Below are 69,718 nucleotides of genomic sequence, written 5' to 3'. Positions count from 1 at the left end.
TCTCATCTTCTTTCTCTCGTGCAATGACTTAAATACTGTTCCTGTTTCCTTGCATGCAAACCGTATGTTCATCTCCTTTGACCAGTTATCAAGTTACCTTTGGACATAATGACTTTATACAGCAGTCCTTTCTACATCGATTGTGATGGTCTCTTTTCCAGTTTTATTGCTTTGCTCTTTGGAGCAGTTTTATTACATTTTTGTTGTGCGAGCTCTTAATTTTTACATACCCGGGCATTCACTGTTGTCCGTGAAGCCGTAACTTTCATTGCTTCAGTAGTTAGATATGATGATGTTTTTTTCTAGAATTTTAATTACAAGTGAAAAGTTGAAAGCCCTGCCCCACCAGAAGGTGGATGCACCAGGTGGGCAGGCTGGATGGGAACGGGCCCTAGAAGCAGGCTCTCTCCTCATCCACGATGCGGACTCTGCATGTCTGTGGGCAGTACTTGACTATCCAAGCTGGCCACTCAGACACGCGAGAGAAACTTCCATCTCGGATGGCCAGAACATTCTGACTGTTCCTCAGTATAGCCCTACCTGGCAGCAGCAGGGCTGGGCCTCAACTAGATCAATGGGGCGGTCCAAACGTGGTCTTGGCCACAGCTGGCTGTCCTCCAAGCTCCTGGGAGCTTTGGCCATGCCCAGCACGGATTCAGTGCCTGAGGAGCAGACCCACCAGAGACACATCTCCTCGAACACAAGAAGACTCACTTGACCGATGCTGTCATGTGGATTGCATCCTCCTCCTAGCGAGTGACTCTGGAACTAGAAAGAGGTCAGTTTGGTGGCTTTTGCTTTGGGCAACTAGGGGGAAATTCACCCACGTGTTCTGATGTTACCTCCCGCAGCCACACCCAAGGAGCAGCAGAGCAAAGGCTCGGAGAGGAACGGCGCCCCTCCGATGCCCGATGTGGCCTGGTGATAGAAGCTGGCCACCACAGGCCTGGGCTGTGACTTGCAGCAGCCATGCCCGGGAGGGGTGACAAAAGAAGGGTTTGGAGGGCACCGATGCCCTTCTGACGGCCTGTGTGGCATAGAAATAGAAGCTGGTCGTCCCGGGGCCAGGCTGTGACTTCGACAGTCTCCCCCAGGGGGAACAGCAGCAAGGGCTGGCCAGAAACCTGGCCCCCGGTGGCCTGCAGAACCCGCAGGTAGAAGCCAGCCATGCTGGGGCTGTGGTGTGACTTCCCAGCAGCCGCGCTTGGGGGGCCTCTCGAGGGCCCACAGAGGAAGCCTACGCTTCTGAGGGGCCCGCCAAGGCTGAGGCCGAGCTTCCTGGCAGGCACATCTGGAAGAGCTCCTCAGGCCCCCACCCTGGGAAGCAGGGTCCCATGGCGACCCCTGTGACCTTAGCCAGAAGGTCCTCTGGAATGGCCCCCCGGGCCACAACGGTGGCTCTCTGTGACGTCTCCAGCCTGACCCTCAGGCTGGAGAGAAGCCAACAGCACCTGTTACATAGCAACTCCTTTTGCTCTGTGGGCTTCAGTTCTCGCAGTAGTTGTGAAACTGTGTCTGCCATCACCGCTTCCTTCGGCATCAGTTTTCTCTTTTCAAGCTGTCAGGACGTGTTTGACACCACTGTCATTCGGGAAAGAATTTGACATTCACGGGGGGCAAGTCTGGCAGCTTTCACTGGGAGCGCTCTGCCATTTCTTGCTTGTTCGCTAGCCATATGTCAGGTTTTATGAAGGATCCAGATACAGTATTAACTCAGAGCCTAGCGTTGTCATCACTGCTCCCTCTCTCCCAAGCCAGGACACGGCATCTTGGCATCCTGGCCGCCTGTCCTGCCCTCCTTGACTTTTTTCCATTCCCCGTTCTATAATTTTCTCCCAAACCCTCTTCTAGAGTTAACACTAAAGACCGCATCTTCTCTGTCACTGTGTTTGCGGGTGAAGTCTGTGCTCTCTCCGGCGCAAGCAGTCTGTGGCTTTAACGTGTGTCCTGTAGTTGTGCCAAGTTCAGTTTTTGCCTCTGGTAACTTGGGGGTGGATTTTCTTGGCTTCTGTAGGTATACTGCTACATCAGATGCAAAATGTGATCAAGCTTCCTATTGTGTGGGCTCGTCTATGCATTTGTGTATCTACCTCATTTCATTTTTTCTTTCTAATCACCCGTGTTTCTTTTGCAAGGGAAATGAAGAGCAGTTGGGTTACATAGAATGCCGACTCGCATTAGAAATATATCTTTTTCTTATATTCTGAAAGAAACCTTCCATTGCTTTTATTAAAGTTTTGAATACTTGCTGAAATTTTTAAATGAAAGTTCCTGTTTACCATTTTTGCTGCTTATTAAGATTAACTGTGTTGATTAGTTGTGTCTTACCCACTTCTGCATTTCCAGAATGAGCCCCACCCAATCACAGAGGGTACCTTTGTCTCACAGTGTTGGCATTCCACGTGCTCTGGGCTTCAGCCCTGTTGTGTGCCCTGTGACCCTCACTCCCCTTCCAGGCCACACTAATCAAACCAGAACTGAACACTTGACTCAAGGGCAGCACCTGGTCATCAGAGCTGGCTGGCAACGACAGGCTGGGCCTTTCGGGTTCTCTGTGAAGTGCAAACAAGAAAAACGAGAGAGAATCTTCTCGTTGGTATTGGAAAGAAGAGGGAGCCACACATTTAGGGGAGTTGACCCGATAGGTGGCACCAGCTTGAAGATCCTGCTAAGCACTCCAGAGCTATCTCCCTGAGGCAGTCCACGCCCCATCATGTTCTTGGATTTCTGGCAACTGCCCTCACCAGTTCATTTGTGTCCCCACCAGAGACTCCCTTGACCTGAGCCAGCCTGATTGGGTCTCTGCTTTTTGCAATCTGTCAAGAGTCAATTGCCTTTTACCAGTTGGCTGCTTCCTGAGAAGAAGAATCACATGGCTGGTTTCCCTCATGTTCTACCCGACTCGAGTTCGTGGCCCGAGTCCCACCTGACTGTTGTAGACACCTGTTTAAATGTGGTACTCTGTTCACTCAGATGGGGAAAGCCTATGCCTTTTAGTCTCAATGAGTTTGACCAATGCCTCTGTCCGGGTGTTCCTGTACGGATCCCATGTGTGCCCCATGAAATGAGTTAAGTCAACACCCACCCTGTTCTTTATTTTGGAAGTGTCTCGCTACTTCCAGAAAATCTGTGAGATTGGGGAATTGAGAATTTCTCTATTACTAGTATACTTACATTCTGTACTTCTCCTCATGGTATCAGTTTAGCTGTTTACTTTGGAAACTAGAAATGGTCTCTTTTAACTTGGCCTTTAATGTTATTTGCATATCTAAGAAGAGTAGCTGTGTCTGCCCCAGTCCACGGTTCATTTGTTGGCGCTTTTTTCTCATCCCTCCCTGATCTCCTTAACTTGTCTGTTTTATGGCACTTACTATAATCAGCCTTGCACTAGAGCTTCGCCCTCCCCACCCTCTCCCACCTGTTAGATTGTGAGCTCTTATAAGACAGGGGTGACCCTTCATGTCTGATTCCCCTACCAGATCTAGCACAGTGCCTTGCATCAAGTAGATTTCAATAAATATATGTTAAATGGCATTGGTCTTCCTTGACTTATTTTGTCAGAGTTTCGGTTAACAGCTCTTCCCTTGCTCCTTTCTCTGCCCTCTAAAGTTCTTGCCCCACCCCCCCACCCCCACTTACTGGATGCCTGGAGGGGACAGGAGGTGCCCCGATGAGGAAGGGCTGGTTTCCCTGGACATTTGAGCTGTCCCTTGGCAGAAGAGGCCTGTCATTCAGCCAGGTCCCTTCTCCCACCCTGGCTCGGGCTCTCCTCAGAGTCTGAATTCCGGGCGGGAGCAGAACACCAGGCTGGACCCTGAGCTCCTCCCTTAGGGACCAGAAATAGAGTGACGGAAGTGGCTACTAGGACTTGGGGATCGGCCAGCCTCTCTGGTCTAGGTGAGGGTGGGAGTGAGGAGGTCAGTCCTCTTGACCAGTGGCTGGCCCTCTCTCCAATGATCATTGCCTCCAGAAAGGCAGGTAGTGAGGACAGGCCTCTGGCTTCCTGACCCCCCTCACCTGCCAAATACAAACAAGGCTCACCTGTGGAGTCAGCTGCCCAGTCCCAGAAGGGCAAGCACCCAGGAGCCCCACGAGCACTTGGGTTGGGATCTCAAGGGCCATGGTGTGCTGTAACAGCAAGGAGAAACTGTTGGAAAGGAACACGCCTTCCCCCACCATCCCAATCTCCCTGGAGGTGCCCAGGCAAGACCCATGTCATCTTTCCCCCAGGGTCCCATCCTCATCACTCTATCAATTAATTTTCCACCCCAAATGCAGCTTCTTGGCAGGTGGTGGTGATGCGACCACACCCCACTGCCATCCTAGCCATCTCTGCTCATAAGCCAGTTGTTTGGAGAGAACCATTCATCTGCTTTGCTGGTTTCATGACGTACTTGCCACTGAGAAGTCCACCTATGTTTCCCTCAAACATGTGCAAGCTCTGTTCAGGCAAACTTTAGTTATGCAAAAGCCAAGGCCACAGATCTGTTTGGACAACTAACACTGGGCCCAGAGGGTAGGGGATATCCTGGGGCTTCTTGTAGGGGGTTGAGAATCTTCCTTTCTGACCCTCTCCTAGGGCCCCCTGACTTCTGGAGCCCTGTAGCCTCTCCAACAACACCCTCCTCTGAGACCCCCAATAACTCTTTTGCTTACCTGAGAGTTGACAGTCCCCAGACGCCCACCTCCCGGGCCAGGCTCCTGCCCACGACCATCTGCCCCAACCCACTTCTATCCAGCTCACATCCCACCTGGGAGGGGCCGCTAGCCTTGTTGTAGTCTGTTTAGGCTGCTATCACCAAAATGCCATCAAGGTGGCTTAGAAAACAACACTCATTTATTGCTCACAGTTCTGGATGCTGGGAAATCCGAGACCAAGATGCTGGCAGAGCCAGCATCAGGCGAAGACCTGCTTCCTGCTTCATAGATGGCTGTCATCTGGCTGTGTCTTCACATGGCGGAAGGGTGAGCAAGGTGCCTAAGGCCTCTTTTATAAGAGTGCTAAACCCATTCATGGGGACTCTGCCCTCATGACCCAATCACCTCCTAGAGGCCCCACCAACTGATGGGGTGACATTGGGGGATAGGATCTTAATGTATGAATTTTGGGGGACACAGACATTCAGAGGAGAGTGTACTTGGGCTTCTCATGGTTTCATGCACTTATTAGTTTGATTTATACACTGGTGAGCTGTTTCAATTTCTTCCCACTGAGCCCATAATATTGCTCACATATCTTAAATATTGCTCATATATTTTAAAATATATAATAAAAAGGACCCATCGGGGCTGGGCCGGCCCCGGCTCCCTGGGGCCCCGGCATCCCAGTCCATGGCTGTGCCCATGATGCTGCTCTACCTCGTGGACCAGCTGGGGGAGGCAGACGAGGAGCTGGCGGGCAACTACGCGGAGCTGGGGGACTGGTGCGCCCAGAGGATCCTGCAGCATGTCCAGGTTGGGGACGCGTCCGGGGGCCGGGAGGCGGACGCTGGCCGCCAGGACGGGTCTCGGGGGGCCGGGGAGCGGGGGACGCCCGCTCCCCACCCCCTGCAGCACCTCCTTGGCTCACGCCCCACCACCGCCACCCCAGCTGGGCGCCGGTGGTCCCCTTTACGGATGGGGAGACACGGAGGCCAGGGAAGCACGGGACCCTACACCCTGGGGGAGGAGGACCCAGGGGAGCTGGGGGGGGGGAGGCGCCAAGGGCAGGAGGGAGGGTGCCGGAGCCCCTGGCGTGTTAGAGGGAGCAGGAGACCCGGCCAGATCCAAGTCTTTCCAGGCCTCTGTGTGTTCCAGGACAGCCACTTTGGTGGTGGTAGCAGGATATCCTGCTTGGAGGTGGTCGGACTTGGCAGGTGCCTGGAGGATGAACTTCAGGAAGGTGTGGGAGATGCATTTGGCCAACTGTCACTATCAGGGAGTGAACTTCTAAAATTCAAGAAGAATTTGGAACTCCGTCTCCGAATGCTACTGTTATTATAATTTTGTCGTCCACTTTCACCCTCCGACTGTCAGGGTCGGCCTTCCGCGACAGGGGCCATGGTCTCAGCTGCCGGCACCTGTTTCTCGGGTTCCCGCGCCATGTGCTCTCAGGCTTTACGCCGGCAGCTGCATGATGCCTAACGCTTTTCAAGCAGCCCACTGGACTTCGGAAGAAAAGTTTCAGTAGCATGCTTTCCAGAAGGAACTTTGTACCTAGGATAAACAGTTTGGTCAAATCTCAGAAAATCTTTGTGTTTAGTTACTATAGCAGTCCTTGTGACAGCAACTATTTCCTAAAGCACGTTATAAAGTCTGGTGTGAAGTGTGTTTAGTCGAGATCAAATGTGTTGTAAGAGCCTTGTTTTTCCCTGAAACTTGGTTCCTTTCTTCATGTGTTACATTCTTTATTATTTCAAGATCAGAGATGATTTATCAAAGACACAGTTGTATACAAGTTGGGAGATAGTTCCTCCTGGAAGTTCTGCTTTATTTCATCCTGGCAAAAATGAGAATTCTCCATAGGACTTTTTCCGAAAACACTCACGGCCTACGTGGAATCAAACAACTGAATGATGCATCCCATTCTGAAAGTCGTTCTACTCAGTGCTACGATGGGGTCCTCAGGGAAGTGGAGGGTCCCGGAGCAGCTGAGTGAAACTGAGGGCAGGAGCGAGGGGGCCAGAAACCGAGGGCACGTTAAAAAGCAGGAAACCCAAACCGCCATGCGAGTCTACCAAACCAGCGAGTGAGGAATTATTCTGTGTCGTATTATTATTAACAACACATAAACACTCTCTATTTTATATGCTTTTAAATTTATTGTTAAATACACAAGCAAAACATGAATATAATTCTCATTTTAAAATATTAAACAAATAGGAATAAAATAAAAGCTCCTTTTAGCCATTCTCTAGGCCCCTCTCAATTCCCCCTTTCCCGGAAGATCCTTCCCGGCATTTCCTGCATGTTTACATGCATATATGTACGGACACACTGGAGAGTTTCTCATACTATATGCTTATTCTGCAACTTGCTCTCTCTCCCAATTCCCCCTTTCCCAGAAGATCCGTAAGGAAGCGTGCCTGGGAGAGAGTTTTTAATTATAGCTCTGTACTCCACAGCATGGATATAGCAGACTTTGTTCCCAGCTTCCCCTCCTCGGTGCACATTTAGGGGTCCTGCGGGGTTTCGCTGATGGGCACGATGCCGCATGGACACTCTTGCCCCATCTCACACACACACACACACGCACACACACACACACACGAACACTGCTGTAAGATTGAGTCAGGGAGGGCAGCGCTAGATGGCTCCAACCAAGAGACCACCAATGATGCAGCTAGTGGCTTAGAGAAGACTGAACATTGTTACTCGCTCTCATAAGGGTCAGCCGAGCACTCCAGGTTGAAGGGACATCTCTGTTCCACGCCGTCACTCAGGAAGCCCGGTGCTTCTCAAACCATTTGTGGTGAAAGACCAGTTTATGTCCACCCACCCCCCCCCAATCCATTTTGCCCAAGGCTTTTGTAAAATGCAATAAAGATATCATGGTGATGTTGAGTTGCTATAAAAGCTTCACAACACTTCCTCCTGATGGACTCGCCTCATCCTGGACCCTAAGGGCACCTTGTGGCTGAGCAGTGGTCCAGGAACCACGCCCAGGAGCTCAGCTCGAGGGCATTGCCTTGACTGCTGGGTCAGCTCCTGCACAGGTGTATCTGTGCTCTGCATCCTGTGAAGTGCAGGGAGGACAACGGTGCGCATCCAGGGTGAGCACTTGTCCCCTGAGCAGGTGAGGGAGAAGTTGGACACATCACCCCTCACTCTTGCATTCCGTTGGTGAATTCTTACTCCCATGGCCACCATACCTGCCCCCAAGGGAGCCTGGGAAACAGTCTAGCTGAGCCACCCAGCACCCGGGAAGAACAGCCTTGCACAGAGACAATGAACAGTCTCCCCCATAGATACCCACAAGTGGGTTCAAATGGTACAGGCATTTGAAAAATACATACTGTCAAACTTCTCTCCAAAAGGGTGTGTACCAAGCATGTACAAGAGTTCCCATCTCCCCCCCCACACACACACAGTAGCCAATACTGATTGCCAGAAATTATATCTCCTTGTCATCATTGGCATTTTTCACGATTACTAGTGTAGTCGGGGTGGCCATCTTTTCAAATATTTATCGTTCATTCATACACTTCCGCAAACTGCTTGTTCTTATTCTTTGTCATTTTTCATATTGACTTGTAGGGATTTTTATATGCTTGACCTGAATCCTTCATTTGTTATACATGTTGCATATGCTTTCCTCCACACTGTCACTTATTTTTAACTTAATTTATAGTGCTTTTATTGCGATGCAGACGTTGTGGTTTTCCTCTTCGTGCTGTCAAGTGTATCGCGTTTTTCTTCTATGGTGTCTGCTCGCTTCAGCATCTTCTAGATAAAGATATATTTCTCTAGTTTTTTTTAGATAAATTTTTTTATAGTTTTATTGTCACAGTTCTTCTCACGTTTAGATTTTTTAATCACTTAGGAATCTCGTTTCATCTATGGGATCTGTTTAGAATCTACTGTTTTGCCCAACACCATCCTTTCCCCTGTTAACTAAAATGCCAAATTAATTATGTAGAATATAAGCGCCACACTTTTATGAGAACAAAGGCTTTGTTTTATCTACCCCTAAAACAGTATCCGCCACATCACAGACAATCACTGTTTGCCAAATGAATTAAGGGATGGATGGATGGATGGATGGACACTAAAGTGCCAAATTTTCTTCAGTGTATTTCTAGAATTTCTGTCATTCCATCAATTAGTATGCTGATTCTTGCATCAATGCTATTTCAATTACTCTAACATTATACTATGTTTTGATACCTTTCTTTCAAAGTTTAGGGCCTATCTTGTGCATTTCTCTTCAGAGTGGATTTACAAACCAGCTTATCAGTTTCCATTAAAATCTTCTTGGGATTTTTATTGGGGTGCATTGAAGTTATAGCTTAATTTCAGAGGAACTGACATCTCTCAAAGTTGAGTCTTTCTTTCCAAGAACATGATATATCTCGTCTTTTATTGAGGCTTGCTTTTATGTCCTATAGTGAGTTTTTGTATTGTTCTTCACATCTGTCTTAGACATTTTAATACATTTTCGTCCAAAGCATTCAATAGTTTGTGTTGCTCATGGGATCAGGAGGTTTTTTGGTTTTGTTTTTGTTTTGTTGTTGTTGTTGTTGTTTGTTTTGTTTTTTTTTTGTTTTTTATTTTTGTTTTTTTGTTTTTGTTTTTGTTTTTGTTTTTGTTTTTGTATAACATATTTGTCAGTTGCTAATTGCTGGGAAGGTAGAGCTTGTGAAAAGCTCTCGTATGATTCCCAGGTCCTTCTTTAAGATTCTCTAGACAAATGAGCATAACATCTCTAAATAATTAGGTTTTTCTCCACCAATACATTCATCCTGTATTTCTTTCTTGTTTCACAGTAATCAGGACGACTCCTTTACGGAAGAGTGGCAAGGATACTATGAATTGGTGTTGAATTTTATCAAAAGTTTTTCCTACATCAATTGAGATAATACATTTATGTTTCCTCTTTAACCAGTAATAAGGTGAATTACGTTAACAACTCTGTCAGTATGAATTTAGCATTGCATTCCTGGGGAAAACCCTACTTGGGCATGATAAGGGATATGAGTTAGTGTCTTTTCATAAGGAAGATTGGTCTGCACAGAACTTTTACTCTGCTAGCTCCGTCCAATTGGTAGTCAGAGTTATGATAGCCTCAAAGAATGTGTTTGGATGCTTTCCATATTTTCCAGTGCAGACAAGGGTTTGGGCAATATGATTACCTGTTCTTTTAGGTTTTACTAGAATTTAACCAAACCACCTGGGCCTGATGACGTTTTAAAGGATAGATCTTTGACTATCTTTAAATTTCTTCTATGGATATTGGTGTATTCTGATCTTACACCTCTTGACCTATTATTATTATCATTTCTATTTTCCCTCAAGGTACCCATCTTGTCTACATTTTCCAGTTCATTTATATGAAGCTGTATGCATATGTGTTCTTTTCCAATTGTTTAGAAAACTTGTATCTGCCTCTAAAGTTATAGCCCACCCTGTTTCTTACGATACTTATTCATTTCTTCGCATTCTTTTCTCTTGACCAAAATTACCATAAGTTTGTGCGTTTTTAAATTTTGCTTACTTAACTATTCTCTAGCTTTTTGCAGCGTGTTTGTTTCGTTAGTCATTATTTGCAGGGCCAGTGGCTTTCCTTTGGTCAAGAAGTTCTAACTTTAATGTTTTGGATTCAATTAATATGATTTCTGCTTCTGAACTTGTTGGGATTTTCTTTGTGACTAAATACATAATCACTCTTGGATAATGTTCCATATACCTCTGAGAAGCATCTGTATTATCTGATTCTAAGGGCGGTTATATATACATCGTATATCTCTTACATGGAGCTCATGACTTCTGTTACTCGAATCTTCCATATCCTTACTTGTATTTCGTCTCCTTGGTCTGTTAATTCCTGATAGGAGGACAGTAAGTCTTTCCTGCTCGGATTACGTCCAGTTCTTTTTGAATTTCTTTCCGTTTTTTGCTTCATATATTATGAAGCCATGTTGGGCACAAATGTTTGTCCCTGTCATAACTTCTTTGGCCTTATGTCTTTTCTTTACAAGAATATTTATATTTGTCTATTTGGAAGAATTTTGCTTTGCATTCTATTTTACAGGATAGTATTGCTCTACCTGCTTTTTTCTGTCAGTATTTTTCTAGCATTTTTTAATCTATTTATTTTGACCCTTCTCATGATTTCTTTTTTAACAAGACTCTCAGTTTGTTGGGGGTAACAATGTGCCGAGGTTCCAAACTACATTTCCCAGCCTCCCTTCTAGATAGGGACGACCAACGAAATGAGAGTGGAAGTCATTGGGTAAGGGTTCTAGAAAGTTTCTTACAGTGATCTGAATTCGTGGGAACTTCCCCCTTTTGGTCCTCTTTTGCCCTTTTTTCTTTCCCCAACCTGCATATACATATTCGATGGCTGGAGCTTCAGCAACTCTCTTGTTACAGTACGGAAAATACTGAAAGAATCATAAAGACTTCTTTTGATGCTCTTGAGGAACTAACCAAAGCCAGTCTACTTTCAAACATCTCAATACATGAGAAAAATAAACTCTGTGTTTAAACAACCACTGTTGCGTGTCTGTTATTCCGTCATCACTGTTCCTGTGTTTTAATGCCTGTGGAGGTAACACCAGTGTTATTAGTTTCTTGTGTACCCTTCTAGAGATATTCTTTTTATTTTTGTTATTCTAAGTGTACTTTTTACCTTACATTATGAAAATTTTCAGACATACACATAAACAGCAAATAGTATAATTTGGTACCTCCATGTACCCATCACCCAGCTTCAACCACTATCCATCAATATTCTATGCATCACCCCGCTTCAACAGCTATCCATCAATATTCTATGCATACACACACACACACACACACACACACACACACACACATTCTTGTTTTATACAAATGCCAGCACATTATTCACATTCTCCATTGCCTTCTTTTTTATGTTTTTTTTTTTTTCTTTGTGAGAGAGAAACAGACAGGACGTGAGCAGGGGGAGGGGCAGAGAGAGAGGCAGACACAGAATCCGAAGCAGGCTCCAGTCTCCGAGCTGTCAGCACAGAGCCCGACGCAGGGCTCGAACCCACGAACTGTGAGATTATGACCTGAGCTGAAGTCAGGCATTTGACTGACTGAGCCACCCAGGTGCCCCACCATTGCCTTCCTTTTTAAAATTAACATGTATGATGGAGATGGTTCCATATCAGTACATAGTTTCTTCATTCTCTTTAGTGTCTATCAATATTTCTTCATCATTTCACATGTATCCAATTATATCTGTAGAATAAATTCCCAGATGTGGAGTTGCTGGGGCCAAAGGTGTATGTATTTGTCATTTTGATGGATGTCGCCAAAGTACCTGCATAGAAGTTGCGCCACAGCTCCAACCCCAATTAGCAGTGCAAGAGAATGCCTGCTCTCTTTGCCCACACCTTTGTCAATCATGTATACGTGCAAACGGCTCTACTTTTGCCAACCTGATAAATGAAAAAGGGATATCTCACTGTGGTCTTAATTTTGATTTCTCTTATTCAGAAGTCATTTGTATTTCTTTCCTGTGAGCTGCATTCACAGCTTTTGCCCATTTTTCTCTTGAGTTGTTGGCATTTTTCTTACTATTTTGTAGGAGCTATTTATATCATAGAGAACTTAGCCCCCTTGTCTCTGATATGAGTTGCAAATAACTTTCCTGATTTATCGTTTTCTTTGGCCTTTGTAACAGCAATCTTTGTATTAAAGAAACTTTTTTGTCTTTGTGTATTGAATGAACCAAGCTTTGCTCTTTTGGTCTTCTGAGGTCTAAATTGTACTTTATTTTTTTTTTTAATGTTTATTTATTTTGGGGAGGGGGCAGGGGGGAGGGGCAGAGACAGGGAGACACAGAATCCGAAGCAGGCTCCAGGCTCTGAGCTGTCAGCACAGAGCCCGACGCAGGGCTCGAACCCACGAACCGTGAGATCATGACCTGAGCCCAAGTCGGCGCTTAACCGACTGAGGCACCCAGGTGCCCCTCAATTGTACTTTAAAAAGTCTTTCCTCCTCCAACATCATATCTTAAACCTAACATGGTTTCTCCTAGTATTTTTATAGTTTCACTTTTTTAATCGTTAAGTCTGATTTATCTGAAATTTAGTGCGCTGTATATCGCGAATAGGGATCCAACTGTATACTTCGCCAGGTGACCACCCACCTGTCCCAACGCCATTTACTGAGAATCCATTTTCCCCCCAGGGAACTGAAATAACATTTTACCATATACTAAATTCCTGTCTGTATTTATGCGTATTTTAGAGTATCTATTTTTTTCTATTTTTCTGTCATTTGATTCCTACACCAGTACCACACTGTTTTCTAATTACTGTCCCTTTATGATGTTTTAATATCTGATTGGACCAGTGCTTCTCTCATAGTCTTCCTTTAAGAACATCTCTGGCTATCTTCACGCCTTTAGTTTTCTATATTAATGTTAGAAGCATCTTGAAAAGTTCCAAACAACTCTGTTGTCATAAAATGTTTTAGATCATATTTCATTTATAGATTGATGTTGGGAGATTTTCCACCTTTATAAAGCTACAATTTTCTAAGAACAGAGTAGACTTTTGCATTAATTTAGGCCTTTTTATGTCTCTGAGGAACATTTTCGTGTTTCTGTACGTAGATCCTGCATAGTTCTTAAATTTGTTTCTACATACTTTTATTTCCTTTTTGTTAAGCAGGGACTTTTCTTTTATTATGTCTTCTAACTTGTCATTTGTCTCCATGATTTTGTCCCGGCCCACTTACTGTATTCCTCTTACAAGTCCTTGTAACATTTTTTAAGAGCAGATTCTCATTGGATTTTCCAGATACAGAAGACATATCATCTGCAAATAGCCATCATTTTAATTCTGCTTTTTCATGTTTTAACCTGTCAGATTGTGAGGTACAGCACAGACGCAGAGACAGGTGTAAATCCTATATGGTTTGCATGCATTTCCTGTACTTTACATAAAAGAACATACTCTTGTAACCATCCCCAGATCAAGAACTAGAGCCCCACTCTCCAGCCCCAGCGCGTCTCCCCACAATCAACTCCCTAACTTCTATGGTAACCCTTTCCTTCTTTCCATCAGAGTTTTGCCACGTAAACATCCATCCACCCATAAATAACATGGTTTACTTTACTTTTTGCCTGTTTTTAAACTTTACATAAATGCAATTCTAATACATGTATCCTTCTATGTCTTGTTCCTTTCACTCAGTGGTATGGCCTTAAAATTTAAACATGCTGTAGTGTATAGGGAGTTTATTCCTTTGTGTTCTAGTAGAGTATTCCATGGCATAACTTCACCATAGTGTTATTTATCTATTCTATCCCTGCTGGATACCTGGGCTGTTTTCGGCACACAAATTCTGTGGCAAGCCATTGTATTAGTTTCCTGTGGCTGCCATAACAAAGCACCACAAACACGGTGGTTTACAAGAACAGAAATTCATTGTCTCGGTTCTGGAGGCCAGAAGTCCAAGATCAAAGTGTCAGGAGGGCTGTGCTCCCCCTGAAAGATCTAGGGGAAAATCCCTCCTTGCCTCTTCCAGTTTCTGGTGGCTGTGGGAGTCAGTCCTGGGTGGTGAAGTCACATCACTTCCATCTCTGCCTGTCCGATCACATAGCCTTCTCCTCTTCTGTCTATCTCTAATTTCCCTTTGCCTTTCTCTTGTGAGGTCTCCACCTGTCACTGGATTTAGGGCTTACCCACACATCCTAAGATAATCTCATCTCAAGATCCTTAAATTAATCGCAACTGCGAAGACCCTTTTTCCAAATAAGATCACATTAACAGGGTCTGGGGGTTAGAATGCGCACATATCGTTTGGGAGGCCACTGTTGAACCCATCGCAACCACTTACACTTGCTTCTTGGTGCCAGGGTACACAAGTTTCTCCAGATTTCGTACACTTGGTATTGAAATGCTGGCTCCTCGAAGAAGCACGCCTTCATTTTGTCTACAAAATGCCAGCCAGTTTTCCAACACACACTCCCATCAGCAGTATGTGAAAGCTTGCCTGTTCCATGGCCTTGCCAACTCTTAGAATCATCAGACTTTTTAGTTTCCACCAATCTGGTGGGTGTGCACTATCTCCCGGTGGCATTAAGCTCTGTAATGATAAATGAAGTTGAGCGCTTATATTTGTACACCATTTGGGTTTCTTCTACTGTAAAAAAAAAAAAAAATGTCTGTCCAAGCCTTTGATCCATTTGTTATATCGTGCTATTTGTATTGGTCTTGTTATTTTGTTCCTTCGATCTTCTCTTTATTAGAACGTTCTCAGTTACATGCATTTCCCTTCTCTTCTCCAAACCTTCCATCAGCATCTCTCCTATGGCCCACCTGAACCGAAACCTAGACGAAAGGGAATTGTGGGAAGTGTAGTTCAGTTGACACATTACGAAGCCATCCCAACCCCTTTATGTGACTCTCCTCAAATTACTTAGCTTGCGTGTGCCGTGGGCTTCCTGTCAGACCGCCTACTGATTCATGAGTGTAGTAATGTTTTCATCATTCAATAAACTATTTCCTAATTTCCATCATGTTGTTGTCTTTGAACCATAGGTTATTTAAACATTTATTTCTTCCTTTCTAAACATGTGAGGGTTTTTCTCGTTATCTTTTTGCTATGAGTGTCAATTCTCTGCTGCCAAAGACCCCTGGGGAACCCGTCCGTAGGCGAACAAGTTGGGCCAATTACTCTGCACTGAGGGGAGAGCACACCATGCAGAACCGAGGGGTATCTCAGAAAGAGTGTATTAGACAGAACCTACTGTAACAGCTGGGCTTTGTGTGATCTTGGGGAGAGTCCGAGGAGGCAAGGGTTTGCTCTAGATGCTGTCAGAAAGCAAAGGCAGTTCTGTGATCGAAGCTCTCAATAAATCTCCTTTACCGGGAGGGCAGACTATAGCAAGGCTAAAGCTGTGATTGGGACACCAGCAGCAGGCAGCCACATTAGCCAAGCAGGAGGGAGGTGTTTGGTATTTGTGGGGTGCACATTGACCTTGGCTTTATCTGTGCTGAGAAAAATGTACGAAGTAGCCTTGCTTCATCTCTTTTCATCATGATCTCAGAGCAACCTTGTCTGAGGTTCGGTATTCTGTGAGATTGTTTATGTCCAGTACGAGAACAACATCGCCTGGCTGTGAGCGCTCGGCCAGCGTGCAAATGTCAGAAGCTGCCGTTTTGTTCTTTTCCCCCCCTTGCTCATGGGTTTCCAGCTCAATTACACTGTGGTCAGAGGTCATGCTCTGAGTAATCTTGATCCTTTGAAACATCTGGGGACTTGCTTTAGGTCCCAGCACATGGTCAGTTTTGTGTAAAGTTTCCATGTGTGCCCAAAAGAATGTGCAGTCTGCAGTTGGGTGCAATGTTCTGTACTTGCTCATTAGATTAAGCTACCAATGGTTCAAACTCACATCCTTACCGACATTTTGTGTGCTTCATCTGCCAATTACTCAGAGAGGGACGTTAAGGTCTCCCAACTCCACGTATGAATTGGTATTGCTACCAAAAAAAAAAACCAATATATATATATATATATGTATATATATATATATGTATATGTATATATATATATATATACACACACACACATATATATAGAACCCAAATATGATCAGCCCTCTGATTCCAACTACTAATTTACAAGAAATATGAAGTTCAGAGGAACTCTGCATGCACAGAGATGCATTCAGCAACATTCAGACCGTGGAAACTCTATAGTCCAAACAAAACGACTTTCTCAACAAATAAGTAGCAAGAAAAAAGTAGAGCCAGAAGGAGAACCTGCAGATTAAAAGACACTTAAAATCATCTCGTTCCACATATGGACCCCAATTGGTTCCTCATGCACACAAACAAAGGAGAAAGGGAAAAAAATGTGACCACGTGCGGGATATAAAACCAATACACAGATTTCTGTATATTTCTATACGCTAAGAAAGAAGAGGCAGAAAAAGAAATTAAGGAAACAATCCATTTACAATTGTGCCAAACATAATGAAACACCTAGGAATAAACTTAAGCAAGGAGGTGAAAGACCTATACTCTGAAAACTGCAAAACACTGATGAAAGAAATTGGAGATGACACAAAGAGATGGAAGGATATTCTAGTCCATGGATTGGAAGAACAAATACTGTTAAAATGGCTGTATTACTCAAAGCAACCTACAGATTTAACGCAATTTCTATTCAAATACCAATAGCGTTTTTCAGAATAAAGAACTCAGATATAAGCCCACGATTATATGGTCAATTCATCTTTGACAAAGCAGGAAAGAATATCCAATGGACAAAAGACAGTCTTTTCAACAAATGGTGTTGGAAAACCTGGTCAGCTACAGCAAAAGAATGAAACTGGACCACTTTCTATCACCAGCCACAAAAATAAACTCAGAATGGATTAAAGATCTAAATGTAAGGGGCGCCTGGGTGGCGCAGTCGGTTGGGCGTCCGACTTCAGCCAGGTCACGATCTCGCGGTCCGTGAGTTCGAGCCCCGCGTCGGGCTCTGGGCTGATGGCTCAGAGCCTGGAGCCTGTTTCCGATTCTGTGTCTCCCTCTCTCTCTGCCCCTCCCCCGTTCATGCTCTGTCTCTCTCTGTCCCAAAAATAAATAAACGTTGAAAAAAAAAATCTAAATGTGAGACCCGAAACCATAAAGCTCCTAGAAGAGGGCAGCGCAGGCAGTAATTTCTCTGACAGCGGCCACAGCAACTTCTTTCTAGGTGTCTCCTGAGGCAAGGGAAACAAAAGCAAAAACAAGCATTCATTTATTCATTTATCTCTTTTATTTTTTTACAAATTATTTTATTTTATTTTATTTTTTTAATATATATATGAAATTTATTGACAAATTGGTTTCCATACAACACCCAGTGCTCATCCCAAAAGGTGCCCTCCTCAATACCCATCACCCACCCTCCCCTCCCTCCCACCCCCCATCAACCCTCAGTTTGTTCTCAGTTTTTAAGAGTCTCTTATGCTTTGGCTCTCTCCCACTCTAACCTCTTTTTTTTTTTTTTCCTTCCCCTCCCCTATGGGTTCCTGTTAAGTTTCTCAGGATCCACATAAGAGTGAAACCATATGGTATCTGTCTTTCTCTGTATGGCTTATTTCACTTAGCATCACACTCTCCAGTTCCATCCACGTTGCTACAAAAGGCCATATTTCATTTTTTCTCATTGCCACATAGTATTCCATTGTGTATATATACCACAATTTCTTTATCCATTCATCAGTTGATGGACATTTAGGCTCTTTCCATAATTTGGCTATTGTTGAGAGTGCTGCTATGAACATTGGGGTACAGGTGCCCCTATGCATCAGTACTCCTGTATCCCTTGGGTAAATTCCTAGCAGTGCTATTGCTGGGTCATAGGGTAGGTCTATTTTTAATTTTCTGAGGAACCTCCACACTGCTTTCCAGAGCGGCTGCACCAATTTGCATTCCCACCAACAGTGCAAGAGGGTTCCCGTTTCTCCACATCCTCTCCAGCATCTATAGTCTCCTGATTTGTTCATTTTGGCCACTCTGACTGGCGTGAGGTGATACCTGAGTGTGGTTTTGATTTGTATTTCCCTGATAAGGAGCGACGCTGAACATCTTTTCATGTGCCTGTTGGCCATCTGGATGTCTTCTTTAGAGAAGTGTCTATTCATGTTTTCTGCCCATTTCTTCACTGGGTTATTTGTTTTTCGGGTGTGGAGTTTGGTGAGCTCTTTATAGATTTTAGATACTAGCCCTTTGTCCGATATGTCATTTGCAAATATCTTTTCCCATTCCGTTGGTTGCCTTTTAGTTTTGTTGGTTGTTTCCTTTGCTGTGCAGAAGCTTTTTATCTTCATTAAGGTCCCAGTAATTCACTTTTGCTTTTAATTCCCTTGCCTTTGGGGATGTGTCGAGTAAGAGATTGCTACGGCTGAGGTCAGAGAGGTCTTTTCCTGCTTTCTCCTCTAAGGTTTTGATGGTTTCCTGTCTCACATTTAGGTCCTTTATCCATTTTGAGTTTATTTTTGTGAATGGTGTGAGAAAGTGGTCTAGTTTCAACCTTCTGCATGTTGCTGTCCAGTTCTCCCAGCACCACTTGTTAAAGAGGCTGTCTTTTTTCCATTGGATGTTCTTTCCTGCTTTGTCAAAATGAGTTGGCCATACGTTTGTGGGTCTAGTTCTGGGGTTTCTATTCTATTCCATTGGTCTGTGTGTCTGTTTTTTTGCCAATACCATGCTGTCTTGATGATTACAGCTTTGTAGTAGAGGCTAAAGTCTGGGATTGTGATGCCTCCTGCTTTGGTCTTCTTCTTCAAAATTCCTTTGGCTATTCGGGGCCTTTTGTGGTTCCATATGAATTTTAGGATTGCTTGTTCTAATTTCCAGAAGAATGCTGGTGCAATTTTGATTGGGATTGCATTGAATGTGTAGATAGCTTTGGGTTATTCGTTTATCTCTTGATTATTGGTTTGCACTCAGAAGTTTCCATTTTTCAATGGTTTGTAATTCATTACTGTCCTTTCTTATCTGATGCTCAAACTGTCCCAGATTTAGCCAGTGTAAGCTCATTGAAGCTACTTCCAGTGTCCCTTTTACACACCACTATCATTTTTTGAGCCCTTCCGTACTTTCTGCCCCAGTTCTGAGATTAGCCATTTTTCTGAGGATCCCTGGTTTCTTTCAGTGAGGAGTAGTAATAGGGACCAAGATGCGATGGCTTGGGTGGGCCTTTTCAGCGGCAGGAGCTGAGAAATGTATGCATGTACCTCAAAGTATACACACGTACATTATTTACATTTACATATACATATGCACATACCCACACATACACGTCTATCCCTTCATTCCAAAGCCCTCCCCACAGGCTTTTTCTTGTTTTCAAGTTTTTCTTTCAATTCTAGTTAGTTAACATGTATGTCCACAGGCTTCTTTCTTGTCTTCCTCCATTTCATATTTGTATCTCCATTCTTCCCCCGTGAGAACCCTGGCTCCCAACATTTACTCACTTGCCCAATCCTACAATACATCAGAGATAGTTTCAAAATTGCTTCAAACTCCCCAGTGCCAAAAACAAACCCACTAAGAGCTTGGAATCTCTGGGCAGTCCCCCTTGCCTCTGCAGCCTTACCCAAGACTGAGAGTAGGTCATCAAATAAGCTTTAAAAAGAGTTTGGGGTGCCTGGGGGGGGGGGCTCAGTCATTTAAGCGTCCGACTCTTGGTTTCGGCTCAGGTCATGATCTCACGGTTCGTGAGTTTGAGCCCTGCATCGGGCTTTTCGCTGTCAGCACAGAGCCCGCTATGGATCCTCTGTCTCACTTTCCTCTCTCTCTCTCTCTCTCTCTCTGCCCCTCTCCCCTCTCAAAAATAAATAAACATTAAGAAAAGAGTTTTCAAAAACAGCTTTTACGAGTTGCTTGGTGTTTTCTTTCCCTTTCAATGTGACTATAGTTTGCACTCGATAGACAATTAGGTTCATTTGCTTGCAGTTTTAAGCTTTTTCCCCTTCCCATTCCCATTGATTATTTCTGCCTGAATACGAAGAACATTCACATGCTCACAAAAGTCGAAACTAATCAAAAAGGCATACTCGGAGAAATACAACTCCCTCTTGTACTCCTGCTCCATTTTCCCCATCCCTTGTAGGTAACCAACTTCTTTGTTTTCTGGGTTATCCTTTCCGTGTTTCTTTTTGTAATGACTAGCAGATGTGTGTGTTTTTCCTTACTTCCCCGTCTTTATTACACAAAGGACACCACACTATAGATGGCCTTTCCACTTTGCCCTTTCCACTCAACGATGACCCCTATAAAACCACTCCCTATCAATTCACAGAGAACTTCCTCATTCTTGTTTATAGCTGCTCAGTCTTCCATGGCATGTATATACCATAGCCTGTTCAATCGCTCTTCCATATTTAGACATGGGGGTGGTTTCCAACTTTCCAATATTTTTCAAGTACAAACAAAGCTGCAATAAGTAACATTGTGTATATGTCTTTTCATATCGCTAAATGCCTATCTTAAGAGTACATCCTTAGAAGTGGGATTGCTGCTTTGAAGGATAAACTTACCACCCTCTGATAATCTATACATACATGTTCACTGTCTGCCTCCTTCCTTCAGAGTATCTGCTCCGTGAGGACACAGACTTTATTTTATTCACTGACTGGAATACACTTGAACGAATGGATCTCTGTGCAGCATTTCATCATATAATTAAAACATGTCGTATTCGTCTATTCTCTTCCAGACGGATGTTTAGATTGTTTCCAATTTCGCCCTATTATTTTAAAAATGCCTCAGTGCAAATCCATGCATATGTCTCCATGTGTAAATGGACAAGAGTTTCTCAAGTGTGTATCAGAGCATTTGCTCTTATCTTACTTTTTATTGTCAAATTGTTCTCCAGAATGGTTCTATCAATTTACATCCTCCCTCAGAAATGTAAGAAAATACCATCTTCCATGCACTCGGCCAGCATTTGACATTTCTTTCGGCGGGGTACCTGGGTGGCTCAGTTGGTTAAGTGGCAGACTCTTTTTTTTTTTTTTTTTAATTTACATCCAAGTCAGTTAGCATACAGTGCAACGATGATTTCAGGAGTAGATTCCTTAACGCCCATTACCCATTTAGCCCATCCCCCCTCCCACAACCCCTCCCTCCAGTAACCCTCTGTTTGTTCTCCATATTTAAGACTCTTGATTTCAACGCAGGCCCTGATCTCGCAGTCTGTGAAATCAAGCCCTGCATAGGGCTTGGGCTGATAGTGCAAGGAGCCTCCTTCTGATTCTCTCTCTCTCTCTCTCTCTCTCTCTCTGTCACAATCTGTCTGGCCTTCTCCCACTTGTGCTTGCTCTCTCTCAATATATGTAAATAAACTTAAAATTTGAAAAAAAGAAACTTATGTGGTCAACTTAGGGAATACAAATGGTAACTTGTTCATATTTTGACTTATATTCCTATGATATCTAACCATATCTCATATCTTTTCACAGATGTATTGGCTATTTTCATTTCTCCTTCAGTGACTTTTCTGCTTATATCTTAGCCTATTTTTTCCATCGTATGGTTTGTCGCTTTCCTCCTGATCTGTAGGAGTTCTTCATTCAGGCTTGAAATGAATTCTTTGTCTGGTGTATACTTTAGTAATGTCTTCTTCCAGTCTGTCATTTGGTTATAAGCCATGTTAATGGTGACTTCCATCAATACGATTTTTAATTTTGACATAGTGAAATGTATCTCTTTGCCTCCGTGCTTCTTATGTCTCATTTAAGAACGTTTCAGAAAATTTCCTACTACAAGGCCATCTGTCTTGTATTTTATTTCAATGGTATTGGAATTTTGGTTTTCACCTTTATATATCTGACTCCTCTGGAAGTGATTTTTGTCAATAGAGTAAGATAAGAATGTGTTTCATTTTTTGTCCGTGTGGAGCACTGAATTGTCCCATCATCGTTTATTGAGGACACTCTCCTTCCCTACTTACTCTTGATGCCTCCTCTGTCGTATACGAGGTATGGAAACGCCTCTTCCTTTTTCTGAGCCAATACCAGGCTGCTTTAATTACTCGAGCTGAGAAATTTCTTACTATGTGGTAAGGCAAATACTCTTCTTCATTCTTTTGAAAAACATTCTGTACGATCTTTACCACTTTACTCATCCATATAAATTTTAGGATCTGTTTGTTAGCTTCCCACAAATCTATTGAATTTATATTGAATTCAGAGATCAATTTGGATAAAAAATTGTCACGTTTGCAATGCCAAGCTTCCTCTTTCATGAGTATAGTATGTCTCTTCAAACATTGACTTAGGCGGACTTTTGCATCCTTCACTTAATTTTGATAATTACCTCCATGAAGGTGTTGCACATTTTCTGTTAGGTTGACTCCCAGATACCTTGTCATTGGTATCGCTCTTGTGAATTGTATCTCCTTTGTCTCTGTCTCGTTTTCTACTAGGTGACTGGTAGTATTTAAGAAGATGAATGATTTATCTTATGCTCAATGAAACAACTCAGTCAGAGAAAGACCTCCACCATATGATTTCACTCATATGTGGAATTTAAGAGGCAAAGCAGATGAACACGTGGGAAGGGGAGGGGAAGAAAAGAAAGGGAAACAAAGCAAGTAGGGATAGGAGGAGCATACCTCGATCATAAAAGCCATATATGAAAGACCCAATGCTAATATCATCCTCAGTGGGGAAAAACCGACAGCTTTCCCCCTAAGGTCAGGAACACGACAGGGGTGCCCACTCTCACCACAGTTATTCAACATAGTATTGGAAGTCTTAGCCTCTGCAATCAGACAACACAAAGAAATAAAAGGCATCCAAATTGGCCGGGAGGAGGTCAAACTTTCACTCCTCGCAGATGACATGATACTCTATCTGGAAAACCCAAAGGATTCCGCCAAAAAACTGCTAGAACTGATTCATGAATTCAGCAGTTCTAGGATATGAAATCGATGCGCAGAAATCGGTTGCATTCCTATACACCCACAATGAAGCAACAGAAAGAGAAATCAAGGAATTGATCCCATTTACAATTGCACCAAAAAACACAGAATACCTAGGAATAAATCTAGCCAAAGAAATCTCACCAAAATCTATCCACTGAAAACTATGGAAAGCGTATGAAAGAAATTGAAGAAGACACCAAAAAATGGAAAAAGATTCCATGCTCCTGGATAGGAAGAACAAATATTGTTAAAATGTCAATACTACCCAGGGCAATCTACGTACTCAGTGCAATCCCTATCAAAATAACACCGGCATTCTCCACAGAGCCAGAACAAACAATCCTGAAATTTGTATGGAGCCACAAAAGACCCCGAATAGCCAAAGATATCTTGAAAAAGAAAACCAAAGCAGGAGCCAACACAATCCCAGACTTCCAGCTGTATTACAAAGCTGTAATCATCAAGACAGTATGGTACTGGCACAAAAACAGACACTCAGATCGGTGGAACGGAATAGAGAACGCAGAAAGGGACCCACAAACATGTGGCCAGCTCATCTTTGACAAAGCAGGAAAGAATATCCAATGGAATAAAGACAGTCTCTTCAGCAAGCGGTGCTGGGAAAACTGGACAGCGACATGCAGGAAAAAAAATGAACCTGGACCACTTTCTTACACCAGGCACAAAAAATAAACTCAAAATGGGTGAAAGACCTAAATGTAAGACAAGAAGCCATCAAAATCCTCGAGGAGGAAGCAGGCAAAAACCTCCTTGATCCTGGCCACAACAAGAGACTTTTAATGACAGAGAACAATCTGAGGGTTGATGGAGGGAGGTGGGTGGGAGATCTCGGGCTAGATGGGTGACGGGCATTAAGGAGCACATGTGTTGTGATGAGCCCCGGGTGTTGTATGTAAGTGATGAATCACTGAATTCTACCCCTGAAACCAATGTTGCTGTATGTTAACTAAGTAACATTGACATTAAAAAAAAAAAAAAAAAGAACACTAATGATGTATATATGCTGATCTTCTATCTGGCTACCTTGGTGCAGTTGTTATTAATTTTAACAAGTTGTTGATTGATTCTCTTCTGTCTTTTTTGTAATATAGACTCCATAATTCAATAGTTTTCAAATGCTGGTAATTTAGTCTCCTTTTGTAAAATCTCCATCCTGCTCATTTCTTTTTCTCATTGCATTGGTACTTCCAGTGCAAAGGCAAACAGCAGTGGTGGTAGCAGACAGAGGGAATTTATTCTCTCACAGGTACGATGCTGCGGTCGGCTTTTTGGTAGCTAATCTTTATTAGGTTAAGGAAGGTGTCTCCATTCTGAGTTTGATAAGACTTTTCATCAGGTATAAGTATTGTTTTATATCGAATCCCTTTTCTGGATCTATTGAGATGGTAATATGATTTTTCTCTTTTAATTTGATAGTCATTGAATGACAATGATATATTTTTTTCTGACGCTGAACCATCCTTGTGTTCGTGGGATAGATCTTATTCAGTTGTAATGTGTGTGTGTGTGTGCGTGCGTGTGTGTGTGCAATGTGTGTGGGTGTGTGTGTGTGTGTGTGTGTGCGCGCGCGCGCACGTGGGTGTGCTTAATATACTTCTGGATTCAATGTTTTCATAGCAACCTTATTGAGACATAATTCATACACCAAACAAGTCATCCCTCTAAAATGTACAAACTGGTGGTTTGGGTTGCTGAATTCAAGTTGCTAATAATTTCTTTAGCATTTTTTACCTATAAATTCCTACACTTCCTATACTTTTTATGTTATACTATATTCATCAAAATACATTTTGGGAGGCACCTGGGTGGCTCAGTCCATTAAGCATCCGACTCCGGCTCAGGTCATGATCTCACGGCTCACGGGTTGGAGCCCCGCGTCAGGCTCTGTGCTGACAGCTCCAAGCCTGGAGCTTGCTTCAGATTCTGTTTCTGGCTCTCTGCCCGTCCTGTGCTCTCTCTCACTCTCTCTCTCTCTCTCTCTCTCTCTGTCTCTCAAATATAAAATAAAACATAGAGAATTGGTAGATTTCCCTCATTTTCTTGTAGCTTGAACAGTTTGTACAAGTTAGGAAATCCTTGAGATCTCGGGGATTTTTTTTTTTTTAATACCTGGAGCCTATTTTTTTCTGGGAAACGTTTGAATACTGCTTTAGGTTCTTCAATGGTGATTTTTTAAAAATTCAGACTTCCTTCCATCCATCCTTACTTAGGGGCTGCTTCCAGGAGCACTGAGCCTGCACATTCAGATGAGAACACGGCCAGCCAGCAGGTGGATCACAGCCTGATGGCATCCTGAGCAGAGGACCAGGTACACCCACACTTATACGCCGGGGAGACTGGGAGATAATGAATGTGTGCTGTCTTAAGCCACTAAGTTTTTGGTCATTTGTGACGCAGATCAGAAAACTCACACACCTGTTACAGAGTTGAAGGGTGGTTCCCCCAAAGACGTGTCCACGCGGAAGCTGTGTATGTGAGCTTACTTGAGCATACGGTCTTTACAGATGTGATTAAGTAAAGGATTATCAATATGTGGTCACTCTGGATTAGGGTGGACCGTGAACCCAATGACCAGTGTCCACATAAGATGTAGAAGAGGAGAAAGACACACACAGAAACGCAGGAGAAGACCGTGCGAAAGCGGGGGCAAGAGAGTTGAGTTAAATGGCCACAAACCAAAGAATGCCTAGGATTGCCGCTACCACCCCAACAGGGAGAAGCAGACTCTCCCTCAAAGTTCTCAGAAGGAGCCAACCCTGCCCACATGTCAACCTCAGACTTCTGGCCTCCAGAGCTGGGGAGTTGGGGCCAGTCCTACTGCCAGCCTTGGCCTCTCTGCTGGCGGCAGCAAGGGGCTACCGGGCAGCTTCAAGTGTGAGGGCAAGATGCGGCTCACACTTGTCAAGGACCTCTTTGCTTCTGGGCGGCGAGGGCTTTGAGGGAGACTGACCTTGGAGGCTAGGCAAGCCAGAGGAGACCATCACAGTGGTCCGGGGGACAGAGGGGGGACATGTGAGCAAAGTGAGATGGAGAGGGTGACACACGGGAAAGTCGAATCAGCCAAACAGCAAGAGGAGAGGAGGTAGGAGAAAAGACCCTCAAGCCTTGAACACCAGGGTGACAGAGAGAACCTGACGCTGACAGGGGGGACAAACTGTAGAGGGTGCACAGAGCCCTTTTGAGATCAAAAAGGGGCCTCCGTTTTGGTACCCAAGTAGACATTGCTTAATGCTTACTAACCCAAGGAAGCAGGAAAAGCACCTTAAACAGGTAATAAGCCGGTTACGAGAGGCCTCCCCCAAGGCTGTCTGAGCCCCTGAGCCGGCCGTCCCCAGTGGACTGATCCGTTCACCAACTTCACCCCTGTTAGGTGACTGCAGTGGCCTTTCCTTCCACGGAATGCGATTCTGAGGTCATTGGATTCCAGCTGGGCCAGGGCCTTCCCAATCCTTCCCTATTCCCAAATATGCATAATGAACTTCTAGGTACATGGGGCTCAGCTGTCACAGGGATTAAATCTTCTCGGCCTGTTCCCCAATTCTTACATTCCTTTTGAATTGTGCTGTAAATCCTGGCAGAGAGCAGAATTTTCCAGAGGGGGCAGGCTCTGCCCTGGCCATGCGCCCAAGCTTCCGTCCCTCCTGTACGCTCAGGGCCCACGTGGCCAAGGCCAGTAAACATGGGGTAGCTCCTCCCCTCCGCCCAGCCAGAAATCCTCACGTTCTAATCCCTGGAACCTGTGAATGTGACCTTAGATGGCAACAAAAACAAACAAACAAACAAACAAACAAACAAACAAAAAAGCACTGAAGATGTGACTGAATTAAGGACTTGAGATGGGGAGGTGATCCTGGATCATCTAGGTGGGCCCGAACTGCAACCATGTGGATCACTTTAGAAGACGGTGATCTGAAAGACAGAAGTAAGAAGGCAACGTGACGGAAGCAGAGAGAGATTTGAATATGCTCTGCTGCTGGCTTTGATAATGGAAGAAGGAGCCACGAGCCAAGGAATGTGGCTCCAGAAGCTGGGAAAGACCGGAAAATAGATTCTCTCCTAGAGGCTCCAGAGGGAACATGGCCACGCCAACACCTGGATCTTGGCCTCGTAAGGCTGAACTCCTACTACCTCCACTGCTGACTGTCTAAGCTCCAGGTGCTGAGACGGGCCCTAACAATTTCATCGCTATAATTTTACATTCTTTTTTTCTTACAGAAGGCCCTCCAAACTGCATAAGCTTTAGACCCCACAGACCACGCATCCACCCATGCCCATGCCTAAACCACCCACTGGCACACCGAATGAGACCCTCACGAGTAGTTTCCTGTGTCAGTGACATTGCAAATGGCCCTGACAGAATGGCTAAAATTAAGGACACAGGAAACAACAGATGCCGGCAAGGATGTTGAGAAAGGAGAAGCCGTTTGCCCTGTTGGTGGGAATGCAAACCAGTGCAGCCACTCTACAGAACAGTATGGAGGTTTCTCAAAAAAACTAAACATAGAACTACTCTATGATCCAGCAATTGCACCATTAGGTATGTACCAAAAGGCTACAAAAATACAAAATACAAGTCATGATTTGGCCCCTGGCTAGAGACAGCTGAGCACATGGCTCCAGCAGGCTAATACTCAAAAGATGGGGGCGCTTCTCCTCCCCTTTCTGCAGGTTGTAGCACAAAGGTCACTTCCTCAGCATCCCCTTTTTGGCCTCCCTCTTCTCCTAGGCTACATTTGGACTCTTTTCTAACCTCAGGTGCCTGGCACTCTCCTACATAGCAGCCATCACCCTTTTTAACCATACATGTAACTGTGGGCTTGCTTACTTTTCAATGTCTAGATTATGACATCCACGAGGGCAGGGAGCTGATCGATCCCGGGTCCCCGCTGTATCCCAACAGCGAGCAGAACACCTGGCACACCGTTGGTGCTCAATAACTGGGATGAATGACCAGGCACATGGGAGGCAGAGATGCTGAGGAGGTCGTCAGAGAAGCAACCCTGGAATCCCAGGCAGTGAAGAAAGGGAGCCTGGAAAGGGCTGGGCAAAGGTGGGTGGAGGCAGGGACCGGCACCGTCTCGCATCAAGGTCAAGGGATTGTAGAGGAGCAAGGGTGGGTGGGAGGGTGGAAGGAGGAGGTATGGGCCCAGAGAAGGCACCTAGGCAGAAGAGGTTGGGGTGTGGGGGAAGGGCGGTAGGCCCAGGGCTGTGCCCTTTACAGCAGGGAAGCAAGGCAGCTGTAGGAGGAGAGGCTAGGCACAAACAACAGGGACACTCGAGATGGATTTAACTAGATGAGGTGAGCCTAGAAGGGCCAGATTTCACACGTGGGTGGAGGCATGCAGGTACAGGAAGTAACACTGTAGGGCAAAGAGGGTACCAGCCCTTTCTTTTGCCCCCATGGTACGTGGGGCAAGAGATGGAGCGTAAGGTGGTGGCCCCTCAGTTGAGGTAGGAGGTGGAGGAGCAGGAAGTACGAAGGCCAAGGGTAATCGGCACAGCAGAAGGCCCGGGGAGGACAAGAGCAAAGGAGGTGATGCAGGTCCAGTGCAGAGAGGGAGTGGGGAAAGGATGGATGCCCAGCATCTCAGTGCCAACCGACAGGAGTCAGGGGGTGAGCCTGATACAGTCAACTGCAGGCAAGATTTCCCAATGGACCTCTGTAGTCGCTGAGAGAGTCCTTCTCTCCCACCAAACTCCGAGCACCACGTCTATGCCCCAAATCCCTAGCCCAGGCTGGCCAAAGCGGGTGCCCCACCAATGTCAGGGCCTTTGAACGATACTTACTATGCGAGCCAGCCTGAGGACGCAAACGGCTAGGAGCTGGGGGTGCCTTAGGGAGCCATGCATTCCCTGCCTTCGCCGAGCTTACGGTCGCAAAAGTAAAAGGGGCGTCTCTCCAGGAAGACAGCGGGGTCATGAAGTAATGATGCTGGCGACAGAAGCTCTGAGCAGAGCAGGGCTCTGTCGCAAACTCCAACACAGCAGAGCCACTCCCTGATGGTGCCGTCTCGGGCACAGCATTCACCGACGTGAGCCTCAGTTTCCTAACATATTCCTCATTTCGGCCCCGCGTATGTAACCCATGAGGCTTTGGCACGCGCATCCCAGTTCTACGGGATCCTCTCCTGCCCCCGCCATTCATCCTTCAGGCTTCAGATTCAAGGTCAACTGCTCAGAGGCCTTCTCTAAGCCCCACCCACAGGCAGAATCAGTAAAGGGAGGGCTTGTAAAAGTGAAATGTGGAAAAGGGCTACAAAGTGCTTTCGGTATTTCCTTGAACCGTGAGATCTGAACGGAATGTGACTTTCGGAAAGTTGGTAACCAAAGCAATGGAGTTGAGAGGGTTTCTCAGCAGGGTGGCTTTAATCACTTGACCATGTGGCCACAGAAGCTGCCTCTGGCCCTTCCTGGGCCACCCTGGCCTGAGTCACGGGACTTTCTAGGTTAGAACCTATGTTTCCATCAGCCAAGCTGCTGATCAAAGATCTTGTCACCAGTGGCCACTCTCCCACCCGCTACCTTTGGAACTGTGCTCACTGACTGAGAGCCAGTTCTCAACCTTGAAGCCTCGGGGTCCTGAAATAGAAACCACCAAGGCAAGGCTTCTGAAAATGGTGCCTCCAGGTGGAAGAGAGATTACCTGGGCTCTGAGGAGCTCCCAAGGAGGTTAAGGACAGCGAGTGAGACACAGGTGGCCCACGATGTTGCAGGCAGTAACAGAGGCAAGGCGGGAGACACTTGGACAGGGTGTCTGTGGCAGAAGGGGTCCCAAATGTGGGAAAATGACCCAGCCTGAGGAGGCAAGGGCACCGGTGGCCAGTGGGGCTGCCAGCCTGCCGGGCTGTGTGATTATGCTGACAAAATATGCCAGCTACCTCCTCTGGGCCACCTTCTTTCCAGTTGGGGCACTTGGAGATGCAAAGAGAAGGCAGCCACGCCTCTTACCACTTCTCTGCCTCCAAAGGTCCCTCAGATACCCCGTCACCTGCCCTTGCCTGGAGGGGGTACTTAAAACTGGCCTTCAAGGCCCCAGGCAAGACCCAGGGCCCCCGGAGCCCTGAGAAGATAGCCCTCACAATCCCCCTTCCTTGGACGCTGCGGCGTGGGAGCCCTGCTACCCTCTACATTTCACTTCATCTTCAGGTAGTACAGTTTTGAGAAACATGTCATGCCTTAGGCACCAAAGAAATGGCTTTCCTCCATCCCTCAGATCCTCACTTGAATCAGGGCCAAGGGACACCCACCCTGATATCTGTGGATTGTCATGCGCATGTATTTTTTGAGGGCTCGCTAATTCAACATGGCTACCTGAGCCTTTTCATTGGCCACGATAGATGGGGGTGGGGGGTGGGGGTCTTTAAGAAAATGCCACTGCTGGAGCGCCTGGGTAGCTCAGTCGGTTGAGCATCCGACTTTGGCTCAGGTAATGATCTCGTGGTTCATGAGTTTGAGTCCCGCATCGGGCTCACTGCTGTCAGCACAGAGCTCGCTTTGGATCCTCTGTCGCTCTCTTCTCTCTGCCCTTTCCCCACTCACGCTGTCTCTCTCAAAAATAAATAAACCATTTTGAAAGAAAGAAAGACAGACAGAAAGAAAGAAAGAAAGAAAGAAAGAAAAAGAGAGAGAGAGAGAGAAAGAAGAAAGAAAGAAAGAAAGAAAGAAAGAAAGAAAGAAAGAAAGAAAGAAAATGCCACTGCCATAGGACCCCATTATAGTTCAAAAGTCTGGAGTGCCTTGGGACAGACAGGAGAAGTGACGGAGAATTGCTGTCCTTAGTTCTAATATCAGCGACATCGAGAGTACGTAAAGCCACTCACTTCCTCCACCAGATTCCCCAACATGCAACACACACATGCACGTCAACCATAGTCCCCAAGTCCTCACCTAGCGTGGCCAGCCTCATGCCCAGGTGGCCCTCCTTCCTGCCCATGTTCTCTTTTCAGCCTTTACTCCTAGGGGAGGGGAGGGAGATCTCCTCATTGGGGTGGGGGTGGGTTTGAGGCATATCCACGGGAGACCATTCTAGGTGCTAGTTGTGACTCCACAGGCCTGTGGGACTCCCCGGCTCGTCCTTGTCTCCCTCATCCAAGCAGGTGGCCCACAGACTGCATAGTGGCCCCAGGCCCACACTTACCAAAACAAAGAACACACTGCCAGAGAAGAGAAGTGCGAGCTAGGTGGTGACTGACAATTGGCCTTGGGCCCAGAAATTAGGAGCGAGATCAAATCTTAAGCTACAACGTTTTGTTCTAGAACCACTGTCTGTCAGAACGCATTCGTCTGAGACCCACAAAGGGCGGGTGCCTTTAGTCCCACAGTGAACTGGTGTTAGAGTTGATCAAATGCTTAACTTGACCGGGAGCAGCGCAGGCTTGTTTACAAAGGCCAAGGTGACTTGTATGAATCTTCAGATGGAACTAAACGCCTAAAGCCACGTCAGGTAGGATGGCTCCTGTTGTGACATGTCGGTTACCAGTGGCACCGTCTGCCTGGCTGGCTCTCTCGGGCAAATTACTTCCGTTGAACTTATAAAGGATTCTGTGCCTTGTAAGGCTGTGGATTCCAGATTCCACCGGAGTAAAGCCTATTGCGTGGTGCAGACTCACTGTACCTAAAGGCGAGATCACTTGGCTGGGAAGCAGCTCTCTGCATGTGGTTTTTCCCTTGCAAATCCCATCACCCATGTCACAGGAGCAGTCTGCTGTTGCCGTGGTGAATTAGTGTTGTACTGCGACCTTGATTCTGAGCAGAAATGTACGTTGCCTTGACCATGATTACACAAAACGCGTTGTCTAGGAAACCGAACAGGAAGGGCTAGATCATTCTTGGCTTTGACTAAAAGCCACACAAGGTTACCTTGTACCCAGTGGGGTCTCAGCTTTCCTCCAGGGTCTCTAGGCTTTGTGTTTGTGTGTGTGTGTGTCTGTCTGTGTGTGTGTGTGTGTGTGTGTGGCAGAGAGAGAGACTGACAGACAGACAGACAGACAGACAGAAAAGGGAAGAGCGCTAGCTTCCCTCTGCACACGTTGGGAAGTTTCAAGCCAAGCCAAGCTTGTGCAGCTGTTGTTTGGAAGCAGAGGGGGCTTGCAGAGCCCTCTCCCGTCTCTTACTGGGAGGCTGCTGGGGAATGGAGCAATAACAACTCTGGCCTCCTGCGTGTTCTGTCACCCAATGCAGTTCCAGAGCTGATGAGGCGTGACACTGTGGGAGGGCCCCACCGGGCTCTGGGAAGTGCTGGTTTGCCAGAGAGAGAGTGCCTTGATCCATCTATGGGAAGCTCCCACACACTCTCCTCTCTCCCTCTTCTCTCTCCCTCTTCTCTCTCTCTCTCTCTCTCTGTCTGTCTGTCTTTCTCTGTCTCTCTAACACACACACACACTCTCTCTCCCTCTTCTCTCTCTCTCTGTCTTTCTCTGTCTCTCTAACACACACACACACACACACACACACACACACAAGAGTGCAGATTGACACAAGTGCAGATTGACACAAGAGTAGCTTGTTGAGACTCCAATCTCTTTCTTTCCTCACAGAAATCATGTGCTCCTTCAGGGCTGGTTTCCCAGGCCAGCCACAAAAGCCACCTTGATCTAGAAAAGAGCCTACAAAGACAGACCCGATGAGCCTGTGGCCATACATGCCGGTGTGGTGGCAAAGGCCATTTCCAGCAGGGCACGCTGAGTAAGGCATTGTTTGACTTCTGGCCCAATGGCTTCCTGGTGCCCCTAGCCCAGGGCCCTTCCTTCTCACAACTTGAGAAAAGCCCAGGTTAGGAGCACATCCACTCCTCTCTCTCCCCCAACCACAAGCTCACGTCCCTCACCAATCTATCAGGAAGTGCTGTTATTTCGGCACCTTGGCGGACTCCCAGTCCAGCCACCTACCCCTTTCCATTCTCCCTGCTTCTCACTGTGTCCCAGGCCCTGTGCTCATTCAGGTGACAAGTGCATATAGAAGGGACACGGGAAATACTTCCCAGAGAAATAAGCAAGAGACAGAGATCACCATGAGGCAACTAGCAAGGAGAGGAAACAAGAGGTTACGTTCATGGCGGAACAAGTCAAGCGTTCCAGAAAAGCCCAGAGAGGAGATCGAATCCAGCCCAAATCCCGGCACCCAGAAATTCCCATCATTAACGCTGCCCCAGATGTGCAATGATAGAAAGATGCACAGGTGCATGAAGAGGTAGGGGAGACAAAACTATTTCCCCAAAATAAGATCACCCAGTATATTCTGTGAGAGAAGCCAGGCTCAAAAGCCACATGGTGTATGATGCCATTGATAGGAAATGTCCAGAACAGGCAAATCCACAGTGACAAAAATAGATCAGTAAGTTCCAGGGGCTGGGACAGCAGGGAATGGGGAGTGTCGGATAATGGTCACAGAGTCTCCTCTTAGAACAATGGGAAGTGTCCTGGGAGTCAAGGGACATAATGTCCATACAGCTTTGTGAATATACAGCACTAAATACACTGAATTGTACGCTCAAAGGGTAAGTGTATTATATCTCGGTAAAAATGGAGTCATGACACACGCACTGTTTAACATGAAGTATTACACACAAGGGGCACCTGGATGGCTCAGTCGGTTGAGCGTCCGACTCTTGAATTCGGCTCAGGTCACGATCCCAGGGTCATGGGATGGAGCTCCGTGTCAGGCTCCACACGTAGCCTGGAGCCTGCTTAAGATTCTCTGTCTTTCGCTCCCTCTCCCTCTCCCCCCTCCCTTCCTCTCTCCCTCTCCGTCTCCCTCTCCCTCCCCCTCTCCCTCTCTCCCACTCAAGCACTCTCTCTCCTCTCTGTAAAATCTAAATACATAGGGGTACCTGGGTGGCCGACTTGGTGAAGCGTCCGAATTTGGCTCAGGTCATGATCTCATGGTTTATGAGTTCAAGCCCCAAATCAGGTTCTGTGCTGACAGCTCAGAGCCTGGAGCCTGCTTCAGATTCTATGTGTGTGTGTGTGTGTGTGTGTGTGTGTCCCTCTCTCTGCCCCTCCACCCTCTGTCTCTCTTTCTCCCTCTCAAGGATAAATAAACATTAACATTTTTTTTAAATTAAATACAAAGACATTTAAAAATAAATAAATAAATAAATAAATAAATAAATAATATGTTACACACAAATACACAAGCGTTTGTGAACAAAGGAAAAAACCGAAACTGAAAAGAATTGCTGAAATTGTAATAAACGTTTCTTTACCAGAAGTCTTAGCTCCTAAAAGAGCTCACAAAAGTTACGGAATGAAACTATGGAAAACACGAAGCTTTTTGAAATACTGGAGACATTATGCTTGATTTCATGTTCCAGCACAGTATCCAGTGACTCTGCTCTAACAGATAAAGAAATCATCCCAGGCTCTTCCTCCCACCCGTCAGTTTTCTACCTCCGCTTTGTGCTACATGATGACTTTTATATTGTCAAGAATTCTAAGATTTGCATCGTGTCTCTTTATTGTTCTCTTTTATAGAAACACCAATTTTTTGTCTGTGTGTATGTATACACACACACGCACACACACACACACACACACACACACACACGTATATTTCCTTGCCTAGCTTCTCTCCAAGCCTCTGCTCTCATTTTGTACAAGACAAATATGTCTCCAGGTGGCCATTGTGTATGTGGTCTCCTTGGGTGTATTTACTCCAAGTGTGAATTGCTCTTAGTGTGGCTTTTATCTCAGTAATATTTGTATTTCCCTCTTCCAATTCTTTTCTGAGTACTGCTACCTTCCTCTCATTTCCTTCTATTTTCTCATCATTTCTTTAAATTCTCTTTTCTGGGGCGGCTGAGTGGCTCAGCTGGCTAAGCGTTCCTCTCTTGATTTCGGCTCAGGTCATGATCCCAGGGTCTTGGGATCTAGCCCCACATCAGGGAGCTCTGTGCTGACAGCACGGAGCCTACTTGGGATTCTCTCTCTCCCGCTCTCTCTCTTCCTCTCTCTCTCTCTCTCTCTCTCTCTCTCAAAATAAGTAAATTGAAAAAATAAATTCTCTTTTCTTTTGAGAAATCATCTTTTCTGGAATTGCTTTGCACCTGTGGAGGTTTTTTGTGTTTTGTTTTGTCTCGAGTCTTCCTGTAGGTTTTGTGCAATTTCCCCTTGTGATGTGCCTTTCATCTGCTGTTTGCTTCTGTTCCTTTCCTCCTCTTACTATGTGTGTAACTGTTGCTGTTGCCAGTTCATGTACAGGACCCACGATGGGTTGTGAACACGCTTGATTTTGCCAACACGTCCACACCGTCTCTCTAGCTTCCACATTACCTGACTGGCTCTCCGCAGTGACGCTCCACACTCCTGCGGCCTGTCCCTCAGTTTCATCACTCGAACCAGAGATTCGTTGTCTGTTTTTCTATGACTTTGCAGACTGTGACCCCTGACTCGCGAGCAGTCTGATTCTTGCTCCCTTCCTGAGGAGGCATCGCTGACCCAGCTGGCCCCCTACCCCGTCCAGACATAGCAGTGTTTGCCTGGAGAGCGTCCTAATTTGTGGTTTGGAGTTGCCGCGGTTCCCAATGCCATTTTTCTCTTTGAAGCTGTCTTGGAAGCGGAGCCAGCCCATCATTCTTCTGTACGACTAGAGAGGCAAAGAGCCCAAGGCCTTGAAGGAATTTCCTCTCTTAAGTGGGTATCTTTTGCAGGCAGCTGGAACTTAGGCATGAGCGCAGAGCACCCCCCGGCTGGTCACCAGGGGGCTCTGTACTGGCTCTGGCCCTTTGGACGGGCAAGGTAAGGCTTCTTGGGCAATTCCTGAGTCTGAGTCTGAGCTGTTCTTAAACCAGGACCCAGCAGGGCATTCGACTGTGGACCTTCTCATTCACTTCGGAATAAGTTAACAGAGAAGCAACCCCTGGCAGGCAAAAGTAAGAAGGACAAGGAGGCACGAAAGCATGCTCCGGGAGGACACAGTGGAGCAAGGGGCAACAAGGAGCCAGCAGCCACGGGCTGGGGGCAGCCAGGGCAGGGCAGCCCCCAGGCAGGGAGTTCTCCGTGAGCCGGGTGGATGAGGGCCTGGTTCAAGGCCGGGCCTCGGTGTGCCTGCCGGTTGAGGCTCCTTCGAGACCAGAGCGCGCTCCCTAAGGGATACGGATGATGTAGCACAGGGATTACACCCCTCTCGGTCAGGGGAGCCGCTCCTTTGGGGCCTGATCTCAGCAGAGCTGGCGTGAGGGAAGCAGAGAGGGTGAGCACCGCAGGGGTCAAGAACAAACTGGAAGCCACATCTGTGTCCCACCACTTCACCCCTGGCCCAGCACTTGGAGAAGTGGAAGGAGGCAATTCGGTGGCAGCAGCAGGGCCATAACACCTGGCCTCACTGCTATACTGGCCTCAGGAGCATGTTTGTAAATACCCTTGCTTCGTTCATTCATCTCTCCCTTCCAGTTCTTGTGCGGATTGCTCCTGGGGTCAACCCTAACCCGGACCGGACCATACGGGGCAGGGAATTCTGGGAGAACTAGTTGCAGCTTAGCCCAGTGGACACGGTAAACCTCATAAATGCTGTCCTCTATCTGGGGGTGCCTCCCTGCCTCCTCTGCCCCTCCACGACACGCCCCTCTGTGGTGAGGGGTCACCCATTTTGTTTCCGAGGGACGTGTGCCTTGGCTCCCTGAGCCTCCCACAGTGCTGTGGGCGCCTGTCTCCGCCCGGTGCTGGTGGGCGGGGCTGGGAGAGAGGATCCCTGAGGGGCACCTGCCCAGGGCCAGTCCCATGGAGAGCACAGCTAGGCAGCGCCGCCCCTGCCCCTGCCCCTGCCGCACCGCCGGAGCCAGCGGAAGCCTGAGCTCCGGGTGCAGCCCTCTTGGCAAGCCTCCCGAGGCCACCTGGATCCCAGCACATCTGGAACGCACCAGACGGCAAGAGCGGCAACTTAACACGACGATGCGGGAAGCTGGCCACCACGGGAACAGGCGTGCGCTGCGTCTCAGCCCTAAACCTTCGAAAAGACGGCTCTGGGGCCCGCGACGTGGCCACCGGGCACAGGCTCACCGACGTCTCCCTCAAGCCACCCTCAGCCCAGATCCCCGCGTACCCAGAAGTTGTTGGCTCCCTGGGCACCTGGCTGCCAGGACGGTCTCTGGAGCCCCGCCCCGGTGGACTTGTCCCCTGAAGTCGTGTGGCCACCAGGACGTGTGCGCAGAGCAAGACTCAGCCCCCCACGCCAAGCCGCTGTTGGGGAGCTGCTCGAGGCCAGCTCCTGAGTGCCCTCCAGGGGCACAAAGCCGCGTCCCCCCACCCCCCACTCAAGCAGCCAGCAGGCTTCCCTCTGTTTCATTGCTCAGGGCACTCCATAGTGGGGTCTTACTGGTCCTTTGCTGAATACAGTCACCCCCTGTACAGACAGGAGCTGGGCTGGGACTGGAATAGGCGAGGGGGCCAGGTGGGGGGGTGTCAGCAGCGTCTGCACTCGGCTTCAGGGAGGGCAGTCCTCTCTCCAAGCTGCCACCCCTTAGCCAACTGTCAGCCATGGATCTGCCCCCCCCCCCACACCTGGAAAGGGTGTGACCGGTGGGGCAGAGGACCCCTCCCCCCCCACCCCCCCGCACTCCTCAGGACTCTACCAGCCGCCCCAGAGTACAGGCAGGGACAGGAAGGGGCTAGACCGACACGGACTTGCACTGTGGGCCAGGCAGAGGGCACAGGAAGGAAACTGAGAAGGAAACGTGGAAGATGTTGTCGGGGCCTGTGAGGATGTCCCTGACCACCCCATCTGGGACACGAGTGAAGCACCGGAAGCTCCGGGGAACTGGGGTCAGGAGTTCCCCCGAGCAACCGGGCTGCTCGGCCCCCTCAGCTGACTGCTGTCAGCCGACGGAGTCTTCCTCGAATTCACACACAAACTTCACCTGGGCCTGGGAGGGGTTCTCAGGCAGGGACGTGTGCCCTCACCCCAAACCGGGGGCTCCCCGCTCTCCACCAGACCGGCTCCCCCTCGGACGTCAGCTGCAGCACTCAGCCCCAAGGCACAAGAGGCCAAGGCCCACCCACGCTGTCCCATACCCCAGGGGCCAACACCTTGAGCTCCCCCACCCTGCTTACCCCCAACCTGCCCTGGAGGCACGAGACACGGCCCCAACTGCCAGCTGCCCAGCAGGAACTGCAATACAAACACCTACTCCTGTGCGGACACTGGATGCTCTCCTAGCAGGTGTCATCGGGGGCTCCCGTGCCACGCGGAGCCTTGAGCAATCGCATCTCACTGCAGCGGATGGCAGCACAAATGAGCTGCATAGCAGGTGTCTCGCGGCTGTCTGGGGAGGGCTGGAAAGCCAGGCTTGGGGGCTTTGCAGAGAGGAACAAGGGTCTGAATCGCACCGCTGTGCCGCGCCGAAGGCACTCCTATGGCGGTGGGCACAGACACTGTGACTCGCGGCCCTGCTGCCGGACGTGGATGCCGCCACGAGACCTACGGCTGTGGCTGCTCCTCAGGAGACAGGTCTCACTGCCCCTACTGCCACCAGCCCGCCCGAGACCAACCTGGGGGGCCCCGACTCTTTCCCGTCTCTGGCCCCAGATTCATCTGATTGATGGGTCCTCCTCATGTGCCCAGGCCCTAGCTGCAAGGGAGGCTGGAAGAGTGCCAACCTGGCATTTTCTGCTCCTTTCACAGCTGGCACATCCAGTGGCAAATTCCTGGGACACCGGGCTCACCCAAATGGTCTGACGGCTTCCCACTGCCCTCAGTGTGAAACCCAACTACCCGCCCTCCCCCATCCTTGAACATGACCCCTGCAGACAGCAAACCTTCCCCGCCCGCAGCTAGTGTGGGTCCTCCTTCATTGTGCATCCCAGCGGCCCCGACTTTCTCTTTGCCTTGAGAGCAAGTCTTTTTGCAGGTGGAGGGGGTAGGAAAATGTACCCATTTTCCAGAAACCCCACAAGTGTCTGATCGGTTGCTCAGTAAGTATTGTCAATGTTGTTGCATGCTGAGATTTTCACATTTACAATACCTCAAATTAAAATACATTTGGGTTTCTTTTTTCTTTTTTTTCCCCAAAAATCCTATCACTTTTTAACGCTGGCACTCTCACCAAGGATGCTATAGGCTTTGGAAGCACGACAGCTCTTGGTCGCATGGCCCCACTCCATGCATCACACGCCTTAAGCAATATTCAATCCCAGGAACTGGATGCCAGTGACCCCTTTAGCATAGTCAAGGGAAGAGAAAGCATGACTACTCCCGCTCAATTTCAAAGGTGACAGGATCATGCCAAGATGAAGACCAATGGGACCGCAAAACTTTGTAATTCACCTGTAAAATAGAACGGCCCTCAAAAACATCCTATTTTTCCTGTCAAAGTGCCTACCCTACCCTGTCACTGGAGAAGCCTCCCACGGGTGCCGAACAAGAATATCTTCTCTGGCTCCCTCTCCCAACCCCAGGTGACCCTTTCCTCGACTGCCCACAGCAGAGGCAGCACTCAGCTGAAACATTCAATGAACTTTATTGAACAGAAACATTTGCCGAAACCATTGAAGAGAAGGAGGGACAACGCAGAGAGGAACGCCGAACAGCCACTACAGCCCACAGGTCACAGCCCCCCTCCTCTTGGGGTCCCAAATGAGGTGCCCCTGTTCCCCCCAACACCGTGCCCCCCCCCGCCATAGCCTCCCTTCCTGAGGGCCCCACGATCGGCCTCTGGCCGGGATGATGGACGCTGGCCAGCCATGGCCCCTCACTCCAGGGCACTCTCCCCTCTGGCCGACATGCTGGGGCCCGGCCCTGCCCTATGGTCTGCACAGGACAGTCACGGGACGCTGCAAAACGCAGCATGGGGCACTCGGACAAGCCAAAGAAACTCGGTCACAAGTAACGAGAGAGTGGCACATCACAGCACGGTTTCCACGGAGACTCCCGCAGGCCACCTCTGTCCTTGGTCCAGTGCCTCCTTCCTGAGGTCGCGGGGTCAGCACCAGCCGTGCCTTCGTCTGTCCTTCCCGCCACCTCCTGGGACTGGGCTTCGACAGGTCTCCGGGGCGGGGTGGGGGCGGCTGCTCAGATAAGAACACACACACATCTCCACAAGAACAAGCAGCAGTTGGCCTAAACCTACACCGAGGAAGCATGGGCTGAGCTCACGACACCGCACGACAGCGAGCAGAGCCTGGGCTCGCACTGAAGCTCGTGCCACACCCCCGGGGCTGAGAGGTGGCTGCTGCGTCAGGCCAGGACACCCGCCGCGGGCTCCTGCCCACCTCAGGGCTCTGCACGGGAATGGTAACTAGGGTGCGTGTAGGGGGAGCTGACACGGGGGGTCACTAAGGGGCCTACAGAGGCACACGTGGGCTTCTCAGAGCGTGGAGTGACGTGCTCCACGGGTCAGTGAATGAGGGTCCCCCTCTTGGGCGGCCCGAGGGGCCGGCACCCTTGAGACGGCCCCTGACCTCTCCCAGGCCAGTGTGGGTGGCACACATTTTCAGGTGCCCCTCACCTAGGCTAGGGCCAGCCACTCAGGGGTGCTTCCCAGGCTGGCTGCCTGGACTGGCAGGGTTTCGTGCTGGGGCTGGGGCTGGGGCTGGGGCTGGGGCTGGGGCTGGGGCTGGGGCGGAGCTGCCATGGGAGGGGGCACCCCTCCCTGCCCCACTCTGCATCAAGTATGGTCATCCTGGTCCGTCGGAAGGGCTGATGGTGGTGGCCAGGGTGCCTTGGGAAGATGGGGTCCTGGGAATTTGGGCTGGGTGGGTTGTTGCCTCCACGTGGGGAGAGGCTGCTGCCCTGGCGTGGCCTCCCCCTGCCTCCAGAGCGCTGCTGCCTGAGAGGAGAGGGGGCCCCTGGGCCTTCTGAGCCTATTTGCCCGAGGAGGACTTGGGGGGCCTCACCTCCCCAGCCCCGTCCTCGTTTCCCGACTCCTCTGGGATGGGCTTGGGCCCCTCCTCCAGGGGCTCCCCAGCCTCCTGGTCTCCTGCCTGGGCGAGGCCCTCCGGCTCACAGCCAGGACCTCCCGGGCCCTCCCTGGAAGCGCTGCCCATCTGGGCAGGGGTGGGGCCCCCAGGGGCCTCTGAGGGCCTTGCGTGATCTAGGCCCGCAGAGGCGGGAGCATTTTCATCTTCCTGCGTGGCAGGGAAGATCTTGGGGGCCTCCTCAGGGACGAGGGCTGCCCTGGCGACATCACGGGCTTCAGGAGCAGCCGTATCAGCTTCGGCACTGCCAGGAACGGCCTCACTGGCCCCTAGGTTGGCCAGGGCAGCCTGGGAAGCATCTTCCCTGGCTGGGGAGGCTTCGGCAACCTCTCCACTGGCCCGGGCGGCGGCCAGGCCTCCGGTGCCCACACGGGCCCCCTCTTCCACTTGCAAGTGCTCGCTCCTAGCCGCGGTGGCCTCCCACGCCTCGGTCTCCTGAATGAGCCGCAGCATCCCCAGGAAGCCAGGTGGTCTCCTGTCCAGCCGCATCCTCCTCAGCTTGTTCTCGAGCATCTCGTTGGGGCGGGCCCGCATCAGCACCTGCCGGGCGCGTAAATGGCCCGCAAGGTTGGGATGGATGGCCCCCTTCTCCACGGCCGACTGCAGCAGGCCTTCCAGGCGAATCACATAGACAAAGAGAGTCTCCTGGGGCCGCTGGCCACAGGTCAGGAACTTCAGCCGTGCGCTCGTGGGGGTGTCCTCCCTCCCGAACACCTGGACCAGCGCGGCCAGGCAATCCTGTGCAGGGACGTCAGGGTTTTCTGCCAGGAGGCCGCACACGAGATCCAGTGCGGGGCCGCCCAAGCTCTCCATCAGCCTCCTCCTCCTCTCCCTTTCTGTGATGTGGCACCACAGGGACAGCATGTCGCTGGTGTGATCCAGCCAGCTCTCAAAGGACTCTTCTTCTCCGTGTGGCTCTTCCGTTCCAGGAAAGGTTCTCAGTTTCCCAGAGGCCCTGTTTTCCAGCACAGGCTGCCAGGCCGGGCTCCAAGGCTGGGTCCAGGATCTTCCCGCACCTGCGGCTCCTGCCACACCCACAGCTCCTCCCTCACCTGCAGCTCCTGCCACACTCACAGATCCTGACAAACCTGCGATTCCTGCGTCCCCAGCGGCTCCCTCCTCATCTGACTCTCCTGCTTCCTCTTCAGGCCCTGCCTGGCCCACAGCGGCTGCCCTGCCTCCGGCTCCTTCCTCGCCTCCTTCCTCACCTCCAGCCACTGCCTCGCCTCCAGTTCCTTCCTCACCTCCAGCTGCTGCCCCGCCTCCAGCTCCTGCCCCGCCTCCAGCCGCTGCCCCGCCTCCAGCTCCTTCCTGGCCTCCAGCTCCTGCCCCGCCTCCAGCCGCTGCCCCGCCTCCAGCTCCTTCCTGGCCTCCAGCTCCTGCCCCGCCTCCAGCTGCTGCCCCGCCTCCAGCTCCTGCCCCGCCTCCAGCTGCTGCCCCGCCTCCAGCCGCTGCCCCGCCTCCAGTTCCTTCCTGGCCTCCAGCTCCTGCCCCGCCTCCAGCCGCTGCCCCGCCTCCAGTTCCTTCCTCACCTCCAGCCGCTGCCTTGCCTCCAGTTCCTTCCTCACCTCCAGCTGCTGCCCCGCCTCCAGCTGCTGCCCCGCCTCCAGCCGCTGCCCCGCCTCCAGCTCCTTCCTGGCCTCCAGCTTCTGCCTGGCCTCCTTCCTCACCTCCAGCCGCTGCCCCGCCTCCAGCCCCTTCCTTGCCTCCAGAAGCAGCCTTGCCTCCAGCTCCTGCCCCATCCCCAGCTCCTGCCTCGCCTGCCAGGGCAACCCCTGCTTGCCTCTGGGTCTGTGCAAGGAAATTGAGTGTATCCTCTGACTCTGATTCCGGGGCCTGGGGCAGAAAGACCACAGTCCAGGGTCCTCCCGTGCCTGGTATTTGTCGGGGGATCACACTTCGGTTTAAATACTCAGCCATCTCCACCAAGGCGACCTTGGATCTGAACTCCTTTCTGAACACCTTGCCCAGCACTCGGTATCTGCCCAGGGGCTGGAGGGCAGCCTGCACGGCCTCCTGGAATTCCTGGTCCTCACAGTCGTCGGGAATGCCCAGGATGAGCAGCGAGCGCTGCTCATTCACGCCCATCCACCTGCACCAGTCACGCAGCACTGCCAGTGCCATCGCCACTGCTCACAACCTGAGGGTGGAGAGAAATGGCTGGAGAGGGGCACAGACTGTCGCAGCGTGAGCCCCAGCCTGTGAGTGCAAAGGGGCGAAGGGTGTGTCCAGAGCACACAGCCCCCCCCCCCCCCACCGCACAGCCAAGCCCATCCTCCCCACACTGGTGGCCCCCTCTGCCTCTCTTCCTGTTTTGTTTGATTTTCCAAAAACTTTTTTGATACTATACTAATTTATTTACTAGATACAGAGCTAGTCACCTTTTCTTTCTTTCTTTTTTTTCTGGCATCACCTTTAGGAATTGCTGTTTCTCCCGAGGAATATGTCAAGGTTTCAAATTTTTTATGTACATTTTTCCATAATATTCTCTCCCTTCTCTTTCTGATGTCTGCCTGATCTATAGGGATAGCCCTCTTTCATTCCTGATACTGGTAGTGTTCCCTGCCTTTTTTCTTGATTACACTCAACAGGGCTTTACCACTTTTGTTTCTCTTTTAAAAAAAATTGGGGGGGGGGCACCTGGGTGGCTCAGTCAGTTAAGCCTCCGACTTCAACTCAGGTCATGATCTCATGGTTTATGAGTTCAAGCCCCATGTCGGGCTCTGTGCTGACAGATAGCTCAGAGGTGGGAGCCTGCTTCAGATTCTGTGTCTTCCTTGCTCTCTGCCCCTCCCCCATCCCTTCTCTCTCTCTCTCTCTCTCTCTCTCTCCCTCTTTCTCTCTCTCAAAAAAAAATTTTCTTTTTTTCATTTTCTTTAGGTTTGGGGCACGTGGGTGGCTCAGTCGGTTAAGCGTCCAACTTCAGCTCAGGTCATGATCTCCTGGTTCACGAGTTTGAGCCTGGCGTCAGGCTCTGTGCTGACAGCTCTGAGCCTGGAGCCTGCTTCAGACTCTGTGTCTCCCTCTCTCTCTGCCTCTCCCCTGCTTGCGCTCAGTTTCCCTCCCTCTCTCCCTCTCTCTCTCTCTCTCAAATGAAAACCTAAATTATTTTTAAGTTTATTTACTAATTTTTGAGAAAGAGAGAGCTAGGGAGTGTCAGAGAGAGAGGGAGAGAGAGAATCCCAAGCAGGCTCTGCACTGTCAGCACAGAGCCCATTGTGGGGCTTCAACTCACAAACCGTGTGATCGTGACCTGAGCCAAAACCAAGAGTCGGACACTTAACCAGTGAGCCACCCAGGCTCCCCTTGTGTCTCTCTTAAAAACAGAAGCCGACATATGGCTTTGTTAAATGTCTCGATAATTTGCTTTCTAGTACTGATTTCTTTTCTTAGTTACAGCATTTTTTCAGCCAGCTAATTTTGCATTTACTTTATTCTTTTTATAGTTTCTTTGAATGCACCATTAGGTCACTGACTTTATGCCTTTCTTCTTTTCTAATATAAACATTTAGAACAATACATTTTCTTCTGATTGCTTCTTTAGCTGCCTCCCAATAATTTCAGTAAGTCGTGGGTTTATTATTCAGTTTGCAATATTTTCCGAGTTCCTTCGTGCTTTCTTCTTTGAGCCACGAGTTTCCAAATATTTAAAAATACGTTACCGTTACTAATTTTAAATAAAACTCCCCTGTGACCAGAGAACTTATCATGCAAAAACACAATCCTTCAAAACTCATAGAGACTTTTTTATGGCCCAACATATGATGTATCTGGGTGAATGTGCAAAGCACTTTTGTAAAGAATCTGTATTTTCTGTGGAGGACAAGGTCTTGCCCCTCCCACGGCTAGAATCCTTATTCCATCTCCCATCTCCGAGGCGACCCGGAGCCCCCCCCCCCGGTACCCCCCCCAGAACCCCTCCCCCACGCACCCTGGGCCAGTCAGTGCAGTACCTTCCAGCCCATCCCCCTCCCCGCACCCAGGCTCACAGCAGGGTGGCAGCACCCATCTAGTCCCTGGAAGCAGGGCTCCCCGACACGCTTAGACATTAGCCTTCCTCTCCCACCTCCTCACAACCGGAGCTCTCCGTCCCCCCTCCCAACCGTTACCCCTCGCTCCCTTGCTCTCCACACCCTCAGCCAGTCACCCTCCCTTGTGGCCCTCCGAGTCGCGCACCCACCTTAGCCGTCCCCTCTAGCCTCCCCACACCGAGGAGTCCTCCCACCAGCGCCTGCCAGCAGGGGCCCTTCCCCCCCCCCCACACACACACACGCACCCCGAGCGGGCGCCCCCTTCTTGCCAGGGGCAGTTGGCGCCCTTCTTTCCCCGCTCCCCCTTCCGCCCCGCACAGCCCGGTAGCTTTCCCCCCCCCCCACGCCTCCCCACTCCTAGGCTCCTCCCCATCCCCCCCACCTCAGCAGGGCGCTCTTCCCCCTCCCCTTCCGCCACTCCCAGTAGCCGTTAGTCCTCCCACCCAGTCTGAGCACCGGGCACCCTTCCTCTCCCGCACCCCCGACACCAGTGGTCAGGAGCTCTCTCCCCCTAGCCCCCGAAGCTAGCCGCCACCGCCCAGCGGCCAGCCCTGCCCTCTCACCACCCCACCAGGGAATCGTCCCCGCCACCTTCCTCCCCAGCGGTGCTCCCCTCAGGCCTCCAGCCTCTGGCACCAGGGAGCCCTCCTTACCTGCTCCTCACAAGCTTAGATATTAGCCCCACTGGAGCGCCCAACCAGACGCCCCTCAGCCAGCAGGCCTCCTCTCGGGCCTCCGACACTGTGGAATCTTGCCTTCCCTCGGCTGCCCCCGCCCCGCTCCCACACCGCCACGGGCGTCCGCGTTAGTTCTCCCCTCACCCGGAAGCATGCCCACCGTCCCCCCAAACCCCACAGCGAGGCCTCCATTCGTGCCACGGGGCCTCTATTCCGGCCACCGCCCCCCGCCCCCGACCACGAGCCCTCTACTCTGGCCACCGGGCACCCCCACGAGCCCTCTATTCAGGGGACTGCCCCCCCCACGAGCCCTCTATTCGGGCCACGAGGCCTCTATTCCGCCCAACGCCCCCCCACGAGCCCTCTATTCGGCCACTAGGCCTCTATTCCGGCCACAGCCCCCACACAAGGCCGCTATTCCGGACACCAGCGCACCCCCCCCCGCGAGTTCTCTATTCCGGCTACCACCCCCCCCCCCCCCAACCACGAGCCCTCTACTATGGCCACGGGCCCGCCCCCCAACGAGCCCTCTATTCAGGCGCCTGCCCCCCCCCCCACGAGCCCTCTATTACGGCCACCGCCCGCCCCCCCACGAGTTCTCTTTTCCGGCCACCGTCCCCCCCCCTCACGAGGCCTCTATTCCGGACACCCCCCACCAGCCCTCTTTTCTGGCCATGAGCCCACTATTCCGGCCACCGCCCCCCCCCCCAACCACGAGTTCTCCACTCCGGCCACCGGCGCCCCCCCCCACAAGCCCTCTATTCGGGCCACGGGCCCCCCCCCGGAGCCCTCTATTCAGGCGAATGCCCCCCCCCACGAGCCCTCTATTTGGGCCACGAGGCCTCTCTTCCGCCCAACGCCCCCCCACGAGCCCTCTATTTGGGCCACAAGGCCTCTATTCCGGCCACCGCCCTCCCATGAGCCCTCTATTCGTAACACCGGCCCCCCCCACAAGGCCTCCAATCAGGCGACCGCCCCCCCCACGAGCCCTCTACTCCGGCCACCGCCCCCCTCCCCCCACGAGCCCTCTATTCGGGCCACGAGGCCTCTATTCGGGGCACCCCCCCCCCCACGAGCCTTCCATTCCGGCCATCCTCACCCACCTCGGCTCCCCGCCCGGGCACCCGCACCCGACGCAGCCGGGAACTCCGAAGCCCCGGCGCTAACACGGCCCGCGCCCACCCTCTTACCTTCTCCAGCTGGGGGACCGACCCCACGCTCCCACTCACAAGGGTCTGAAGAACTCGCCTCAGCCTCACAGCCGGGAACTGCGTGGCCGCCTCTCCCAAGCACTCGGTGCGAAGGCCACGCGGGCTTCCAGCTCTCCCACAAGCCCCCAGGCCGAGAAGCTAGAAAGTTCTCGGCGACGCGCTCTTTACGGAGCAAATGATTGGACCAGGAGAGCACGTGAGGAGGCAAAATGTTACTGTAGCGACTGGGCCTCGCGAGCCGTGGGGGCTCCAGGTTCCAAGGCTCGGAGCCTGCAGAAGGCTCCCCGCCTTCACTTTGCACCCATACGACGGCCTACCGACAAGACGGTGGCGTCGGAGGGACAGACCTGCAGACCCCGGGCTCATCGTGGCGAGTCGGGCAGAGTTCCTTCAGAGGTGGCTTTCTATGGTGGTTGGTAAGGTCACAAACATATTCTCTATTTCTATTGATTTCGGATCTAGCTGTTTCAACTGCTGAGGCAGACATGTTAAAATCTCCACCTATACTTGTGGGAAAGTCTGTTTTTCTCTGGATTCTGTCAACTTTTGTTTCATGTATTTGGCAGCCCTTTTATTGGCTGCAAGGACGTCTATCAGTTCTGTGTTCCTGATTAATTGATGCTTACATCATCACTACCTTTTATGTCGGGTGATAGTCTTTGCCTTTAAATATGTTTTGTCTAATTTAATAGAGCCATTCCCGCTTTCTTAGGCTTACTATTTGCATGCTACATAATGTGGGATTCTCTCACTATCAACATATCGGAGTCTTTATTTTTATTATTTTTAAAAAATTCTTTTTAATGTTCGTTTATTTTTGAGACAGAGACAGAGCATGAACGGGGGAGGGGCGGGGAGAGAGGGAGACGCAGAATCCCAAGCAGGCTCCAGGCTCGGAGCTGTCAGCACAGAGCCCGACGCGGGGCTCGAACTCACGGACCGTGAGATCATGACCTGAGCCGAAGTCAGACGCTTAACTGACTGAGCCACCCAGGTGCCCCTCAGTCTGCTTTTTAGACTTGCTTTGCCCTGCCTGACACTCCACGTTTTATTTTTTTTTATTTTAAAAGTTTATTTATTTATTTATTTTGAGAGAGAGAGAGAGAGAGAGAGAGAGCAGGGGTGGGGGGATTGGTGGGAGAGAGAGAAAGAGAGAGAGAGAGAGAGAGAGAGAGAGAGAATCCCAAGCAGGCTCCAGGCTCGGAGCTGTCAGCACAGGGCCCGATGCGGGGCTCGAACTCACCGACTGCGAGATCATGACCTGAGTTGAAGTCAGACACTTAACTGACTGAGCCACCCAGGCGCCCCATATTTTCAAATTGCGTCTCTTGTGGACAGCAAAATCCTCGCTCCTTCTTCATTCTGACAATCTGTGCCTTGCAGTTGCAGTGTTTAACCCGTTAACTCTGACTATACGTTTTGAACGGTTGGATTTAGGTGTGTCTTCTTACTGTCCGTCTCAGTCTGCTCATCAGGCTGCTATGACAAAATATCACAGACTGGGTGGCTTATAAACAACAAAATATTTCTTTCTCACAGCTCTGGAGTCTAGAAAGGCCACGATCAAGGTCCTGGCAAATTCTGTGTCGGGTGAGAGCCCGCTTTCGCAGTTAACAGACAGCCATCTTCTGCCCATGTCCACAGAAGTGGGTGAGGGACCTCTCCGGAGCCTCTCTTATGATGGATGGCACTAACCCCATTCAAGGGCTCCTCCCCACGACCTAATCACCTCCCAAAGTCACCTCCTAACTCGCTGCGATTGGGATTTAACATGTGAATTTGGGGGAGGACACGAACGTTCAGTCTGTAGCACTGTCTGTCCATCTGTTTTTGTTCCTGTGTTCCCCTTTTCCTGCCTGAGATAATGAATTATTTACAATTCCACCGTAACTTATCTACGGCTTTTTTAGGCAGTTATCATTCTGCATTGTTTTTACGGTGGTTCCTCTACAGACTACAACGTATACCCTTAACTGTTCACTTGTCTACTCGAGGTTAATGTCGTACCACTTTACGTAAACGTAAGAACCTTCCCTCCATATAGACTCATTCGCCCTCTACCTCATCCCTCATGCTGTAGTTGCCATATGTGTTACGTCTACCTCTATTATGAAGCCTACAATACGCTAGTATAGTTTTTGCTTGACACGGTCACACGTATGATAAAGATATTGAGAGCAAATAAGTATCCTTCAATAGTTGCCTACATGTTTCCCCTTTCTGGCGTTCTTCATCTCTCACCAAAAAAAATCAAATTTTCCCTCCACTGTCATGTTTCTTTAGAAAGACTCCCTGGGGTGTCTGGGTGGCTCAGTCGGTTGGGCGTCCGACTTCAGCTCAGGTCACGATCTCACGGTTTCTGAGTTCAAGCCCCACGTTCAAGGTGAACAAGGCACACATCCTCAATTTTGGGCCTTTCACATGGGGATTCCATTCACTGTGGCTGGGGACTCAGGGAGAGCACCAGCCTGGGTAGAAAAGCAGGAGTTGCATTTTGGACGTGTGAGTTGCGCGCATCCAAGTGGAGATGTCTAGAATGCAGCTGGATAGAAGGGGCAGGGACTCTGAGGAGACGTCTGGGCTAGGGAAAGAGTGGGGCATTATGGAAAGCTCCAGGTGGCCCGGGGATGGGTCCACCTACAGACGTGTCTCACCTGCCCCTCCTCCCAAGTGTAGACATAGGCCTGGGGACGGGCCCCTAGCGGGAACAGGCAGTGGGGGGCGAGGTGCAGCTGGCTGCAGGTCGACCTCAGGCTGAGTAGCTGCCCTAGGCTGCTGGAAGGTGAGCCTCCCGTCCGCCAGGACACCTCGGAAAAGCTGGATAGCTCTCGCAGGTCCCTATGATCGGTGGCCCTTCTGGCCACAGCCCCTGCCGCCCAAAGGAATGCCTGGAGCCATTCGCCCTTACTTCTTTGCTCTGAGGACCCCCTTTTTTGTTTCAGTGTCTGTCCCTCCCTCACACAGCTCAGGGCATGATAACCCCCAATCCCCAAATCCAGAGGCAGGTCTGATTGGTCCGCGGCCAGCGGCGCGTGGCGTTCCTAGGGCAACTGGTAGTGATCTGGGCAGCCCACCACCCAAAAGGCCCAGCAGGGTGGGAGGAGAGGACTCACATTCTGCGTGAGGAGGAGGGCTTCTCTTTCTTCGGGCAGGGTCAGGGAAGCACGTGGTCCCAACTGCTGCTGACAGACCTTCCCCAGAACACAGAGAGCAGCCTGACTCCGGAGCCAAGACTCGATGCTACAAGGAGGCTGGGTCGGGGCGCCTGGGGGGGCTCAGTCGGTTGCGCGTCCGACTTCGGCTCAGGTCATGATCTCGTGGTTCACGAGTTCGAGCCCCGCGTCGGCCTCTGTGCTGACAGCTCGGAGCCTGGAGCCTGCTTCGGATTCTGTGTCTCATTCTCTCTCTGCCCCTCGCCCACTTGTGCTCTGTCTCCCTCTGTCCCTCAAAAATAAATGTAAAAAAAAAAAAATTAAGAAGGAGGCTGGCTCTTGGGGCAGTGTAGCACCTAAGGACACAGAGTGGGGGGGGGCATCAAGGGACAGTGGTAGGCACATTGGGAGGGTCAGTGAAGGGACGGGGTGGCCATACTGGAAGGGACAGTTGAGGGACCGTGGTGGCCACACTGAGGAAGGACAGCCAAGGAAAAGTGTTGGCTCCCCTCTGGGAGATTCAGCGGCCAGAGCAGCAATGCCGTCTTCGGCAAAGCCCCAGCTCCAGCCTGAGCTTCAAGCCCACAAAGGCCAAGGTGGGCTGTTTGGAAGGGAGGGTTTTGCTCCCTCCTGGCACCCAAGCCCGACGCCACTGCCCCCACCATCCTCGCTACGAGCGCCCCATCAAACCTCAGGGACCCCAAGGGTATGAGGACCGGCCCCCCGTGTGACATAACATCTCCCCCCGCACGGGCCACTCAGTGTTCTGACCCTCGCGCCGGGTAAGGAGCAGCCTCCGTGACCCGGCACACTGACTGCCACGCGCATTCCCAGCTACGGCGCACCCCGGGCCCCCCCCTCCCCCGTCTCCCAGCAGGACGGTTTGGACCGCCCCCTCCTCCACCCGCAGGCTCCGCTCCATCCATGCCACCTTCACCACAGGGGTGCGCAGGTGCGGGGACCTGCATAGAAACAGCTTGTGCTGTCCATCCGTCCACAAACCAGCTCACCTCCCATGTCGATCCCGGGCTCTGTCTGTCACCCTCAGTTGGTGCAGAGCAAGGCTCTGCGCGGGCCCCGGACCGCCTTCCTCCGTGGGAGGAATGGGCTGGCAGAGCAGGTCGGCCACAGCGTAGGTGGCATGGGGGGCACGGGTGGCGTCCTCCCCGCAGGCACCACCCCAGGCCAGCCACCTGCGACTTTGTCCCACGGCCTCCTCGGGCCTGGCCTCCCTGCACCTGGCTCAGACCCCACCCTCCCCAGCGAGAGGTTCACTCACTTCCACTGATGACTTAGATTCCCCTGGACTCCTTCTTCAGTCCCCTTCCCCACTGGGGTCCCTGGGACCTGCTGCCCTCAGGGCACCGTCCCCTGCCTGCAGTGGGTGAGGCTGCCTCTCTCCAGGAAGGTTCACCCTCCTCCCACAATGAGGGGAGGCACATGGGAGGAGAGAGGGAGCAGGACGGCCCTGTGCCGATCACTGTTGGAGCCGACCGGGGCGTCCACAGACCTCTGTCATATTACGCTCTCCGGGCTTGGCGTGTGTTTGAAATTCTTGGGAATAAAAAACTTGAAAAAAGGCTAGAAGGGAAATTGTCCTCCTGCTACAACGGTGGGCTTATCGGTTTCTCTTCGTAGGTCTATCACCTCTGCTTTAGGCATTCTGACGCTGTCCAGGCTAAGTGTAGTAATGCCACCACCGCCGACGTGAGAAGCCCACACGGTCGAACACAATGACACATCGTCTCTCTTTTCTTTGTTTTCACGGCCCTGTTACAACCATTGCACAGTGGGTGCTGGCACGCACTCCTAGAGCCTGCTCCTGGCCTGCGGCTCTCACGCCCGTCCTTCCACAAAGGTTGAATGTTCCAGGCCAAGGGGGCTACCTTCCCTGAGTCTGTCCCACCCTCCGCCATCCAATGAGTGCCAGCTGATGTGGGGCGGAGAAGGCCCAGTCCCTTTCCCTCCGCAGGCTCAGCCCATTCCCGGGGATGTGGGTTTTCTGGGGCTGCTGCCGTGAGTTCCCACAAGCCAGGTGGCTTAAACCTCTAGGAGTGCACGCCCTCGTGGCTCTGGGGGCCGGAAGGCCAAACTTAAGGGTGCCAATAGGGCTGCGCTCCTTCCAAAAGCTGGGAGCAGGGGAGCGTCTTTCTTGCCTCTCCCGGTCTCGCGGGGCTCTCAGCATTCCTGGACTGGTGGCCGCACGCCTCCATCCTCTGTCTACGCCTCCGTGCGGGCTTCTCTCCGTGTGTCTCTTCTGTGTCTCACAAGGACCCGTGTCATTGGATTTAGGGCACACCTGGAGAACCCAGGATGACCTCCAGATTCTTAACTTCATCACACCTGCAAAGACCCTTTTTCCAAAAAAGGTCACAGTCACAGGTTCCAGGAGTTAGGATGTGACACACATCTTTTCAGGGGCCACCGTACACCCAACTAGTCCTCAAGAGCCCAGGCCCAGGCCTGCCCAGCCAGTCTCCCCGGGGGAGGGTCAGAGCCCGCAGCGAAGGACCACAGGGGACTCTTCTGCCTCTGTTCCGGGGAAGGGCCCCCAAAGCTGTGTTGCCCTTGGCCTCCTGCGAGGCCTGCTCCCTGCAACCAGAAGTACCCTGAGTGAGTGTCCCAGCTCTCCCCCTGAGCCAGGGGCAAGTAGCTGAAGGCCTCTGGCTGCAGGCCAAGGCTCTCCCGGCCAGGGCCTAGGGCCATTTGAAAACAAGAGATGCCCGAGCTCTGCTTTTGTGAGGAGGGGTACAGCTCAGAGGCAGAAAGGGTGCCCACCTCATACTCACTTCCCAGCCCCCCGCCCCGGCGGGGGGTGGGGAGGAGGGGGGGAGGGGGGTGCTGGGTGGGTGAGACACGCAGTTCGCCGGTTCTTCCTCGTTGCTTTTCTTTGCCAGCCTCTTTCATAGTCCTGACCTCAAGGAACCCATTATCAGTGGAGCATGCGTCCCGAGTCAGCCCTGGATTCCAATCCTGGCTCTGCCACGTGGACGGTGACCTGTGGGAAAATGGAGACCCCGGTGCCCAACCTGCAGCCCAGCTCAATGGCCACGAACAGGTCCGGGGGGGCAGGGGCGGCAGATGGAAAACGGGTGCGGCTCTTTCCTTCATCTGTCTGCGCACGGACTTCCCCAAGGTCCCCCCTCAGTGCACCCCCTTTTCTCCTCTTTGCCCTCCTGGCTTAAGTGCGTTGGTCTCTTACTGGGTGCCCCCACAGCGACCCATGGATCCCAGATGGATGAACAGATGACTGGATGGACTCAAACCCCCCGGGGTCTGACCCACGGGAGGTGCTCTGGCCAATGCCGCCCCTCCCCTGGCCCCTTGGCGGGGGGTGGGGTGGGGTGGGGGGGGGTGGGGACACGGCGGCCCGGCCACTGCTACTCAAGTCCTGGAAGCAGCCCAGATGGGAAGCAGAAGTGCCCTGGGGTGCCCTGGCAATCAGGCCAGATCCCCCGTGGGGCGCGCTGGGACAGGCGCGGGGCCCAGCCGCCCTCCCGCTGCGACGCGCATGCTCCATGCCCCCCACCCGCCGCGCCTGGTTCCCACGCCGCCGCCGCCGCCCCGGCCCCGCCCGCTCCCCGCCCGCCTCCCGGCCCTGCTCCTGGCTCTAGACAGAGGAGGACGGACAGCCTCGCAGAACGCGCCTCCTGAGAGCGGCGCCCAGGGACCAGGTCGAGACCGGGCGGGGAATGCCGCCATCTCCTGGGGCCGCTGTCCCCGAGGGCTTCTCGGAGGCGGCAGCCTTGGCCTTGGGCCTGCCGGGGGCGGGGGGCAGGGGGTGGGGGTTAGGACCGACAGCCCGGCAGCGGCCCGCGGAGCCCCAGTATGCCGGCCTGGCAGGGCTGTGGCGGCCCAGAGCGGGACCCTGCGGAGGCGGGGGGGGGGGGGGGGGGGGGGCGGGGGGGGGGTTGGGGGGCGTCTCGGCAGGCAGGTGGCCATGGGGCGAGGGAGAGGGCCCCTGGAAAGCAGCCTATGTTTATTGACTGCGATTCGCCTCTGATCCTGGAGCTGGCAAGGGAGCCCGCGGCGGGTAAGTTTGGATTTTGCGCCGTGTGTGTGTGTGTGTGTGTGTGTGTGTGTGTGTGGGTGCGCTGGGCAGGCCGGCAATTCGAGGTGGCGGCACTCCTGCTCAGGGGCACCTGGCGAACTCAGCAGGCACAGGCGGTAAGGGTCCCAGACGCGTCCTGGCCGCTAGCTATCAAGGGGGCGGGGGGCGGTGGTGCCCCCCCTTTGGTGAGACCGTTGGTGGTGAGGAGCTCCCCAGAAGAAGGTGTAGGAAGAGGAAGCCAGGGGTGGGACGGAGGGCCCGCAAGATCAAGAGAGGGAGGGAGCGAGCTGAGCCGGGAAGGAGCTCCAGCAGTCCTCCAGTCCCACAGACGTGTGCCTGGCAGCCCCGGCGGGCCAGGCCCCTGCGGGCATTGGCGATATGGCAGGGAAGACAATGGCAAAACTCGCCCCACGTGGGTCCAGGCCTAGTGGCAGGGCGCACACGACAGGACAGCAAACATCTTACGTGAAGGATGCTAGAGTGTGTTCATCGGTGGTAAGTGCCCTGGGGAAACTAGAGCAGAGGGAAGGAGGTGAGGGGTCGGGTCGCGAGTCTGAGTAGATGAGGGTATTTCAGAAAACCTTGAAGGAGATGAGAGCGTGTACCGGGCGGAGGGAACAACCAGTGCCAAGGGCCTGAGGTATGAGTGGACTGGTGTGTGGAAGGGAATGCGCAGAGGACGGTGTGGCAGGAGCAGAGGGAGCAAGCAGGTGGGAGGGGGGCAGGGCGAGGCCAGGAGGGGCCACGTGGGTCTACTCTGAGTCAGATGGGCACCCCGGGGAGGGCCGTGAGCAGGCGAGGACGGAACCCCATTAGGAGGTGGCCCTGTTTACCATCAGTTCAGCCTCTGCCCCTCCCCCGCCCCCCACCGCCCGGGACGGGGGAGACCCCAGTTGCAAGGCTGATCCTTAGATGATCCTTCGAGGGCTTTGTTGGGTGGAGCAGCGTGGAAGGCCCTGGGGTGACCTGCGGCCTCCCTAGGCCCAGGGCCCTGGGGCCGACCCACCCAGCGGGCTGCAAGCGCTGCGGTCCCCAGGGAAGGCTGCCGGAGCCGGGAGGAGGCAGCCGGGGTCTGGAAGTGCCAGGCCCCAGAGGAAGTCCGCCAGGAAGGAAGAAGCCTGACTGCAGGAGGCCTGGCGCCACTCCTCCTCACAGATGAAGAAGCCCCAGTTCCTGATCCCAGTTCCTGTGTGGGGTCGCCTCCTGCCTTTCCTGGGGTTTGTTTTCTGTGTTCTTTTCCTGGGGAAATAGCCCCATCTCCTGGACTTCTGTAGGCACCGGCACGGAAGCCCACTGGCTGCCTCTTTTTTTTTTTTTTCTTTCTTTAATTTTGTTTAAATCTTTCTCTATTTTTGAGAGGGACAGAGAGCCACAGAGCGCAAGCAGGGGAGGGACACAGAGAGAGGGAGGCACAGAATCCCAAGCAGGCTCCTGGCTCCGAGCTGTCAGCACGGAGCCCGAGGCGGGGCTCGAACTCACGAACCGAACCGTGAGATCATGACCTGAGCCCAAGGCGGAGGCTTAACCGACTGAGCCACCCGGGTGCCCCTCCCTTTTCATTTTGAACGCCGGCAAGCAAACAGACGAAATCGAGAGGACAGTCTAAGGCAGCGCAGGTGCCCACCCCCCGGGGCCAGCGGTGGCCTCCAGCTCGCCTTGTTTGCTTGTCTCTCTCTTTCTCGGTTTCTCCCTCCCTTTGTCCTTCTATCCTTCGCTCCCTGCTTTTCTCGCTCTCTCGCTCTCTCTTTCTCTCTCTCCTTTTCCCTTTCCTTTGTTTTTGCTGAAGTAGTTTCCAGGAAGCGTGCGTACCATTTTCTCCCTACGTGCTTCAAGAAGGAAGGACATTTCCTCCCATGACCCAGGGCCGTTATCCATCCAACCCATGCCCGGCGCGGGCTCCTGCTGTCGTCTGAGAGCCGCTGCACAGTCGCCCTCCAGGCCCCCCCCCCCCCCCGCCTTTGACTCCTCTTTCCTTCACGCCAGCATCTCATCAAGGACTTGGTTACACTTGACCATTGGCCGTCTGGTTATCTTTTCATCTGAAGCGGCCTCTCTCCCCGGCCTCGTCTTTTCCCCCTGGCGCTGAGACACGCAGGAGAGCGGGAACAGCCCACCTTCTAGATTGGGCCGGTTGCTCCCTTGTAGCTAGTGTCTTTAAGTGGTCCCTCTGTCCCCGGTATCCTTTATAAACCGGGTGTGGGGGCACAAGGCTGCACTAGAACTGGGTCAGTCGAGCTTTGGCAAGAGCCTTGTGCCCTCCCTGGGGTGGCATCGTCACAGGAGGCGTGTCCGACCTGCGTCCAGCAGCCGTTCGCTCAGCTTTCTGTCTCGGGACCAGCGGTAAGCAGGGGAAGACATCTTGGCATCGTGCGGCTATCCACGCCTCCTAGGCCTGTCACCCGGCGGTTTTCGCGTCCACCCCGCCTTAAGGGATTCTTTCCATCTGATTAATGTAAATGTCTTCGTCAGACGCATGAGTTTATTTCTTCTGGGCTAGCGTCGGTTGACAGCTCGTCACTGGCGATGAGGGACCTCGCGGCCATTTAAATGCTCCGGGGCCCCGTCCCCCCATCCTCTCTCCTGTAGCATGAATAAGCCGGAGTCACCCACGCAGCAAAAGCATCCTGGGCCCGCTCCCCACCAGCCACTGCCTGGCTCTCCCGCTTCCCCACCGGGGAATTGCACGTTCTGGCCTCCAGCTGGGTGCGGAGCACATCCTTGGAGCAAACTTTCTTTGGCCCCGCTGTTTCCTGGCACTGAGAGCCGAGGCGGAGGAATCAGACACTGCCCGCTCTGTCCCTGACAGACTCTTCCTGCCCTTGGTGTGAGCCCCCGCTGCCTCCTGTCCCCAAGGCGCACACGTGGTCTCTCCCCTCTTGCACCCCCACCCCGGCCCCAGTCTCAGCCCCGGGACCGCCCGGCTTGGGCCCGCCCAAGGGCCAGATACGAGCCATGCCCTTAGCCTGCTACTCTCTTTGCTCACCCGCAGCCTTCGGCTCTCAGCCTGAACGTGACTCCTTCAGAGAGCACCCCTCCCCTAGCTATTGTGGCTCCCTCCATAGTGCGTTTCGCTAGCCTGGTCTTCCTCTGTTCCTTGACACTGAGGTTGTTTACAGGCGGAGTGGTATGTGTGTGTTGGGAGTTTTTCTGTAAGGACCCTGACCTGAGAGGAAAAGGGGTCAGCAGTGGAGCTTCCGGGGATGGCTGGAAAGTCGGGGTGCAGGGGTCCCGCCCCCATGGGAAGAAAGGAATGAGAAAGAGGAAGCCAAGGCTCGCCGGAGGTGGGCAGGACTCCCTGTCTGGCGGCCCACCGCCCAGGTGAGGGGAGAGGGCGGCAGCTCGGTCCGGGAAAGTGTGATGGGTTGGATTGTGTCCCCCAAGAAAGGTGTGTTCGAGTCTTGCCCGCCAGCAGCTGTGACTGGGACCTAACCTGGATGAGGTGGTGCTGGACTAGGGCGGGCCTCATCTCGCACTTGGCTTTTGCCAATCCCCTTAGCTTGTTTGTACCCCCGCGATGGCAGCCATTGTCTTGAAGGCCGGACCCAAGGTGAGCGGGGCTCCCTGACCGTCTCCGTCCGCCCCCTCATCATGCCCCAGCCTCACAGCTCTGGCAACCCCGAGTCTCCCCTTAGCTGCTGAGTTCTCTGAGTCCCCACCCCCACCCCCACGCCCACCCCATGTTTGGTTGCCGCCCCGCCCATCCTGCGACCCATGGGGCTGAATTCCCCTGCAGCCCCGGGAATTTCTCACTTTAGGTGCCGGTATCGTTTGAAGACGTGCCCGTGTACTTCATCAAGACAGGATGGAAGCTTCTGGACCTCAGCCAAAGGATCCTCCACAAGAGAGTGTCGCTGGAGAACTACCGCCATTTCGTGTCACTGGGTAAGGACCTCACACCCACGTCCAGTCGCCGCTACTGGATCTCTGAACGGAATCGCTTGTTGGTTACCGTAAGCCCGAGAATACGTGCATTGACCCGTAAGTGGTAAGCGCACGGGCCCCCATCGTAGTACTTTTGCATAGAAAGTCGTGGGTTGACTAGACCTCTTCTACCCAAAAGGTGGACGCGCGTTATCCTTGAATGTGCATGTGCGCTCTTGGAGACTTCATTTATTTTTATCAAGGCTGCACCGTACAGAGTTTAGCAGTTTCTGTTCCTTGAGCCAAGCCAGGCGAAGAGGCCCAGGAGAAGAAGAGCGTTTGGTTTTGCAGCCTGAATCAGTCCAGAAAGGTGCTGGGGTGCCCCCCCCCCACTGCGACTCACTGCAACTCACTGCGACTCACTGCGACTCAGTGAGACCCACTGCCTGCAGGGCTGCGGGGGGCCTGTTTCCTCCATTTCTTCTCTCCAGATTTAAACTCTATAATCTAACCACACACAGGGAGACTACTTTCTTCCCCTTGGTTCTTCTTTCTGACCCTCACTGGGCAGATGCAGGGTTCACAGCGCAGTTCCGGAATCGTCAGTCGATGCCACATGTCCCAGCAGCCTCCTGACCTCCCTGCAGGCCAAGGAATAACACCGTTGTCCGGCTGGCCCCAATCACCACCTACTTGGGGCTCCCCGTGCCCGCCTGGCCCCCATGCATCCAAAATCCTTTGCTTCCTTAAAGGGACTCTGCCCTTTATCAGGACCTTCCCAGGGGCAATCTCTAGAGAGTTCTTTGTTCTCTGTTCTTGAAGATGCTGACGCTGGGCTGAGTTCAGGAGTGACTGATCTGCTTCGTTTCCATGGACAGGACTTTTAGCCTCCAAGCCTCACCTGGTCTCCTGGCTGGAGCAAGGGGACGAGCCCCAGGCGGCAGACTTCCACGGGACACGGGCTGCTGCGGGGCTGTGGACGGGTGAGTGAGGGCCGCGCAGCCGGCTCACCTGAGCCTTTCGGCAAGAGCGGCCCCCCGAGCAGGGCAGTGCGGCCACCTCGGGTGGGAAGTTCCCCTTTTGTGCCAGACTTTACTCCTCTGAGGAGTCCCTGTTGAGGCGCCAGATGGAGGGAGCGCCTCCTGCTGCGTCACATCAGTTCTGGTACTTCCAGCTCGTTCCCACCACTTCCCCTCTTGCCCTCCTGTCCGCTGACGGTCATCTTGCCTCTTCCCCCGCGTCCTTGTCTCCCCCATTCATTCCTTCTCGGCTTTGGTGTGAGGGTGAGAACAACAGACCCTAAACAGAGCTTGGGGGAGAGGGTGACACTGTTTGATGTTCGCTGTCTCTGTAGGTGACAGGATAGAGAACAGGACGTTGACTTCAAAGCAGAAGCATTGCCCCCAAGAGCTCCCGAGGACTGACCCTCGGGCCGGTAACGAGAGCCAGGTGGCCCGGCCAACAGGGGAGACCGCTAATCGCACAGGGAAACATGCTCGTTCCCCACAGACGGGTTCCGGCAGGGATGACCAGCCCGGGGAGAGAGGTCAAGGCGGCTCCTCCGGTGAGGGAAGAGCGATGAGGCAGAGAAGACAGGACGGCGTGAGGCGGGATTAGGGTCTCAGGCCGCGGGGTGCGCCGGGCGCCGACAAGCGGCACGTGTGTCCGCAGCGTGGGAAATCCTTCAGTCGCAGCTCCAGCCTACTCAAGCACCGGTGCACCCACAGCGGCCACAAGCCCTACACGTGCGGCTAGTGTCTCAAGGCCTTCAAGGGAGCGTCCCAGCTCATTCACCGCCAGCGCGTCCACAGCGGGGAGAAGCCTTTCGCGTGCCAAGAGTGCGGGAAGGCGTTCCGGGGACGCTCGGGTCTCAGCCTGCACTGCCGGGCGCACGGCGGCAGCGAGCGGCCCTACGCGTGCGGCGAGTGCGGGAAGGCCTTCAGAGGCGCTCCCCCCTCTTCAAGCGCCGGGCGACTTGCGGCGAGGGGCGGCCCTGCGGGTGTCCGCACTGCGGGAGGGTGTTCCGGAGCCGCTTGTCCCTCCCGGAGCACCGGCGCACCCCGGGCGGCCAGCGCGGCCTAGCCTGTGAGGGGGCAGTGTGGCGCGGCGGCCCCCGCGGCAGCCGCGGGGGTGGGAAGCCCTGGGAGAAGAGCGACGGGGGAAAGGCGCCGGCCTGTTTGGGTGCGAGGGCCAGAAAGTCCGGGGACACCGCGAATGCGCGGCCACCAGCAGTACAGCCTGCTCGCCTGGGAGAGGGCCCGGGGCCTCCCGCTCCCCTGCCTTTGATCGCTGAGGACACGACTGAAGCACAGAGACCTCAGAACAGATCCATGTTCTGTGCTGGAACTGCCCAGATGCCCCTACCCCACGCGGGTCAGCGCCGCACTCCAGCAGGGCCCTGTCGTGGGCACAGCCGCCTCCGGTGAGGGACGAGCGGTCTCTCTCGTGTCGTGGGACCATCCGCTTCGCTCCAAGACTTCTTGGTGTTTCCAGGTAAAAGCACTAAAAGCACTTTAATCCTTTCAGAGCTCATAAACGGGGGGGGGGGGGGGCGGGGAGGGGGCGTGACGGAATTCTACAACTAGACTGTGGCCGGCCCATGACATCACCTCAAATGCATCAAGAAACTGTCCGAAAACGGCCTTGGGCGAACACATTCGTGGACAGCTCACGCCCAGGTGTCAGGCTGCGGGAAGCGATGTCTCCTCTCTAAGCCCGCAGCTCCACGGGAGGAAACGGGACACTCTGCCATCATGCTGACTGGTGGCCGGCTCTTTTTCCAGGCCCTCTGTCCCCGTGCCAGAGAGGCGCAGCCTTCTCCTTTGAGAAGCAGCCCCCGGGGCCCATCTTCTCGGAGCCCTGGGGCGGGGCAGGGGAGTCAGGGGACACTCTGGTCCCTCGCAGGAGCGGGCTCCGGGCAAGACCCCGCACGAGCTGGCCTGCTGCTATCCGTCTCCTCCCGCCCGGTGCCCCAGGCTCACCCTACTTACTGCTGTCTGCCTCCCACACCCCAGCAGCACAGACCAGCCTGGCCTCTCTGCCTCTCCTCCCCACCCTCAGTGCCTAAAGCTTCACACTTAGCTGCTCTCCCTCAAGTGGCCACCTCTTGTGGCTGGTGCCGATCAGGAACAAAACGAGACGGGCTACGAATTTGCACACAGCATGCCCAGTGATGGCTCGCTCATCGGACCTTTCATGTGATATTTCTTACAATACTGCACGTTCACTTGCTTTCAGCATTTTTGTATTCAGGAGTAACGTAAGCTAGAGATTTTGGCCATATAAGGAAGGGTGTTGGTGAATCGCTCCTGAAATAAGAATCCCGCCAACCCTGTGAGACCTCAGGCAGGAGAAAGAGACACCCGATGGGTGCGATGGGTGCGGTGGTGAGCCTGGCCCCTCTTCTCCCTCCTCCCCCTGAGCCCCACGGAAACAGGGCGGCCCTTCAAATGGCACTTTCCTGCAGCCTCCTGCTGGCCAGGGGGTGGCGGCTGCTGGCAGGCTCTGCCCTGTTCTGTCCGCACCGTCCCCAGAGCCGGGTTCAGGAGTTCGGCCCCTGGGTGCTCTCAGCCCAGCGTCCTGGTTGGCTTGCCTCCTCCTTCCAGCCCCCTCCACTGCTGAGACCTCTGGCGGGCAACTGGTAGGTATGCTGAGCACCCCCTATGGGCCTCTGAGGATCGTGTGCGCCTTCCCTGCCACACAGTGAGAGGCTCAAAGCACCCTCAGGACAGTGTGGGGAAGATCTGGAAATACAGGATTTCTTCCGAGAATGCTTCTTGGAGCTCCAGTCACTAGGACGACTCCAGGAGCAAGAGATACAGATAGATAGAAACACATTGACATAGAAGTTTTATATAGCTATATTAGAATGATTTTTAGACACGACTTACGGAAAGTTCTAGAGTTCTTGCAACTTGCTTTTATCTCAGAGCCCCTTTCACAGGGTCTGTGTCCCCTTGTCCTTCGATTGCCTTCTGCTCTTTGTGTCACATTCATCTTTGTCAGCACCTCAGAAACATGAAGTATTAAGGCCACTGTCTTTGAAGTCCACGGACAGGACGTGTGGAAGCACGTGTTTCTTTGAGGCGCGATCTTTGCCAGGGCTGGGGTGGATTCAGGAAGCCAATCCCAGTGCAGAACAAGAGACAGTGGCAGGAGGCATTGGGATGACAACTGCCACGTGGTGGTAGGAACTAGAAAGAGATCAGATCCCGGGGCTCTGATGTCTGTTTCCATCACCGTAGTAAGTGAGCCGTCTCAACTCTGCAGGCCAGTCAGTAACCGGCTTCACTAAAGAAGAGTCATAGCCCCCGTGGAATGTCATCCCATGGGTTCTACTGGATGAACCACCTTGATTTTGTGGTTTTCTTTCTAATGTGCTCTGAAATTGGGCTCCCACACAACTGGACGCAAAAGCTCACGCTACTGGAGGACATCCTGCCGGCTTTCCAGTCCCTTCCCCAAGAACTTCCCTGGACGTCGGCCCCGTCGCGCTTCTCGACTGGTGTGCTTCAGGGACGGCCCCGTAAGACATGGTGCCAGCGCACAGTGTGTCTGACGTTGAGACCACTCGCCGTGTGAATCCGTGCAGACTTTCCAAGAGCCATTTAAATGCTGTGGCGGTGCCTCCACGTAACTGGTGAATTGCCTCGACCGCATTCATTTACTTCGGGCGCGAACAAATGAGGGTCTAAGAGTGCTGGCGTTAAAGGAGCCCTCTCGTGCTGTAAAGTAACCAGATGGCAGTCGGGCTAAAGGTCCCAGGAAAAACTCTAAGTGTGGAATCGTGGGGGAAAGCCAAGACACTACGTTGGCGTGAAGGGAAGGCAGAAACCCTGGAGGGTGAGACACATGGGCATCAAGAGCTGCCACCCCCGGCCGGTGGGACACCGTGACTCAGATCAGGAAGGACAGAGTGGCACATCCGTCCCCCGAGAGACCCAGCTGTGTCTTCCTCCCAGTTGCTCCTTCAGGCAACATGGCGGCACGCACACTCACTCGGGTGGGTGCCCCGTCCAGCCCCGTGCGGGCCTGTATAGAAGGTGGCTCCACCTTCACCCTTCCGTGGTTTGCTTCGTGGCCTCCCGCTGTGGGGGGACTCCAGGGTGGACACCTGTCTGTACTATAGGCCCTGCAACCTCTCCATCTCCGTCTTCCCCCAGCCATGTTTGAGGTCCTCGGCCCTTTCCTCTGTCCTTTATCTCTGATGGTCATTGAGCCACCAGATCCCGTCTGCCCTCGATTATGGTTGCCCCAGCTGCGCCTGCCTGCGTGCGGCCGTGTTTGAGTTGCAAGGGCGGTCCCGCAGTTGTCACCTGACGGCAGCATCCTTGTCTGGGGCTTTACGTAGGCCCGGGAACATAGATCTCCGCAAAACGGACCGTGTCTACAACCTTGCTCGGATTGTAGCTCGCAAGACTAGCTCTGCTTTGCGAAGCTGGCAGGTGCTCCAAAGAGATAGGGAAAGCTGTGTTCCCTGTGACTGTGTGGCTATAATCCCAGACTTGCCCCCAAGGGAGGGAAAAACAGGCCTGGGAAGGGGGCTCTCAGGACTGTGCTGCCATTGTCGCCAAACATCCTTAGCTTCTACGTGTTTGCTTTGCTCTCGCTCCCGAGGTTGGTTCTGCGGGTGTTATGGCAGCAGGGGCGCAGCGGGATGCCTGCGGCACGGCCGATTGTCCGTGAACGTCTCAGGACGGGCCAGGACCTTCACTCCTTTCCTCAGCCGGAGGAGCACAGCAGGGTTTCAGGTGGGGATGCTACTACGTGTATGTCTTGTCAGACGGCAGAGACAAGTGCGTCTTGAAGCCACGGCCGGAGCGAGCAGCAGGGGGGCTCTTGAAGGGAAGGAGAGGTGGAGGGATTTCGGGCAGGGTAGGGGGAAGAAGAGGGGGCACATGGTGTGGTCAGGAACCCCCAAAAAGCAGAGGGATTTTGGTAGGACTGTTGGGGGGCAGATGGTCATGAGAAGCAGAGTGCAGAAAGCCTCGGATGCCAGACGAAGAACTTTCATCTCCACCTGCTTCCTGACGAGGAGCGATTTTTTTTTAACATCAAAGAATTATTCTAACATTGAGGAGGGGACGTTAGTGTATATCATAACCTCTAGGGCGCGTGACTTTGAAGGCTGGCCACCAAGTATACACACGACAGTCAGCCAGATGCTTCTGATGTTCATTAGGTGTTGACCCGGGACTCTTTGACGTGAGCACCTCAAATGACATTCTCAGGAATTGCCACTTGCTGTGGGCTCACTAGCTCATCCCCTCTCATGCTCCTACTGATGTGTCTATGACTTCACAACACAGGGACCCCCCCCCCAGGATTTGCAGGTCACCGATTCATCTTTCTTTGACCGCCTCATGTAGAGGTATCATCCTGCGTGGGCCACAAGACCTGTTGAATGCTTGCTGGTGGACATTTGGGTTGTTTCCAGCCCGGGGCCATGACAAATAAAGCTGCTGTGAGCACTTGAGTGCAGTTTGTGTGTGTGTGTGTGTGTGTGTGTGTAGATATGTCTTCATTTGTCCTGAGCGTACGGCTAGCAGTGGGGGTAGGTCTTATGGTAACTCTACGTGTAACTTGCTGACAAGCCGCCAGACTAAGTTTTCCTAAACACCTGCCCCGTTTTACATCCCTATCAGCAGCGTCTGCGGGTTCTGGTTATGACACGTCGTCCTTAACGCTTATCTGTCCTCTTCATTCCAGCCATCCTGGGGGGGGGAGGGGTGGGGGCAATGAAATGGTATTTAATTGTACTTTTGATATTTATTTCTCTCTTGGCTAATGATGTTGAGCGTCTTTTCGTGTCCTTCTGAGCCACTCATATATCTTCTTTGGTAAACGGTCTGTTCAAATCTTTTGCCCATTTTTAATTGATTTGTTTGTCTTATCATTTAGTTGTAAGAGTTCTAGATACAAGTCCTTTGTCAGGAATGGTCTACAAATATTTTCTTCCAGACTGGGGCTTTGCCTTTCTATTTTCATAACAGTGAGGGTTTGTTTTGGTTTTGTTTTTGTTTTTGTTTGTTTGTTTGTTTGTTTTTTGAAGAGCAGAAGTTGGTTTATTTGACGAAGCACAATGTCTGGATTTTTTAAATTTTATAGTTTGCACAGTTAAGAAGTCTCTACAAAACTCGACTCCGTACGATTTGATCCTGTTTTCTTGTAGAAGTTGTAGGCTTTTTGCTCCTACATTTAGGACTATGATCCATTTTGAGGTAATTTTTGTGTGTAGTGTCAGGTGAATTCACAATTTATTTATTGTTTCTATACGGAGATCCAGTTTCTCCAGCACTGTCTGTTGTAAAGATGATCTTTTCCCCAATTGAGTGGCCTTGACATCTTTTATATTTTTTTATTTATTTTTATTTTTTTTAACATTTCTTTATTATTGAGAGACAGAGAGACACAGAGCATGAGCAGGGGAGGGGCAGAGAGAGGGGGAGACACAGAATCCGAAGCAGGCTCCAGGCTCCGAGCTGTCAGCACAGAGCCCGATGCGGGGCTCAAACTCACAAACTGTGAGATCATGACCTGAGCCAAAGTCGGTCGCCCAACCAACTGAGCCACCCAGGCGCCCCAAATTGTCTGGACATCTTGCTTGAAAATCAATTGGCTGTGTGAAAGTCTACTTCTGGACTCATTGTGGTGCCCCATCAATTGGCTTGTCTATTTTTTTTTTTTAATTTTTTTTTTCAACGTTTATTTATTTTTGGGACAGAGAGAGACAGAGCATGGACGGGGGAGGGGCAGAGAGAGAGGGAGACACAGAATCAGAAACAGGCTCCAGGCTCCAATTGGCTTGTCTATTTTTATGTTACTTTTTTTTTTTTTTTTTTTGGTTACTGTCGCTTTATAAATAGTCTTGAAATCGGGTAATGTGAATCCTCTGATATGGTTCTTTTTCAGACTTGTTTTGTCTATCCTAAGTGTGTCTCACTTCTGCATGAGTTTTAGAATACCTTGTCCATTCCTGTGGGGGAGGGGGGGAAAGCCTGCTGGGATTTTGATTTGGATTGCATCGAATGTATACATCCTTTTGGGGAGGACAGACATCTGAACACCCTGAGGCCTTCAGTCTGTGAACCTAACATAGCTCCTCATTCAGGGGCCTTCCCTCCTTCCTCTCAACAGCAGCTTGCGATTTCAGTGTCCAAGCCCTGCACACGTGTTAGCATTTCTTGATTCCCACGTTGTTGCAAAGGCCCTATTTGTAAATAAGGTCGCATTCTGAGGTACTGGGGGCTAGGACCCCAACATATCTTTTGGGGGGACATGATCCACCTCATGGCATCACCCAGTGTCCATTCCAGCCTTCTTCTCTGGGGATAAGATCCCAGTTTTGTTCAGGGCATCAGTAGGCTCAGCCTCAAGTGACAGGTCATGACAATCCTGTATCCAGCTTTCCCCAGCCTCTCTTCCAGCTAAGGGGGGCGGGGGGCATGTGATCCGCTGTGACTGAGACTTAAGTGGAAGTCTGCTGGGAAAGTTTCTGGAAAAACTGTTGCTTTCTTGGTATAAGAGGACAGGTGTGGTTATCCTTGCCCTTTCCCCCTTCTGTCCTTGAATGTATATGTGATGGCTGGAGCTTCAGCAGCCATTTTGTGATCATGAGTCAGCACACATTTGTTCCTATGACGCCTTTGCGTAGCCCAGCCCATATTTGATAACAGCCTCAGCTATAATATAAAACAGAACTGCGCATCCCACGCTCGTGGTTCTGAGAACCCATTGTTCCAAGATTAAAAAAAAAAAAAAACACCTTTCTGGCAAAGACTTCTTTTTTTTTTTAATTTTTTTTTCAACGTTTATTTATTTTTGGGACAGAGAGAGACAGAGCATGAACGGGGGAGGGGCAGAGAGAGAGGGAGACACAGAATCGGAAACAGGCTCCAGGCTCTGAGCCATCAGCCCAGAGCCTGACACGGGGCTCGAACTCACGGACCGCGAGATCGTGACCTGGCTGAAGTCGGACACTTAACCGACTGTGCCACCCAGGCGCCCTCTGGCAAAGACTTCTAACAGGAAAACAAAATCAAATTGAAACAAGGAAGAATCAAATTAATCTTTTGTCTTTTCTTTGAGTTAAAATATTCCTCGCTTAATATATAACTTACTTTCTCCCATATTCTGGCTAGTTCGGTGGGAACAAGGTGAAAGGAGGTGGAGAGAGAATGAGTCAGGCAGGCAGAGAAGAGGTGGGGAGAGAAAGAGACAGGAGGAAAGAGAAAAGCAAGGTTGAGGAGGAGAGTAGAGGAGATCTCGGCTGTCTCCTCAGACTATGAGGGTGGGATAAAGAAATGAACAAATGCAGTGTATCGGGAAAGTGCCCACAAGTCCAGGTGACCACTGTGTGTTAAATACAGATTTTCTGTGTGTTGAATACAATCCAGGACTGTAAATGTCCTTTCTCTTCCTTGCGATTTTCTTCATAACATTCTCTGTTCTCCAGCTTACTTTTTTGTAAGAATGCAGTATATAATACACGTAACATCCAAAATGTATGTGTTCGTCGACTGTCTATGTTATTGGTGAGGCTTCTGGTCAACAGTCAGCTATTAGAAGTTAAGGTCTGAGGAGTCAAAGTTACACATGGATTTTCAGCTGTGCAGGCGGCCAGCACCCCTAACTCCCATGCTATTCGAGGATCATCTGTAATAGAAAACCTGACTGTGGTGATTAAATCCAAGTTTAATTTTCTTATGTAAGGAATCTGGAGGGTAGCTTGCTCGTTCAGCAGCAGGGCATTGGTGAGGCCCAGTATCTAATTAGCTTAGCTTTGCCTCGTGATCACAAAATGGCTGCTGAAGCTCCAGCCATCACATATACATTCAAGGACAGAAGGGGGAAAGGGCAAGGATAACCACACCTGTCCTCTTATACCAAGAAAGCAACAGTTTTTCCAGAAACTTTCCCAGCAGACTTCCACTTAAGTCTCAGTCACAGCGGATCACATGCCCCCCGCCCCCCTTAGCTGGAAGAGAGGCTGGGGAAAGCTGGATACAGGATTGTCATGACCTGTCACTTGAGGCTGAGCCTACTGATGCCCTGAACAAAACTGGGATCTTATCCCCAGAGAAGAAGGCTGGAATGGACACTGGGTGATGCCATGAGGTGGATCATGTCCCCCCAAAAGATATGTTGGGGTCCTAGCCCCCAGTACCTCAGAATGCGACCTTATTTACAAATAGGGCCAGACGCACTGAATGACTGAAGACCCAGACACGGGTAGAAGATGGCTGCATAAGGATGGAGGTAGAGACTGGAGTGACACGGCCACAAGCCAAAGAATTTCTGGGGCCTCTGGAGGGTATGCAGTCCTGCTGACCCCTTCCTTTCTGCCAGTCCTGCCTGAGCGCCCTCCCACGTGGCTGCTGCCGAGGTGGGTGCCATCCTGACCCCAGACCCCGGGACACCAGCCCCACGGCTCTTTGCACTGTGGCCGACTCTGTTCTCGAAACTAGAGGGCACCCGGCCGGCCGCCTCGGTTTCCCAACTCTGCCCCCCTTGGGGATGGCTGCTTGCAGTTCTCTCCGTCACTAACCACCGGTCGTGTGGCGGGCCGTGCACCTCACTTTTCTTGCTGCGAAACGGAGGTTCTTCCACGGTGAGCAAGAGAACATCCCTGCCCTTGTGGAGCCGGCCTTCTCTCCAGGGACTGGGCTGCTATGTGCAGGGTGGGGGTGGGCTGGAATACGGCCGGGAGCAGGGGAGAGACAGTGAGAGGTGGTGGAAATGGCGGCTCGGGAGTGGACATTGAAGCAGGGACCTGGTTGAGGGGGGTGTCTGGAAAAGCAGTCCGGGCGGAGGGCACAGGCAGCGCAAAGGTCCTGGGGCAGTGCGTTGGCCTCCTGGGGCTGCTGTAACCAGTACCACAAATCGGGTGGCTTAAAACAATAGATATTTAGTCTCTCACAGTCCTCGCCCCTTCCACCTGCTGCCGGTCCCCTGCATTCCTTGGCTTGTGGCTACATCATTCTAATCCTTGCCTCCGATGTCACCTGGCCTTCTCTGTGTCTGTGTCCCTCCCCTTCTGTCTCTTGGCACTTGCCATTGGATTCAGGACCTGGGCAGGTAAGTCTGACTGATCGCATCTCAAGATCATCTCAGATGTAACTGTATCTGCAAAGACCAAATAAGGTCATATTCACAGGGTCCAGGGATTAGGACGCGGGCGGACCTTGCGCATGGCCCCCGTTCGGCCCGCCACGGATGGGAACGTGCGTGTCGTGTTGTTCCCTGTGGCTGGAGCTCAAGGAGCCGGAAGAAAGGATGACGGAGGCCGCGCGAAGAGTACGAAGAGTACGTGCTCAACACGTAATCACCTTCCGGCCACGCTGCGCTGTCGCCGTTTACAGATGAAGGAAGCTGAGACCAACCCGTTAGGTGACCCCGGCTGGTCACAGAGTTGGGGAACAGGGAGCGGAGGGGCAGGACCCGGCACCCAGGCCCTGCCCCTGCACAGCCCACGCCGGGTCCTTTCTCACCGCCATCCTGGGGCCCAGACCAGAGTAGGCACATGGCGGGGGCGGGGGGGGGGGTCAATGCCTCGTTGCTCTTTGTCGGTGAGCAGGCTCTCCAGGTTCTCAACGTCTCAGGCACCGGAGGGCAAGGACGGTGCTCCATGTACCCCAGTTGTCGGGGTCTGAGAATAGGTTTCTAGCCGTCAACGTTTTCTGAAGTGGCCGGAAAGTCTG

The 69,718-nt window shown here is 51.8% G+C and overlaps 3 protein-coding genes and 1 long non-coding RNA gene across 10 annotated transcripts in view; 3 read left to right on the top strand and 1 right to left on the bottom strand.

The window, feature by feature from the left end:
• ZNF275 (zinc finger protein 275) overlaps positions 1 to 3,041 on the top strand; it is a 7,454-nt gene extending 4,413 nt beyond the window's left edge. For 4 of the 6 annotated variants that reach the window (XM_047098446.1, XM_047098447.1, XM_047098444.1 and 1 more), the window contains one exon: positions 1 to 3,041. This exon is cut by the window's left edge and continues 2,587 nt beyond it. The gene's annotated coding sequence lies outside the window, so the exon portion shown is untranslated. The other 2 variants (XR_006965565.1, XR_006965564.1) reach the window with 2 other exon arrangements.
• A 37,646-nt stretch (positions 3,042 to 40,687) lies between these two features.
• Positions 40,688 to 43,160, bottom strand: LOC124525840 (paraneoplastic antigen Ma6F-like). The gene is made up of 2 exons (XM_047098427.1): positions 42,743 to 43,160; positions 40,688 to 42,286 (listed from the first exon to the last, which is right to left on the bottom strand). Exons 1-2 carry the CDS (start codon positions 43,158 to 43,160, stop codon positions 40,923 to 40,925), a joined length of 1,782 nt encoding a protein of 593 aa, XP_046954383.1. The 3' UTR covers positions 40,688 to 40,922.
• A 12,488-nt stretch (positions 43,161 to 55,648) lies between these two features.
• On the top strand, positions 55,649 to 59,642 carry ZFP92 (ZFP92 zinc finger protein). Of its 2 annotated transcripts, XM_047098504.1 has the most exons (6): positions 55,649 to 56,982; positions 57,275 to 57,476; positions 57,655 to 57,705; positions 57,914 to 58,040; positions 58,898 to 59,002; positions 59,374 to 59,642. In XM_047098504.1, the coding sequence occupies exons 3-6, from the start codon at positions 57,673 to 57,675 to the stop codon at positions 59,634 to 59,636; spliced, it is 528 nt and encodes a 175-aa protein (XP_046954460.1). In that variant the 5' UTR covers positions 55,649 to 56,982; positions 57,275 to 57,476; positions 57,655 to 57,672; the 3' UTR covers positions 59,637 to 59,642. The 2 variants fall into 2 exon arrangements, with proteins under 2 accessions (XP_046954460.1, XP_046954459.1); XM_047098503.1 differs by having other exon boundaries at positions 57,275 to 57,705.
• Positions 59,643 to 60,597: 955 nt separating this feature from the next.
• Positions 60,598 to 64,489, top strand: LOC124525883 (uncharacterized). Its single transcript, XR_006965575.1, has 2 exons — positions 60,598 to 63,021; positions 63,636 to 64,489. It is a non-coding gene; the product is annotated as an uncharacterized LOC124525883 (long non-coding RNA).
• The last annotated feature ends 5,229 nt before the right edge of the window (positions 64,490 to 69,718 follow it).

The sequence above is a fragment of the Lynx rufus genome, unplaced genomic scaffold, assembly GCF_022079265.1.
Source record: "Lynx rufus isolate CCGP_SWC_20201006 ecotype Redwood Valley unplaced genomic scaffold, mLynRuf1.p SCAF_49, whole genome shotgun sequence".
NCBI classification, from domain to species: Eukaryota; Metazoa; Chordata; class Mammalia; order Carnivora; family Felidae; genus Lynx; species Lynx rufus.
This window is presented reverse-complemented; position numbering and strand designations above follow the sequence as displayed.

Excerpts from the sequence above, each read along its gene's own strand:
- LOC124525840 (XM_047098427.1), bottom strand. The coding sequence starts at position 43,160 with ATGGCACTGGCAGTGCTGCGTGACTGGTGCAGGTGGATGGGCGTGAAT. Across the intron at positions 42,287-42,742 it reads AGGCAAGGCTGCTTCTGGAG|CTGGAGGTGAGGAAGGAACT; the intron begins GCAAGGAAGGGG and ends GCGGGGCAGCAG.
- ZFP92 (XM_047098504.1), top strand. The coding sequence starts at position 57,673 with ATGGCAGCCATTGTCTTGAAGGCCGGACCCAAG. Across the intron at positions 58,041-58,897 it reads CCGCCATTTCGTGTCACTGG|GACTTTTAGCCTCCAAGCCT; the intron begins GTAAGGACCTCA and ends TTCCATGGACAG. Across the intron at positions 59,003-59,373 it reads TGCTGCGGGGCTGTGGACGG|GTGACAGGATAGAGAACAGG; the intron begins GTGAGTGAGGGC and ends CTGTCTCTGTAG.